The following is a 56,657-nucleotide window of genomic DNA, read 5'->3' on the forward strand; positions in this document are numbered from 1 at the left end:
AAATGTTTATTTTCAGAAATGTGTCTACTGTGCAATGCTCATAAAAAAACATTTGCTTACACAATGTAAGCAACCTAATACAGAAATTGTCTCAATAAGTAGTATTGCTTGTCACTACTGTTGTAATGATGAGATACTGTGGTTTCCACTTCATGTTGGCTGAAGTGGGTGTCTTTTACACCTGAATCCAATTCACAGTCAAATTTGTGTGAATGTTCCTTCAAAAAACATGTTAGACTTGAATAATAAATTGAAGCTTTCCGATGTGTTATAAATGCAATTGCACAAACATTTTTATAACAATAATAATACGAATCGTAGTCGCTTAGGTTTTCTGCAACGGTGTCTGCTCAGACCAGAAATGTCGGCAGAGTGAGAGGTCTTCTCTCTCTCCGCTCTCTGGCAGTAGTGTGGAGGTGGATGTAAGCCACGCGAGATCTCTTCTGCTGATCCAGGAGCTGCAGACCGAGGTTCAGTTTCATGATCTCCCACTTCCATCTTCACCTAACATTCCCAGTGATGAAGCTGACACCAGAACAGCACCATCCATCAAGTTATGCGTTGAAATATTGCCGCAATATTTTAATATTGGCACAAACCAAGAGGCTGTATACTACAAAATGATGGCTCTGTTTCCTGAAATTCTGGCTCCCAGACAAGAAAAGGACAGAACGGGAATCACTTATGATGCATAATGTGGCATAAGTGGATGGTTCACAATGTAGATTTTGTTTCACTTTTCTTTATAAACGTATTATCATTTCATATTGTTCTTAACAGGCTGCTGCAACCAAGACAGTTTTCTGACTTTCACTTAATCTGTTTATACAAGCAGTTTGACATGTTATGTTTCTGTCTTTTATGGTGCCTTGTTGCAATAGCAGTTGTTCTCACAGGGTGATTAAGAGTTTAACTTAATCAATAGCTTTATGTTTATAGATTTTAAGCCAAAGCACTACTGTACAATCTGGAGCTAGGGAATTGAATGAGTAATGTGGAGGGCTGCTGTGTTGTAAAGGTTCATCTGACCTGTCATTAATATCTCATGAAGGCTAGTAATTTATCCTCATAGCAACAAATACGAGTGTGTACTGCAGGTGTGATTTAGTATAATGCACTTGATGATTTACTTAATGCTTACAATTCCCTAGTAAGTAAATCACATTCAGCCTGTAACAGATGAGATCAAAATGAAAGACACTGATCTCGTATACGAGACACTTTTGAAACAGATTAAATCTTAATGTTTCTATTTCCAGGCCTGAGTGAAATTTGAAAGGGAACTAAGAAGAGGTGGTGCTGATGCTGTCATGCAGCATGCACCACAGTAAACAACCCAACAAGTACATTAGAAAGTGTTAGTGATAAGGATATGATATATGATCATATTCAACATCATTACAAAAATATGTTTCCTTTTAAATGCATTTGACTTAGGACAACCAGCAGCAGTACCTGATGTTCAGCCACATTCCTTCACAGCTGTTCTCAGGTCAGTCATCTTCAAACATCTAGAAACATGCTCTAGTTGCTCATCATTTTATAGCTTAGACCCTGATTTTATTTTAAAGCAAGCACACATACTTTCCATTCTATTACATGTCATGAAACCGCTCTGTCTTTGCTTGTCTATACTTTGGTGCAAGGAGCTGTTGTCAGTTACTAAAGCGTAACTTGGAAAACAGTGTCTCTTTTCACTGACAAAAACAGAAAAATGTGTTGTAAATAGATAGTTTCATAATTTTACTTGAATAGCAATTTCCACCGTGAAGCAATAAAAAATAAAGACTATTCTATGAAGCTGGGGTGATTTCTTCTTTCTCAGTGCTAATTCAAATAGAGTAGTACAATATTTCACACATTTATTGTGTGTAACCGTCAACATGTTCACCCTCCATCTCCTGGGTTTAGTTCTGCATTGCTTCTGAACTGTGAGTGAATATCTGGCACAGTGTTTGAAAAGCACTGGCGGCAATTAACGAGCGTTTCTAACGCAGTCGCAGCTCCGCCAGTTTCTGCAGTAATTACAGGGAACTGCTCTGATATGAAAGCCTAATTAGTAGGGGACAGAGGTACCGTCGTATTAATTGCTGAGTAGCTGTGTTTCTCTGTGATGTCTCTGTCAGACGAGTCTTGGACGAGCTCAGCTGCAGCAGGTTGAAGGGTGGGCGGCAACGGTGGAGTTTAATGCTGCACATCCAAACTTTACAGGCTCATGACCCCTAATGAAGTGTGGAAATCCTCCATGAATGTTTTCTAACAGTTGTCGCTCTGCCGAGAAGCCTGAATAAAATGACACCTTTGTATGAAATGTAAAAAAGAAAAGTCTTATGATTAATTATGAATAATACCTATTTCTTTGGTGATTGTGTCACGATGGCTCAGACTCAGCTTCCAAGTGGTTCAAGTGTTGTTTAATTTAGACAACAACAAAAGTAAAACAACCATCTGGCGGCTTCAGAAATAACTCCAAAAAGTACTCATGTGCGGGAAGGTTCTGAAACTTAATTTACATTAATACTTCATGTCATTTCTAAAGCTTTCCAAGGTGGCTTGCTAGGAATAGCATCTTTTTGTGTAACTAACTCTCATGAGTTAATTAACAGAAAATAAAAAGGAGATGGGAATTGAAGAGATCCAAATTGTTCCTCTTTAAAGGAGCTTGAGGCCGGATTGTGGCAGGATTTATGAAAAAAATCCGTATACATTTTAAGTTTTCTAGTAATAATGTCAGATGAAGCGTTCCAAACCCAAAAGAATGAGCCCTCTAGTGTATCTCTCCGTTGCCTTGAACAGGCTGTGTGCTGCAAAATGTGCTGCAATTCGGTCCCGAATTTCCCGCGCTGGGCTGCGGATGTGACGTCACATGACGCTGCATGTGCGTTCTCCCCGTTCTCCCGTGCCGGCTTCACTGTTGGCTGCAGTACCCCCGACGGCCGTCGTGGTGAAGGGTGGCGCTAATGAGTCTCATTTCTTAAAAGGAGCCTCAAGCTCCTTTAAAAATAAAATAAATATCACATTCTGAAACTATCACGTCACTCAGTAAAGTTCGCTACATGAAAATCCCTGTATCACCCAAAGTTAAAATAAATCATAGTTTTGAAAATATACTTTTGATCTATAATTTTTAATTATTTTAGTCTTTATCTCATTGTATTCTTGTATTTTGTACTCACTTATTCTATTTATTTTATCTTTGTAATATATGCCTTTTATTCAGCTGTTTTTAACTGTACAGCACTTTGGTCAACCTCATTGTTTTAAACTGTGCTATATAAATAAAGACTGAGTTGAGTTGATCTGATCTGTTGTCATTTGAACATACAGCACTGAGGTAATGTTAGGATCCTGCAGCATGACTGGATGCAGTGTTTAAAGTTGTCATTCGGTGTTCCTCTCAGCTCCATAAACCTCCACACGGACAAAATACTATAGCAGCACTGTTGTGGAGCCACGGAGGCCAAGACGAGTGACTCATTGAACAGGAATGTTTTCAGCCTGGCTCATGGTTGCTTCACATATCTCTCCTGCCTCATGTTGTAACATCACAGGACCTTCATGGTTTCCAGGCGTTTATATGTTGACAAACACCCTGGAGTCAGACCTGCCTGTCTGCTGCTGAGCTGCTCTGAGAACTCTCACAGCCACTCAGTCAATCTTTTAACGTTTACACTTTCCTTGGGATCTGTCTGTCATGGACAATGCATTAAAGTGAATCTATCGCCCCTTTTTGTCAATTATTAGATCGTCACATCATTCCAAGTAAGCATTTAATAGTACATCAGCGAGTCAGTGGTTAATGGGCTGCAGGTTCTGGTGCCAGAGGCTTCTCTGTCCCCACTGAGTCATGACCGTACTCTGCCCAGAAAGAGCTGCATTTAGTGTGTAACATTAGCTGTATCAAGAACACAGTGCAAATTACTTGGAGATAACTCATATTTAAGAGAGAATCGTGAGCCTATTATACTCTACTTCAAAACTTGAACAAAGGATCTTAAGATCTGAAGTTAGTCCAACATTCAGCTGATTATACAACAGTAGATATGACAGCTCCCTCCCACTCACTGGGGTAGCAGTGTGTATGTTTGGCTGTGTGTGTGTGTGTGTGTTTGTGTGTGTGTGGGTATGTGTTGGCATGACACCTCCTACGTAATTTATATCCTCTGACAGTGCCTTATTTCCGCAGGCCATTGTGGTATACAGGGAATCAAATGTGTGGGCATCTGACGGTTGTCTTCGCCAGTGTCCCACAAACTTGAGAGTAATGAAAAATTTCATCCATGAAGTATTCTCTCTCTCTTTCAATTCCAAGTAGTTGTGTATCATTAAAAAAAATGACCTGGTCTCAAAATTAGGTATATTACAGCATGCTATTTGTTAATTTAATAATCAACACCACCCATGTGTTTATGCTCTTAAGACAATAAATCAAGTTAAGGTCTAGTATTTGGACAATTGCAGAACTTTTATTCCGTACGAGGAAGACTGTGTTAAATGTCCTTAATCTTTCAAAGATAGAGATGTGGTGTGGCTCATTGCCCTCTTCAAGCTTTGGTCCTTTACCTGAGCTTGAAATGGGCAAGGGAGCATGAGGGTTCTGCCCAGTATTATAGGAGCCCTTTTCACTCAGCAGTCGTGTTGTAGCCCCACAAAAACGCAGTCCTTAAAAAGAAATTCATACACACTGAGCGGAGGCAGAACAATGCAGCATTATGTGATTACACACAGCATGCCGACATCGCAAAATCCTCTGTGACAGGTGTGTCAGTGATAAGATGAATGTGTTCTGAGATCCACCTCGCATACACGCAGAGCCTGTCTTCCCTCTGTTTTGTCTTTTAGGTCTTCCTAAAGCTGTGCATCACACAGCACAGGCAGGCAGAACGAAGGTGCTACAGTGGCGTAACAAAGTGGCAACGTGAATGGGGCTAGTGGTTTTTAGACCAAGATCTCTGGTGCTGTTGCATAAATCACTCTCACAGATTTGGAGTCACAGCCCTACGCGCTCCAGTTACCACTCCTTCCCTTTCCACATATGCCTATTTCCTCTTTCAAGGCTTATAGTTTTCAGCCAAGCATTTTGTTTTTCTCCTTCTTTGTGTTACTGTTGCTTGAGTTTGCTCGCTTGTTAGGCACCAATTTACTAGTGTCGGTTATGGATTTCCATGAAAGTCAGACCTGTGTGCTGTAATGTGCTCGGTTGCTTTGTGGGCATCTCTGTACACCGTTCACCTGGGTCTATTCTTGCTGCCGTGATTCGTCCATCTGTGCTGTCTTTCAGACCAGATGCTCCTTCAGTGATGATGATGGCTATGATGGCTCTTCCTTTGGTCTCTGAAACATTCACCTAGCAGCTCATCAGGGGACCATCCATCGAATGTCTTCCTGAATCTTTATTGTTTCATCCTGGACGGTGGTTTCGGTGCTTACGAGTCCCACGGCTGCCTCTCTTCTGCTGTTTGAAAGTCTCCAGCAACTCAACACAATTAAGGATTTCCCATCCTTTTTCAACACTTTTATCTTCAGTAGGAACACATTTGTCTTTGGATCTGAAACCCCCAGACAGTAACAACATCAGCAAAATATGAAATATATATCCAACTGTATCTTGTAACTTCCCTCTCATTGTAAGTGGTCAGATTGCATGGTTTTCAAGTGAGGGTTTCTCAATAAACAGTACTTGTTAAAATCTTATAGACAAGCAAATCAAGACACAACATCTTCCGCCACCCTCTAAGGATCGTTTCTCTCCTCACTCCTCCACTCTTTTTGTTTAACTGTACGTCACAAAGCTCAGAGGAAAACACAACTGATACTTCCAACTCAATATTCCAAATGAGCACGAACAAGTGAGTAGGACGCATAGCAAAAAAAAAAAGAGAGAGCGTGAGAGAAATGAGGAGGCTGGTTTGCAGAGGGAATGAGCACAGAGAGAGCTAAAGGATAAAAGGAAGAAGGAGAGAGGAAGGGAGGAAGAAGAAGTGGGGGAGGAGGAAAGTGCGTGAGTTGACCAGAGGGAGAAAATATGGTAGAGAAGGACAGTTGAATATTCATTATCAGCCCACTGGGGAGAAATGTGCAGCCCTGCTGCAGCCGTGTGTGGGATTGCTGCTGACACTCACACCCAGAAACGCTTTCAAATCCTCCCAGTCTCTGTGATTATGTCACATATCTAAAGGCAAGGGGTAAAGCAGTGAGCTGCCACACACTAATGCTAGAGTTGTTTACTGTGGTACATGCAGCTTGAGACCAACAGCACCACCTCTTATCTGTTACTATCACATTACATCAAAGTGCAGAGGCAGTCTCACCTCCTAGCTGAATCACACAGCACGGGTCTGAGCTGTCATTGCTCCACATGAGTAACACGGGGAACTGAATTGATATCAGATGAGTCAAAACCATTGGCAATTGCCCTGCATCTGGAAATATTTGCCCTGCACCCCACCAAAGTCAGTCAATTATTTATCGATTCGTTGATTTATTTATTCACTTACATTTTCCCGGGTTTAAAACAGCAGTCCGTTGATTCAACACTGCACTGAAATTGTACACTTACAAAAAAAAACTGCAGATTATTGTCACTGTTGTCCAACATTTAGGATTTTCAGTGAAAAAAAGGTTGAATGTTGAGAAATGAATCACTTTTTAACCATAACATGATTAATTGGGTAGTTTTAACCTAACAGTTCTTTTCAATAATGATTTTTTTATTCTTTTCCACATATATACCCAACAGACTTGGTTTCTGATGTTATACATGTATTTTTTTATAGTAATGATATGGTAACATTATTTCTTTATTCACGCTTAAGCCTAATACAGCTGTAACTTGTGAAAGGAGTTTACCAGTCCATCACGGAGCCACACAGAAACAAACCAGCCATGGACTCTTACACTGACCTGGCAATGTTGACTGTTGGAATTCATGATTCATTCATCATCAGTTTCTGTGCATTTAATAACAAATATCTTTGGTTTCATCTAAATGTACAGAAAATACCGACAGTGTCATCTACTGATCCTTGGCAAGTTAGTCACTGCTGCTTGGACTAGACATTGTGTTGCAGTCAGGGGTCTTTCAAAGGCCAAATTAGACACTGTGGGCTTTAGTGTATTTGTATAACCCCTAACAACAAAATAACAAAGTGACATTTGAATCACCCCAGTGGGTATCTTTACGCCATTGTAGAGAGGAGACTTCTCGAGGTCACTTGAGGTTTGTTTTCACATGTATGCATGCATGCTTTCTCTATGAATCTAATTCCTCTTGAATACGGCATAAGTGCACAGTGACACACTCACACGTTGGTCTCTGTGCAGTCCAGACACAGCAAACAATCTCTGCTGCAGTTTGGCCACATGACAGAGTGTGAGTCAGCTTGCTCAGCCGGCAACAACCCCGTCGTCCTTGTCTGTCAGGCTGCCTATTCATCTGCTGACCCTCACAATCTGATTGTGGGTCTATCTTACTTGTATGCACTCTGGCTGACCTGTACGTTTTGTTTGTCACTCTTTCACTTTCCTATGGATGAAGTTTTCAATTTAAGACCAAAGACTTCTGATGTTGTTCTGCTTTTTTTTTCCAATTGTCAAAATCTGACAATATGCCACGACTCAATGCAAGCTTGCTGGCATTATTGGGAGCCTTTTTGTTAGTTTTGGTCATTCAAAATAGTACACATTCTGCTCGTATGAACTACTAAATATTTGAATCCAATTAATGCTGCTAAAAGAAACATTTAGAATAGGGTATTCCTTTCCAGGCGTGACCCAACCTTCTTGAAGAGGGCTCTTAATTTGCATAATTTGCAGTGTTTCATTTTCACCACCCTTTCTCTCCTTCCATCATCCTCTTCATTATCTTTCTCTTGCCCCTCCAGGCCCAGCCAGGGGCTCCACGCCCCTCCGTGGAGCTCTGGGTCGGCCATAGGATCATCTGGGGGGTTCTTAGCCATCACAGCTGTCTGGTTGTACTCAGCCAGCCTAATGAGCAGATGTTTCACCACCTCTGGCCGAGCCTTTGCAAGGTCAAACCTCTCATACGGGTCTGCACTAACATTAAAGAGCCACACCGATTTCCCCAGCTCATTGCGTCGCTTTTCAAGTTTCTTCCAGCGCTCTGGACCTCCGGAAGATGCCTGAGGTGGTATCCAGTCTCCGTCACCCACGTTTCCTGTCAATAGCTTCCAGTCACCAACCCTTATTGCAGCCCTTACGGCTGTATCCCAGATCCCAAAGCCGTTGAGTACCAGTGCCTTTTCATACGGTTCCTCGGGTTTTCTGGACACCGGGTCGATGTTGAAAAGGATTTCGGTGCGAGGGGAGGGCAGGCCTTCGCTGATACTACCCCAAACATCATGACCGTCAAGACCATGGCGGGACTGCAGGGCCCCTGAAAGCCCCAGCAGCGTGGGGAACCAGTCAGAGACATGGATGAGTGCTTTGCTCACGACACCCTTCCTCTTCAGGAGAGGACTATGTACAAAGCCCACAGCCCGGATGCCACCTTCCCAGTAGGTTCCTTTGCCGCCCCTCAGCGGCCAGTTGCTCCCTCCTGAGAGTGGCTGCCCACCGTTGTCAGATGAGTAGATCAGTACAGAGTTTTGATAAAATCCACCAATCTTCAGTTCCTCAACCAGCTGTCCAATTCCATCATCCAGACAGCTCAGCATGGCTGCATAGTGGCGTCTGTTACGGTTGCTCTGGGAATCATAGTGGTGCAGAAAATGGGTAGGTACCTGCAGGGGCGTATGTGCAGCCTGAAGTGACAAGTAAAGGAAGAGCGGCTTGTCGGGGTCGTGGTTCCTCAGGATCTGCTTCACTCTGGTTTGACAGATGGAAAATTGTGGGAGTCAACGATATTGTAAGGTTTTCTGTCTACATGGATGAATTAGTTTGTTCTTACCTTTCTATGTAGAGAAAAGTGGAGTATTTCCCGCTCATCTCCCAGGCAGGTCTGTCTCCGTCATGCAAGTCAAATCCACAAGCTTCAGCACCATCACAGCTCTGATAGGAGAAGTGGTCTCCACTGCCAGTCAGAGTTCCCAGGAAACTCTTAAAGCCGCGGCCTGTGGGCAAACAGTTTGGCCTGCAGAAACCCAGGTGCCATTTACCCACCATGTGCGTAGCGTATCCAGCTTCAAGCAGCTGTTCAGGTAGGGTGGGGATATCTGGAGGCAAGCAGATGGGCTGACGTGGTCGGATTATTGAATGCTGGAGTCCAGTGTGAATCTGGTAGCTAGGATCAAAAGGAGATGATTATTATGATACAATTAGAAGAAAATGACTTCATGGGATCTTTTTTAATTTTTAATTTATTTTTTTAATTTAATTTTTTAATTAAAAAAAAAAGTAATTTATCACTTTCCTTTTTTGTGCTATAACAATGCTAAAAATCTATACAGAAAAAAAGCTTAATATACTTTAACAATATGGTAGATTTCATGTCTCAGGTCACTTTATCTGCAACCCCAGAGGTAATAAATATTGAATCAACTAGCAGAAGAGTCATAACTAAAAAGGTGTTTTACTGGTAGTAAAATTCCCCTCTAAAAACATGCTGTACTGCAGCATACACATTTGTTACGGTACGTTTTATCTACGATCATGTCAACGTCAAATTCATTCAATATCAGAATATATGCCACAAAAACATAAAAGCAGTGGAACTATGTCAACCTCTACTTTTTTCTGCCCTTGCATCTACTGTACTGTAACATAAATAAACCACAAGACAAAAATTGCATATTGATGCTATGCTTTACATCGGATGAAAATGTTATGATGTGGAAACTCACCGTCCTGTCATAAGCTGACTGCGAGAGGGTGAACAGATCGGTTGGACATAATAATTCTCTAGTTTGACCCCTTCTGCTGCCAGCTGGTCCAACACAGGAGTATGGATGTCTGAGCCATGATAGCCAATGTCTCCATAACCTTGGTCATCCACCATAATGAAGATGAGGTGAGGCGGCTTGGGCGTTCCAAAATCTTCTGTGCTGTTCGTACACGTACAGCCATGACCAATAAATAAAATGGCATCAATAACCAGCAGAAGCAAATAGCAGATTCCTCCCCTCATGTCCAGCAAGGCTCTCAAAAAAGCATCTGCTAAAGTCTGAGTTTTCAAGGATTTTCTGTTAGGTTTGCTGAGGCTGATGTCAATAAATGAAAATCCAGTTCACATTTTTGGTGAAAAAGGGCAGATCTGTAGCTCCACAGCGCTCGTCCACTTGTCTTGTCTGTCCATTCAGGATGAAATGGCGCTCTTTTATAGGGCTTACTGTTGCTGTTATGAGTTGTGGCCGAACCTGTGCCAGCAGCTCTGGTGGGTGGAGAAAAAATTGCTGTTTCTATGAGCGATGACTACTTAGCAGAAGCGAATGGTGAAGAGAGCCAGGGAGACTTTCCTTTTTGCAGCACCTTGCTACATTCCTATGTACTTTCAGGCGCCTCATTATGGGGCTGAGAAAACCTGGGAAACTGAAATATTTGCCATGGGCATATATTGTACTGTATGCTTAGCAGACAGTACATACAGTCAGTGATTTTGGCTAAAAGTATGACCAATGTCTCAGACCTTTATAGGTTGCTTACTTGTTAAGAAAGGTCTGGTGATACAAATTTCCAAGCTTTCTATGTACTAAGACTCATAAAAGCTCCTCCCAACAATCAGCAGCCATTGGATCAGCTAAGTTGAAGTACAATATAAAAGAAGGCTATAAAAATATTGCATTTTTAGGTAATAATTTCCTCAACTTTATACGTATAAACTCCATGTACACAAAAGTTACCATTAGGGCAACATCCATTTTCTGAAGGCCTTTCTTTATTTGACCAAAATAATAGCAGACCTGCACAATTAACAGTGTAAGCACCAATTCCATGTGGGTGACTTGGCCACTTGTACTCCAGAGCTGTCCCATACAGCAACTTTTATAGTCAATCATAAGGATAATGAGACAATTTGTACCACATACTGTTGTGTTCAGCAACGATAGATGGATATTCCTCTAAAACTGATACCATTTTTTTGTCTGAGTTGTTCAAGAAATAAACATTTTATGGAAAAAAAATGAATATACAGTATCTCTATCCCAACTTTTTGAATGTGTTGCCTGCAACAAATTCTACATTTGTAGTCTGTTATGTCTCTGTAGGCGTTGGGCTCAAGTGCACGACACAGGATGGCAGAGATTTGGTTTAATGCCCGGGAGGGCCTTTATTGCTGTTTGGGGGGGAAAAGGGTTGAGGCCCGGCGGGCTGGATCCAAGGCAGGCTGGGGTGACAGCAGGGTGAAGGAGTGGAGTAGGTGGGTAAGGAGTCAAGCCAGACCGCAGCACAACGGTGAGGGCAAAAACTGTGGAGCAGACAAAAAGGAGGCAGTTATCAAAAAAAAAAAATCACAAAAGGTAGCTTCAGGAGTGTCAACATCTAAACGAGCAGCTATGTACTGTATGCGACAACCACAGACGGGATACTTGCCAGGCCATTCTTAGGGAAGATCTGGCGATGAATGCCTGGAAAACCGGGGTTTAAATAGGCAGAGGGATCTGATGAGGAGAGTGGCTGCAGCTGTGCTGGACCTGGCTGGAAGCTCCTTCCCCAATCAACCACAACTCACATCACCTGCGGCGGAGAGCACGCAGTGCACAAGCTGTGGGGGTGGGGCAGGCTGGTTGTTGTGGAGGGTGAGTGTTAGGTGGAATGAGTGGAGGTGACACCGTAACATAGTCAAATCATCATCAGATGAAGTTATTCCTCTGTAATTTTACTGGAATATTAGGATCCAGTAGGAAGTGGTATGTTTGGAGAAAAAGTTACGCAGAAAGCCATGAGTATAGAAAAGAATGAAATAAATGAAATACATATTAAAAGAAACCAGAAAAGCCTTTTGTAGGAAGAATGGGAAAACACTGGCTTGGGGGCCAATATAACCTCGTTTGTGTATGTTACCTGCAAAAGATAAAACATGTTGTAAGCATTGTTAAAATAAAAAAGAAGCATGTAATATAGGACTTTAGTGTTTTGAAAATTATGTTTTTTTTTGTAAAACACTTGCAGATCAGGGCTCTGTATAATCCACATATCACTAAGAATTGGTTTATTAGGATTATTTATTTGAACATAAGTTAAGGAATTCACATAAATCTTTTTTATTCATGAGGCATAAGTTGTGTTTTTCCCACTACTTTTAAGAATATGGTCATTTAAAGACAAACCAAACTAAAGCAATCAGTGTTACTAGGGTTCATTTGACCACCTGTTACTACAATTGTTGTTAAAAATAGTCATTCTCGAGGGAGCTGCCACTCCCCATCCTCTTACAGCACATTTCAAATCATTATAAATCTGTTATTAAGATTATTACAAACATGTCATTTTTTGTTTATTGCTTGATACAACTCAATTAATAGATTCACTTGATGCTTATTATAGCCAGGGTACTCAAAGATATCAGGGAAACATCCGGCTTAATGATGAGAATGAGTATCGACTGTGGCATCTCCTTCCTATTATGTTGCAAGGAAATCAATGCTTCAGATGCGAATCAATTTCCTTCGTTGTAGAAACAAACTCATGTTGCCTCATCCTGTGGGAAATTTCACAAGCTTTTTCCCCCAACGGTGTCTGATAGATTGGGAAAGTTGCTGTGAGGCAGGAATGAGAAGTGGCTGGAAATACAAACTTATAAAAGAGGTATACACAGCACCAAAATAAGGGTGTTGGAAAATGGGATAAAAAAAATAGAATAACAAATTTAGGATGTAAAAGGTTCGGTGTCTAAGATGAGAGTACAGTATAAATAAAGTGGCATAAAAGCAGTCAGTTTGTCCTGCTTTGTGTGGGCGTCAGGGTCTCAGGGTGTAGCCATCAGTGTGCCTCGGGGAAATGTAGGGCGACATGAACTCTGCTTTACCACTAAGAGGGGGAAGACAAGAGGGGGGGTATAAATAGAAAATGAAAAATGTCTTCTTGAGTACAGTGAGAAAGCAATTTTGTTCTTCCACATCTGACTGAAAGGACACAACAGGGCACTGGCAAAAACCCACAACTACTATAACCCTCTTTTGTTATAATTTGCAGGTCTGCAGAGGTGTATTTTAAATGGTCCCAGAAATGAAAGCTTGACATAAAAAATTAAAGACATAATCTTCTGAAGATTGTGAGTGGAACTTTTTTTCCTTTTTCAACATTTTAGGCCTGAAGTACAATGTTGTCTACAATGCCAAACCCTGAAAAACAGACTCTCTGCTTGACCACAGTGGGGAATTCGCTGTCTGCGTAAAAGGAGACACTCCAGTGCGGGTTTGCACAGTGTGTGTTTGCATGTCTGAGCATTTGCTTGTGAGTTTTGGAAAAGGCAGTGCTGCAGAGTACAGGGGAGAAGTAGCGGGTGTGATTTATTCATGACGACGAATACGGTGACTCACTTAATCTGAAACCGTTCTATTGGGCAAGAGCTAAGGTATGTGTTTGTGCCCTTGTGATGGCTTTGAAAGCCACGGTTCAAGCATTTACGTACATTTAAATAACTGTTTTAGAATTCATTTAAAATTAATTTCATGCTCTGATTTATAGAACACACAGAAGGGGGATGTCAGGATTGGTTGAGACTCAGAAGAAGACTTGAGACAAGGCAACTGGACTTCCTTTACCTTTATTCTTTCCATCTAGAAGGAAATTGAAACATCTTCAAGAACAAAAGAAACGGAAGTCCAGTTGTTTCCAACCTTTGAGAGTTATCATGAGCTGGATGACTGTATACACCAGGGTATTAGTAAGAAACTCTGATCTCAAGATTGCCCACTCACAGATGGCTTAACACTGCATACAGGGGAGGCTTTCTACTATAATTGTGCACAAATGTGCGTTAAACAATACATTTCTTTACGTAAAAAATTATTTGGAAATTCCGTCACAATGACTAATTGTATTATAACAGGATGGAATTGAAAGTTACCCTCGTAACCTACTGTGGTATTAGACTATAGTACCTGCAAGCAGGGCCGCCGCAAGGGGTGTGCGAACCGTGCGACCGCACGGGGCCTCGCGCCCCAAGGGGCCTCGCGCTATGGGCCGTTTTTGAAAAAATAAATAAATAAATTGAATTTTTTTTTTTTTTTTTTCGTTTTTTTCCCTTATAAATATCAACAGTCACGTTCCATTACAGACCTAAATGTGTACTAGTCTGTGCATATCAATAAATATATGTGCAATGTTGTCTGTTGTTCAATACTACTGCGTCAGACCAAGCGCGTTGACACAAGCTGCTCTGATCCAGACGGGTGGAGTTGGAACAAACTGTCACACAATGTCGAGAGAACGAGACGGATTCAGGAAATTTCCATCAGGGGATGAAAAAAGAAAAAAACTAAAGAAAATGGAAAAGTTTAATGCTTCTCTGAAAGGCTCGTTTGATAAATTTGTTACAAAAATCACCAATCCGACCGGGTCTCAAGCAGCCGCGGGGCCCCTCGTCGAGGCAAGAGATGATGATGAGGCAGGGGAAGATATCCAGTATTTTGCGAATTGGAGAGTTAAAATTGCGCATATAGATACCTGATCCGACCCGAAAAATTTCGAGGGCCCCCCCCGGCCATTTCGCACAGGGCCTCGCAAATCTCCCAGGCGGCTCTGCCTGCAAGTATCATCCAGTGTAGCTCAGTTGTAGAAAGAAGGACGACCTTAACTTTATGGTATTGTACTAATAGTTAATACTGCTCATACTATTAATACTACGATGTATGAGCTGCTGATAAATCTGTAGAAAAATATAAACAAAGAAAAACATGAAAAGAAAAACACATGAACTAAAACTATAAGGCATCAGCTTTGTGGTTTTCTTTTGTTCAGACAAGGATAAGAGGTCTTACCTTAAAACTTTTCTGACAGTTTCGGCAGAGAAGTCAGAAGCTCTGCCGAAATCAACACTGAAGACATAATGAACACAATACAACTATAAGGCATCAGATGTAAATTTAAACTAACACTGTATAGAATACTGTCACCAGAGCTATACTTGACCATTGTATATCCCTCAAAAGGCTCGAAACAAAGCAACTAGACTTTTTTTTTTTCTTGAAGACTTTCCCCCTCTAAGATTTCGTCAATTCAAAATGACCACTTTGTCGTGTGATGTCACCAGTTATCATGGATATATGTCATCTCAATGTTTCTTATCAAACGCTCCATCAACATGCACATGTGTGACTTATTAACCAGCAAACAAGTCCCTCCCTAAGTACCATGGAGCCGCTCATTGCCTTCAACACTGACTATCTGCATGTCTTGAACTGTGTACCCCGAGGGTCCTGACTTTCTCTGCTTGTTTAATGGCTGATAAGGCATGCACACATGCGTGAAATGGCAAGCACTTCCTCGTGTTGCTGTTTCACCTCTTGAGAAATGTTGACATTATACAAAACTATGCTTTTTAGTGACATAAAAAAACGTCTGTCAGTTTGTATTTAATCAATATCTGGTGGGTTTGTATGTTTAGTGGGATGTATGTACTGTAACACTCGATGAACACTCGATCGTTTTTTTTCCTGAATAGATTTTGTGCCATAATCATATTAAAACTAATTTCTATTGGTGAATTTAAAAGAAATAAGTGATTAAACAGACATTCATAAATCTGAAACTATGCGCTACACACTGTTCAATATAAGAGTAGGTGTTCCACAGTTATGTCTGTCTCTTGGCTGGCAGACAGTGGAGTCTGAGACATCAAACAGACATCATCACTCCCACCAGGTCTGAAGGTGACACTGACAGAGACCCCGACTCTGCTGCTCCTGAAATACTCGAGGATCATTTTCCAGCTGGCAGAAACTCAATCCACTCCCTGTCCTATTCTCTCTAACTCACACTGTGACGGATTGACAAGATGAGGGAGAGGCAGTGGGAGATCACTTGGTCTCATCACATGAAACAAACCACTCACGCAGAAGATGCTGATGGCCTTATGTCAAATTGACAAACTTTTGCTAAACTTTTTCTCTGAGGCATTTTCTTCCTCCTCACAGTACCTTACTGGGTGGGTCGTTGCGTCAGATCAGACATTTCCCCTGAGGAGAGCATGCTGGTTTTAACTCACAGGAAATAAGATGGATTACGCAAGCCTGTGGAGCACAACAGTCAGAAGAAAGCGCCACCATGAGGACCACGAGAGTAAAGCATGAAAAATATTAATTGCATTGCATTATTGCACAATTAATAATAATAATTAAAAAGAGCAGGATATACGGTATCATTATAGAAAATGATGTGTTATGAGATTGACTTTGACTCCTTTGCTTATACCCTATCACCTTCAACAAAAGGATTGTTGCTGCCTTGAGAGGGATGTTTTTAAAAATGTTGCATAGATTACAATGAATTTTGTTGCAGCCAATCATGTTCCCCACACGCCAACATGGGAAGCATTCGTGCTAAACAATCAATACGTTGGCGTTGCCACCGATAATGTTACATGCACAACATGTGCTACGACACGACGACATAAGCCTTCAGTATCACAGAGCTAACATGACAACAGAATGTCAATGTGGTTTGACCTTTACTTGACCACATTTGGAACCATAAGGCCACTTATGCAACCTGCTACGACCAGCTGTGCAGTTCCAGGGAAGAAGGAACAGTGTGTCTTATATGATAATAAGTCACAGAAAACATGGGGGATTGCACACTGCACATTTTCTCTCATCAGTAATTATTTACTGGATCTCCAAAAACATCAAAACATTTGTATCATTGGAATGAGTTGTGATGAGGGGATCCAGCAACTAGATAAGAGATAGAATTTAAAAGGCGTAGAGAATATAAAAAATACTAATTAAAAGGGAAAAAAAATCTTTAGTTTCCAGATTACTTAATATGAGCCTACTTTCCCAGACTAGAGCACAAAGTGGGGAGCGATCATATTATAGCACCTTAGCAACCAGTGATGGAGTCATCGGTCTGACTATATATACTATATTGTATTGTATATTTAACCAATCTGAGTTTAGTTAGAGTGACCTGTTGTATAACATATTTTTTAGACAGATGGCCTGGACAATGTTTTGTGGGAGTTCAAAGGTGTGTGTGTACCTCGCTGGATGTGAGGGTGCCACCTGGCACAATGTCCCGTGCAGCAGATGACACAGGAATCAACCCTCCCCCCAGGACAGTGGGAGTCCTGAGAGAGGTGTAGTGTGGTCTGTCATTAATCAAAGTTCAGCATTTCAGCTAGGCAACCTGAATGTACATGGAAGAAACAAAAATAACACGTGTTTGCAATCAGAGCAGATGACATATTTTGTACACCAACTAAAAATGTATGTTGTGACGATGTGGCAACTTTAAAAAGTGTCTGAGGCAAACATGTACAATAGACTTGAAATCAGAGTATTTGAATGTGTTTTTTAGGAATGGATACTGCATGTAAAACCTAAACACATATTATGCTTTTTGGGGACCTTACCTTTTCACGGTAACCATGTTATACAACATTGTTGTGCATCTAAAAGGTGTTTGAATTTACAAAATCCAAAGTTCACCCAACATATCCGTGGGAATTTTCTCCCACAGATGAACCTGCTTTTCTTTTCTACTTATATAAACTACATACACCATATTTTTATAATGTGTGTCCAGTGGTTAGTTTGGCAGTCCTTAAACAAACAAGAGGATGTCTTGAGCTCCACTATTTTTTATAATAATCAGCCAACCAAGACCAGACTGGGTATTTTGGGAGTGGAGCCTTAAGAGGCAGAAGCTGAAGTTGTGTTTTGACAAAGGACCAGAAAATTGTTTTTGGCCAGTTCATTCTTTCAGTCTTTGCATTTTCCCTGCAGGGACCACAGGCTTAAATAAGTAACTTGGAGGCATTTTATCCTACAAAATCCCCCTGATAAGGATCAGTTGCTTTTCAAAGTACCTTTTAAAGTCAGGACAAGGCCTCCAATACTGGAGATTTCTGACTGTTCAAGAATTGAACCCAGTGTCTTATTTCTGCCTATGTTTAATTCAATTCAGTTTTATTTAAATAGGGTTTCCTACAATACAAATTTTCCCTAGGAGCTTTTCAGAGACCCAAAATATGGCCCTTGAGTAAATATGAATCCCTACCAATTCTGCAAGCCTTTTGTTGTTCTGCAGAAATAGATGTTATTGTTATAAACACAACCTTCACACTCAGCCACTAGTGTCCGTTTCAGTGACTGGGGTTGACAAAAAATGGGGAAAGAAAGCAGAGCTCACAAAGACAAAAGCCCCTTTGTTCTATTTTGTAAATATAAACTTGAACATTAAAATGTCAGTACAATCCTGAAAGTAGAAACCAATTTGATTGACTGCAGCTAAAGTGCACAATTATTTCCCCACTGCTTCTGTTTCAGACCTGCTCCTTATACAGACATCCATCAGCAAGGTAGTTAGTTATATGCTTTATCCTTATGTGACTTTAGACCCTCATAGAAACAAACAAAGTTTTGTCTGAAATAATTCTCTGTGTGTTCTGCACTTTTGGTAGAAATACTTGAAATAAAGCTAAAGCTGCAGAAATACTTTGAAGACAAATGGCATGTTTTAATGAAAATTAAGGTTAAAGACATTGTCATGAAGACACAATAAGATTATTAACCTAACTGAGTTTAATATGGGATCTTTAAATTGTGTAAATACAAGCTAAATGCTGTAATTCCTAAAACTGTGTTATATGCAGCAGATGAAAATGTGGGTAAATTACTGCACAAACTCATCTTCAGATCCCAACAAACACATGTTTGACAAGCAACTGAGGAGTCTGGAAAGCTGAGGGAAGCTTTCTGAGGGGAATGAGATGACATGCTTTAGAAAAACAGTTAATGATGGTGAGAATGTTGGTGGTACCTTTAGGAGAGGGAAGTATAGTGAGGAAATCAATCTCAATATTTGACCAGGGTCTTTTCGGAATGGTTAAGGGTTGAAAAAGTCCACTGGGTGGGTGATTAGAGGAGTTGTTGCGTGCGCAAACAGGACAAACAAGGACATAATCTTTAACGTCTTTGTGGATGGACGGCCACCAGAAGTGGCGGTTAATGAGGGCAAGTGGCGGAGTGGCCTCTTTAGGGCCTGGTTGATGACATCTTTGATGTCCCAGGAATGAGCCCCAATGGTGCAGTTAGCCAGCAGGATGGGAGCTGGGGTCTTGTTGCTGTTGTCTGAGGAGAACTGGCAGGAAAGGGTATCTGGTTTAATGTTTTTGGTACCTGGGCAATATGAAATGAAAAGGTTAAATCAGGAAGAAAAAAAAAAGAGAGACCAACAGCATTGACGTGAATTAAGACAATTAGCTGACTATAGGTAAGATAGGTTCTTACGATCTGTCCAAACCACCACAGGATAGTCAGAGCCCTCCAACCAATGCCGCTACTCTTCCAAAACAACTTTAATGGCTCAGAGTTCCCGATTCACCATATCATAGTTTTTCTCTGCAGGGGACAATCTGAGAAAAAGGCACAAGGGTGACGTTTTTTATTAGAGTCTGAGCGATATGGCAAAAGATAGTTTTGGTGGAGGTGAAGCAGTCTGTTAGCGAAACCTAAGAATCATTAGAGCTTTGATTTCAATTTCCCAGGATCCGTACGAAGCTGTCAGCCCTCTACGATGTTAGCGAGGAATGAAACAGACGACTTGTGGAACTCACATTTCTCAGCTATGATGTATAGACGATTTTCGAGGAGTCATTGGAGGACCAAGTGGACATGTTTCTGATGGCCGGCTAGGGTCTTGGAGTAAATGAGAATATCGTCCAGGTAAAAAATACAAAGATGTTCAGGAAGTCGTGGAATACAACATTTATTAGGGCTTGAAACAGGGTTGGGGCATTGAAGAGTCTGAAAGGCATGGCTAAGTATTCAAAATGTCTAATGGGGGTTTTGAAGGCTGTTCTCCATACATCTCCCTGGTGGATCCGGACAAGAGGGTAGGCGTTGTGAGGCCGAGTTTGGAAAAAATGTTGGCTCCTTGAACAGATTCGAAGGCTGAAGTAATAAGAGGTGAAAGATATTTATTTTTGATGGTGATCTGGTTTAGTCCCCTGTAGTCAATATAAGGTTGGAGGGAGCCCTTTTTTTTGCTGATGAAGAAGAAACCTGGTCGAGATGATGAATGGTGAATAATACCTGCAGTGAGGGATTCATGAATATAATTCTCCATGGCTTCCCTTTCTGTTGGGAAATATTTTAGAAACGACTGGAGGGTAGTGGAGCACCAGGGAGAAGATTTATAGCATTCATCATAGGGATGATGAGGTGGTAAATAAAGAGGCTTGTGCTTACTAAAGACTTGGCCGAGATCATGATATTCTTCAGGGAGGAGAGAAAGGTCAGCAGGATCAGCATCTTCTGGGTTTGCTGGGGACGGGCTTAGAGGAACGGCAGCCTGGAAGCAGCAGGAAAGACGATTAAAGGACCAGGATTCCATTCTGAGTTCATTTAAGATTGATGTGGTGCTGGAGCCAGTCAAGTCCAAGAAAGATGGATGAAATGTTGGGAAAACATAGAAAGCGATATGTTCATGGTATTTTCCTAAAACGATTAACTGTATAGGCCTGATTTTGAGGGTTATCTGGGGTAATGCTCTGGCATTCAAAACAGAGACATTTAGTGGAGTGGACAGAGATATGGTTTCAATGTTGGATTGTAGGACTAGAGAGTGGTCAATCAAGTTTTGCTCGCAACTGGAATAAATGAGGGCAGTGAAGATGAGAGTCATTATTGAAAATGAGAGTGGCGGGAAGCTGGGTGAGGTATTTGTTCCGAGATGTTCTGCCAGTTTCCCCACATCTACTGATGGACCCTCGGCTGAATGGGACTGGAGGCAATAAAGTGACCAAGAGATCCGTAGTAAATGCATTGGTTAGATAGTACTCGCTGCTGGTGTTCCTCTGACGGGTTCGACCAACCAAAAGGTTTGTTTGAATTCTTGAATAAACTCCAAAGTCCAAAGTCAAAGTCCAAAGATAAATGAGATCTTGGCATCATCATGGGGGAAGCAATGTGGTGAACAATTGAAGACCAGGGTGCACTGTAAAAGAAAACCCCCGCAACAGCCTACATCTCCTATGAATTTCTCCGGAAAGGATGAGCTGACATCTTGGGAAGAGGAAAGAACTTGGGAGACATGGTGGAGCAGTAGGGTCCTCTGCTGGAGGAGGATGGGATGGATTAGATTGAAGACCAAGTAGAAGCTGAGTAAGATGATCCAAACGCTGGTTTGTGATATCACAAACCTCTCAGTGAGAGACGTAAGAACTGTTTCATGACAGTGGATTAGAGAGTTCAGCTAGAGTTCTCCTGAAAGTGTCTGCTGGGTCAGAATGGCCAGAATGTTCTGTTATGGTTTTCTGCGAATACCCGACTCAAATGCAAAACAGTTTCATGAGACAAGGTGGTTTATGGAGTTTATTTCTAAAAATATGAATGATTGTGCTGAGTCCAGACGTTTCCTGGAGTCAGGGGTTTCGGGAGCTCTGGAGACAGAGTGAGGAATGGTGAGACGCAGAATTATGGACTTGTGATGAGCAGAAGATAACAGGTCTTACTGTGGAGATGATGAAGATCCGCCGGGGAGGAAGGAATGGTATCAGGGAGGATGAATCCAGGTGGAGGTGAGCCAAGAGCAGTGTTGAGTAAATTGAGTCAGCTAAATCCTGAGCCCAAGGAGAGTTAGAGTGACAAGTATGTTGGAGGGCAGACAGGTTATGCTGTAGCTGAGGGCTGCAGCCAGCCGTGGGTGAGGAAGTCCAGAATTTTGACGGAGGGTACCACAGTATGATAACACTGGCAAGCTCCAGGTCCACCCTCCTGCAGAGCTGCTGCTCCATAAAGCCCTCTGGTGGAGAACCGCACAAACTCATCCTCGGATTCCAACACTGTCTCAAATACATTTATAAAAGTCTTTCTAATTTTCATAATATAATCATTTTTAATTGTGAACTTTTTTTTTTTTTTCAAAAGCTAATTTTACATAATCTTTTTTTTCTAAAACTGTCTCATTTTCATCACCTGAACCAAACCGTGGTTCAGGGCTAGCAGTGTGTGGTTGGCAGAATCAGCCCCGCTGGCAAAGATGACACATTTAAAGGTCGATGCTAAAAAGGACAAGAAAATAAGATACCTATTGAAAAGTTGAATAGAACACCTTAAAGGGAGCAATGTGTACACACAAAGTACTGTAATTAACAGGTGGAGCATGAAAAGGACAGTTTCCTTCCTAACAGTTCTCCATGTCCAGAGGAAAAAACAGTCAGCTTCCTCCTTACTTAAGACAAAGCAACAATCCTCATGTCTTTGCTGCACTCTTTGCTACTCCACTGTAATCAATTTTGCTCTCGTAAAACAACAAACAGCATATGGATTTTTAAAAAAGGGGGGAAAAACTCTATTTTTACTGTTACCTTTTATTTTAAAATTCAGCAAACTTCTCCCTCGTTCGGTGACTGTGTAAAAAAATAAAATAAATGTAAATGTAGCTGTGGTTATGTGCTACAGGATCAATATCACCCTAGAAAGATTTCTTTTTCGCTTTTTCGGTAATGTATTTCCCATTCAGTAACCATTTGGAATTATTTTCTGGCACACTTAGAGATACTGTATTTCAATACAGCTATACAAGCTACTGGATTTTTCAAAAGCTTGGAAAAGATTGATCAAGGCTCAATGATCAGAGTCAGGAATGTCTCAAGATCCAGAGGAACTTGCAGGATCATGCTCAGCTGTAAAAAATGTAACAGTTTGTCTGGTCACTTTCCACCTTTTATTTTGAAATTCATCAAACTTCCTCATTTGTTGAATGGTATTGTGTGTTAAAAAACCCCAACACAATAGATTAGTTGATTTAGCTGAAAAATACATGGAATATCATTTTCATAGTGTGTTTCATAGAAATTGCTGGTCAAAAAGCCACAGAGATCTCGGTTTTCGAACTTATGCCAAAGTAGGAATTTGAAAATATTGACATAAGAATTGTTTCTACAACATGCTGGACTTCAGTGAGCTTTTCAGTGGGTTTGTCTAACCTGATGTATTATACTGATATAGGCTTGCTGACTAGAATCTTCACACCTCAACATGATTTGTGAATGCTTTGTTGATGTAAACATGAATCCTCTGTGTTACACACGGTCAAATATTATTTAATGTGATCTAATGTTAGCTACTGTATGTTTAACCAAAAAGGTATAGGTAATTACCCAGAGAATAATTAAATATATGAAAAATAAATATGAAAGTAAAAGCTATGGGAGGCCAAGAGCCTACTTCTGACCACTAGAGGGAGAAATTGGCCCAGGTCATCCAGGGGTCTATAATTTGCTCAAAGTTTGCTCAAATATCTGTTTAATACCCCACAGTCCTGGTCTATGTACACATAGTTGGCTTAATCCTTGCATTTGAATGTATTTCTCTCCACAGTGTTGAATTTCATTAAACTACTGTATTCAAATAGACATATTCAGAAAGAGAGGGTGACATTTTTATTTTGTCTGACCCAGGACTCATCTCAGCTATCCTGATGTCTGGAGACAGCTGCAGAGCAAGGCTGCCAAAGGGAGCAGCTATCATCTGTGACCTCCTGCAGCATTGATAATAGCAGTGCAGCCTTCAGAAACAGGTTTAAAAGGCTTCCAATTCCTCCAAAAAACAAAACAACATCCTGTTCAGGGTCACGGTGTCTGCTCGAAACTATACCAAATCATCAAGGTTCAGGATTAAGTGGGTATAGAAAATGGATGAAACACCCAACATACCTCAGGCACAGATACATCCACTAAGACTTTCTCTATATTTTAGAAACTGAATTACACTAAAACTGGAATGAGTTACAAACTGAAGTAAAAATCAGGGGGGAACTGATGGAGATGACATGAAAACAGAACTAAAGTGTCAAATATGAATGTTTTTCATCCTCTGAATTAAGAATTAAGACAAAGAAACTGTCTCAAAAACACACTTTCAGAAAGTGTTGCCAGTCTGACACTCTAAAAATTATTAAAATAAATAAATAAACAAAAAAAGTCTTGTCAGTTAAAGCCTAAATATCTAAAGATGCCTAAAAAAATGAATGAATAATTATAAGAATAATCCCACTACCAACAGCTTTAGCTGTATTTTGTAGGTATTGTTTATTAGTTATACCCAAAGCACACTGAACTAGCAGGCTGAAGAACACTGCGCCTGCCCACATCATCACATCATCTCTGAGAAGTTAACATGTTGGCAGTGATACAAAATATCACTTTGCTTATGAACAAGTCCACAGCACCTCCACTTCATGTTAAAGGATTTTCCTCAGACTTTCCACTGCTTCAGGGTTTTTGACAGGACAGGTAGATGGATCCACCTGTGGTTATGTGCTAGAGGATAGAGAGATTCCTTTGTCTGTCAATCATGGTAATGTATTTCCATTCAGTAACCACTTGGAATTATTTTCTGGCAAACCAAGACATACTGTATTTCAATACAGCTATACAAGCTTCTGGATTTATCAAAGGCTTGCAAAGGATTTATCACAAAGACTCAATGATCACAGTCAGGAATGTCTCAAGATCCAGAGGAACTTGCAGGATCATGCTCAGCTGTTAAAAATTAAGCAGTCTGTCTGGTCACTTTCCATATCATTAATGTCTATTAGCATCCTCTAGAGTCTAGAACCATTCAACTATTCAAAGGTAATTACCCAAGGATTGGTGCAACTTATCATGGCATGCCTCAGCTGTGAGATTTGAGAGTCAGATGTGAAGTACAATCATTAGGATGTTCTGAACGTTAACTTTGCCTTGGTCTGCAGAGGACTGGGTAAAGCAGCAAAGGTGATGGTGGCGTCCTATTTTTGGAGGGGCTATCAACAACCCAGTAGCATAGGCCTGAGTGACAGGGCATGTGTTCTGCTGGACCGGCCCCTTGCTCATTTGGGGCATACATTCCTCAGTGTAAGCAGACACAGACCCCCCTCCCATCATATTTCTCTTGCCCTCTCCCCTTCCTGTGGCTGTGATGGCTGTCCCACTCTGGGTATGGGTGGGTGCACAGAAAGTGTGTGTGGATCCATGTGTGTGTGCAGGTGTGAGTATTGGCCCTGGAGCTCAGAAAGAAGATAGTGCCTGGACAGTGCGGCAGGCGAAGAGCAGGCCAGAGCTCTATGAGGGGGCCCTGACTGCTAACCATGGAGCCAGTGCACTGAGGGGAGACCCTCAGATACATTATAAAAACCAAAGAATAACGGAAAATAGCCAAGAAAAAGGAGAAGAAAAACTAAAAAAGACAGAAGAATGGTTGCAGAGGAAGTGATCATTACATTGTCTGGTGGAGCACCATGGGGGTTTCGTCTCCAGGGAGGGGTGGAACATCAGAAACCACTCCAGGTGGCTAAGGTAAGTGAGTCCCTGGTAGCTTAGCATTGCTTACTGATGAAACAATGGAAAGTTTAAAAAAAAAGAAGAAAAGTTTTCAATACAACATCCTCGCAGGAGTGAAACATGAGTAGAGACACATTCAGTAAAGATTTAAGGAGCTGTGAAAGACACTGACATGTAATACTGGCTGCTGTGCAAGTTGGTGCAAGGTCTTAACATGAGTCATAATCTTGTTTGAGAAGGGTTTTCATGCAGAAGTGTGCTAATGATTCATTATGTGAACTTTAAACTTCAAGTTAGCTTGAAATGTAAAGCCATCATATTCCACTGAGCTGTTAAACTAGATTGAAATATAGAAATATAAACTTGTCTTTTCAATTCCTTGTTTTGTATATGATGGGTATGTACAACGTTGGGCATTTTACTGAATGTGGTTTGAGGACAGAAATGTTCACATGTTGTCAGAAATTTGTGGAGCGTGTTAATTGTCTTAATTGTGCTGAATTTATGGATTCTTTTACACCATTCACTCATGACATCAGTCTCAAATGCAAAGGACGCCAGCCATGATGGATCATGTTCAAGCTTGCACGTTATCTGAGATTCATGTTTGTAGCAACAAGCCAGGTAACCAACAAATGTCATAAAATGAAGTTTTGGTTAAGGTTTACTTGTTGTGAAATCACAGTGGTTAATGCCAGATTTAAACACTGGCATCTCCCACGTATTATATTCACAATACACATTGCTTGTATTCTAATATGGAGCTGTCCACCTCATTCTGTTCTTCGGAGGCAAATTCTTCACAGATGATAATTTGGTGCCCACATCTTAAACAAATGTGCAGGGAAATTGTTAGTCTTGATCTCGACTTGAAAATACAAGGTGATATGCAAAGGTATAAAAAACCTGACTGGGTCCATTTGGCTTGCAAAGTGAAAAAAAAAACTTCTGAAAGAAGACACCCAAGAGAAGTAATATCATTGTTATATTTCATGATAGAGCTATCACGTTTTTTTTGTTTTAAATTATTACTACAGTATACAGTATCATCATGAGGATAAATAAAATTCCAATCCATATACGTTGCTTGCAGCCCAGACAAACTAAAGAAAATATGCAGTAAACATTGCTTTTATTTTTGAAATCCTATAATTTCACCTGTACATCTTATTCCTGGAAATGTTAGAACAGGTAAAAGTACACCTGCTCTCACATTATACACACAAATCCCCAAACTCCTTCAGTAATTGTTGACTGAGCAGAAGTCATTTTCCAGGTGGCTATTTATAGTTCACAAGAAGCAGATCTCTGCGATAGCCAAGTTTGTTTCAGCTTACTACCTGAAAATCAGCCTTATAGACAAATGTTAAACATGCACCAATTAGTATTTTGCTGTTAAAAAAAATAAGCTCACTTATTTGATGCAACTTCACATGGCAAATAAATGATGACATTCTCTATCATTCCTGTTAAGACAGTACATGAACATTCACACCACATCCTTATCCCTTACTTTCAAATAATTGTTCCATAAACAAGTTCAAAAAGCACATATTTACATGTCCTTACACTTAATGATAAATATCACATCTAGAGAACAAACCTTCAACAACATTCAGTGTCAAAACTTTGTTTCTCTTTCCTACAATAAACCCACATTATTGACTTGTGCAACACAAGCTGACCACAAGTCACCTTTACAATGGTGGACAGCTGTTTCTGCCAGACCATCCAACACTGCCCTCCCCCAGAAGGCAGGGAGGTGTAATCTTGTCAGGTTTTGTAGTATATCGTTCCTAACAGGTGGAACAGAGCGAGGCTTCTGTGTAAGGGCTGTCAGAGCTAGGTTTGTGCCTATGAGTCTTCATGTGCGTGTTTGTATTTTTATTTATATGACTCTGTGTGTATTTTTGTTTCAGTCCATGTGGTGTATGTGAGCAAGCATGTAAGTATATTATAACTGTTATGATTTGCAGCCACAAGGTGACTGAGTGAACAAATAACCTGACATCCTGCGCCACAGGGAGGCACAGGCCACTTTGAAAGGCTTAGCTAAATAGGGGACATGGGATTTCATTACAGGCAAACCAGAATAGCTCGAAGGAGAACTAATGAAAGCAACCAAAGTAACATGTCCTTAATTGTGAATTTTAACATACATGGGTTTTGTGGAAAATAATTAAAAGCGCAATTTCTTCTTTGAAAATGACTTGCCTTAAATCTAAAAAGCAACATGTTGTCATGACTCACAGAGTCCTGAGAGATTTCAGAGTGGGCAAATAGCCATGGTTTGGACAGATCTCGGGCACAAATAGCAAACCGCCAAAGGAAGATGGCTGCTGGCTGGCATTTCCTTGTTAAAGTGCGTATGAGTGGCCCACTCAAGCTGTAATATGTGGCATATGTCCACAGCAAGATCAAGCTGTCAGGGGAAAATCTGCTCACTGTCAGTGACTATCAAAAAACAAAGACAAGACAGGGCCACAGCTCTTTAAAGCTTTCATTTTACAAGCCTATTGTTACAATAACAGTGCAAACAGATCCCGGCTCTTAAGACTAAAGCTGCAGGTTTAAGGCTTGGCCTCAAGTTACCCTGGATGTGATAAAATCCTGGAGCAATCTAAAATAATTATGACACTGAATTTTGTGAAATGTAGGGATTTTTGGCAATGGGGAAAAAAAAAAACTAAATTCCCTAACAACAGGTTGCCCCGGAGATTTTGAGACTTGACCTGAGAATTAAAACACCAGAATGTCTGGATTACTTTCTTTCCTTTTGCAGGTACGTAAACGCAGCAAAGCATGCAGGGCTGGGCTGCGGGAGGCTGATGAGCTGGTGTCCATCAACGAACAGCCATGTGGACCTCTTTCCCATGCCCAGGCCATGAACCTTATAGACAGCTCTTCTGGGATATTAAACATCCGTGTCAAAAGGTTAGAGGAATAGTAGAATTACATTGTAAACTATTCATAAAGCAGCATCTTATTGCAATCAATAAAGAAGTGTACCATTCATAACTGAGTTAATGGGGGGGGGGGGGGGGGGGGGGGGGGGGGGGGGGCATAAATGTTGTTTATGCTGCTTTTACTGATGACTTTAGCAACTAGTAACATGTCCAAAGGCCATCACTTTTAAACTGTTTAATTGTTTACAGGGTACCTGCTGCTTTTCAGTCTGTAGTGCTTGTCACCCGCGCCCCATCTCCCCGCATAGACAAAGAGTACCGTGCTGCTCTGAAGGCCATGTCCCCGACCAACCCCCACCATGCACCTGTTCGTGAGGTTCACCGTAGCCGCTCCTCCATTACCAGTGGTTTGACATCACCACCTGGTAGCGAGGCCTATTATGGGGAGACCGACAGTGATGCAGACGTCGCGGGTTATGAGAGGCAGAGGCGTCAGAAACGCAGGAGTCCCAGCAACTCCACCCCTGGAAAGCCAACGGGACGTACATCTCCGGAGGGCGGGGAGACGTCAGAGATGAGTGGCTATGACAGTGCACCAGATGCACTGGTTTTCCCACATTTGTTGGATGGACATGGGGAAGATAGAAATGGAGCTGAGGGTCTACCAGGGGTGGCAAGAAAGGAGGTGATTTACCAACCTCCTAATCTAGGAGTGTGGTCCTCCCAGACATCCACTGAGACTTCCTCCATCATCTCCTCAGCAGATGACCAGGGGCCGCGAGATGGTGGACAAGAGGAAGACAGTGGCTTTTTAGAGTTAACCAAAGTGCCATTGGTATCCCCAGAGAGGGCAAAAGAGGCCATGATGCTTGGCTCCCGCAGCCAGCTGGTGCCCATGGTAGGTCCTTTGAGCAAACCCATCGATGAGGAGCTTACAACAACCTACGTGGAAAAGGCTAAGCAAGCCAGTAAGTATAGCTGACGAAGACCAATGCTGCACGAGTTCTGCACACATTTCCAATAATAATTTACTACATTTCCAATTATATTCTTTTTTAACCCAATATATTTTTTAACAGAAAATAATAATAATCTTTCATCAGTTAATTACTTAACCCAATAGAGTAACACACAACATATCATTATAATTTATTCACTGACAAACGGTTTAAATTTGAAAAAAAATAATCTAAAATTTGATGCTAGCAATATAGTCTCAAAAAAGCTGGAAGAGATGCAAAGAAACACAAAACTTTTGTAGAATATGCAAATAAAAACCAGTAAGGAAAATTATTCATTAATCCATTGTTAACATTTTAACATGTCAAGTCTGGAGCCATCAGACTTTTGGAGCAATAATGGGTTATGGCTCACCACCTCGTGCCACACTAATTCTGAGAATCATTAATAAATAATTAAAAAATATTTACATACTGTACATGTCTGAAAAACAGCAATAAAATAACACTGTGAAAACATTCAGGGAGTGTAAGAAAAACTTTGAGTGTACAGACCAAGACCAAACTGCTGCACAGAAATGTGCCTAAGTACTCATTTTAGAAATTCCCCAAACTGATCTTAGATGGAGTGGACACATGTTCTGTGGTCAGATGAGTCCATGTTTCAGCTTACTTTTGGGATAAAAAACTAAACTAACAACAAAAAACCAACACATGGTTCTATATGCCAAAGACTGTTAACAAACTAGGGTGCAAAAGCAAGGGGATGTGAAGATCCAGGGGATGCATCATTACCCATCACATGGATAACATGCATAAGTGTGAAGACATGCAGAGGTGATACAGTATATTGGCCTTTTGGAGAGATGCATGCCACCATCATGGCAAAAAGATAAGAATTCATAATTCTGAATGGCTTACAACAGCTTTGCATCGTAGCCGCAGAGCATGCTTGCTTGACTGGTCCATTTGTAGTTCACAACTGTCTCTTATTGAGAATACAGTGCCTATTGTTAAAGGAAGAAACACACAGATATACACACAGAGATACCTATGTATTGTTTAGAATCTTTTTTTATTAGAACCATATTCCAGTTTTTTCTTTTTAGAAATTGTTCCCAACTTTTCTGGAAATAGAGTTTGTATGTGAATCTGCTTTTAGCACAAAAACGAATAACTGATAAACTGATCTATTCCTAACCTATACCCAGGGATAAACATTTTCATTATATACAGTAAATGTAGCCTTATTTGTATGCACAAATGTGAATATGTGTGGAAGACTTAGCACCATGAACTGGTGCTAATTCAAGGCATTTTAACAAGTCTTAGTGAAAAATCTATACTATCAATATTGCAGCTGAATAAAGCAATGAACTGTAATTTTATGTCAGTATTGTGAGGTCTGGAACACAAGAGGCTGACTCAAGCGCAGACGTCAGATTAAATAAGTTTAATTACAACTGTTGCTGGATAATACTCGTAGAAAAGAACTAACAGAAATAGTTAGTCGGTGTACATTCCATGTTGTGACATGAATGTGACAATACTACACAATGAGGGTAGAGAGGTGCAGGGTATAAGTAAGGAGAGACACATGTAGGTGAGACACATGAGGTTATGAGAGGGGCACAGGTGCAGACCATGATGAGTGGGGAATCCTGGGAACTTTAGTCGAGGTCAGTGATCAGTATAGTGGGGAAGCTGACCTGGGTAGAGGAGTAAGACGAGCAAGCATGACAAGTATATGCTGGAGGAACTTAAGTGACACCATTCCAATTTAGTACAAACAGGAATAATGTTTAAGAATCCTTTCTTAGTCTTGAAATCTAAACCAAGACCAGTATTTTAGCAGTAAGTTGTTTAACATTACTCAATCTTACTTTGTTACTCTAAGCAATCCAGCTTTATAACTTTTATTTAAGATGGCTCACGGTGAAAGAGTTCCATGATAACCTTGATTTGTACAACAGTGACAATGATTTCCTATAATACCTTAAGTTATGTGATTAAAATCCACAGCTTTCAATCAGTGAGGACTGAGAAGCATATATGGCTGCTTTTAGGAATTAAATAGCAGAACAGGTCACTTCCATTTTTCCCCGATACTACATATATGATTTGTTTTTAGACATGCTATATGAAAACTTAGTTCTCTCCACCACATTAAGATGAGCTTTCCGTGAGCCGGATGTTTTTTTCAAATTTTTAAAGGGAAATTGTAATAGTCCCTCTGAATTAAAGACAAAAATGTCTGCGTGACAATGATACGTCAAAAGAAGATATATGCTCACTTATGTATGTGTTAAGGAAAATTTGTGTCTACGTTTTCACAAACTTTTAAGAGAGGGTTAAAACTTTGACAAAACAATGACAAAAGTGACAATAAAACTAATAATGCAGCAACAGCTGGGATTACTGAGAGTTATCAAAAATTCTTTCTTACACTATGTGTCTACCATAAATAATAAACTCAAGAAAAGAGCAGCACTCTTATAGCTGAGCTATCAAAAGTCTTGCTGTTAAAGAACTTACAATTTGATCATTTAAAAAAAATGCCTGCCTTGCCATCAGAGAGTGCAGGTTCCACAAATGCGATATTAACTGGGTCTTAGACAAATTAAGAATTACTTTTAAATGCCAGCTCATTTTGAAACAGAAGTAGGTTACTTAAACATAAATTAAAGTAGACATGGTGACTATATTTGAAAGTTCTATTTAAATAACCTACTTCCGGCATTGTTCAACTTGCTTGCAAAACATCTAATTAAAGATGGATGTAAGAGTGCATAAGCCAAATAATGTGCAAATACCAGTTAATGTGAGAAGCTGTGACAGGAATTTTCCTTTGCTCCTGTGGAAAATAAAGTGATGGATGCCTTCTGAAGGCATGACTATCAGGTTTACTTTAGATGCTAATGTCAGAGTTAGATTTTAGCTTAGAGGTTAAACTCTTGGGAATCTCTGAATGTATTTATGTTGCACTACTGTACACTTCCTAATAGCTATGACTTTCATACTCTGCAGAATTGAACCGAGGAGACACACTGCAAGACAAGCACGTAAAGGAAGCAAAAAGCAAGTGTCGAACAATTGCAAATCTACTGACAGATGCTCCCAATCCTCATTCCAAAGGGGTGTTGATGTTCAAGAAGAGAAGACAGCGTTCCAAGAAGTATACCCTTACCAGCTTTGGCAGCGTTGATGAGGACACTTGTCAGGACTCGCAAGAAGAGGACGGTGTCTTTCAAGGCAGTGAATCCGAGTTTGATGAGGATGGCTTTTCAGCCGTTCCAGACCCAACTTGGGATAGTGACTACCTGGATAAGTTGGAGAAGAGGGCAACAGCAGGAACAGAAGTTCGGGGAGGTGAAACAGAGGATGCTCCTCAAGGTTTAAGTGACACGGCAGGTAAAGGAGCCCAGTTGTTTGAGCAGCAGAGAAAAAGGGTAGCTGAACATGCAAAGAAGATAGAAGCAGCACAAACTCAGGCACCTACACAGTCCCAAGCACAGAACCAGTCTCAGATGTATCCAGTGCATGTAGAAATGCAAGTGCAACCAAATCTCCAACCTCACCAGATACAACCACCTGGCCTTATGTCCACACAACCAATGCTATCCCATGCTCCAGCCCCAGTAGCCGATACAGCCCATGGAATACCCAATGGGGACCTATCCAACCCTGTAGTTAGCACTGTTAGCATGGTGATGTCAGCTCCACCTGTTACATCCAAACCAGCCAGTGTTTCAGTGACAGTTCTCAACAGTCCTCCACCACCTGCTGAAACACCATTACCAGAACTACCTGCAACCAATGTTCTGAATAGAACAGCACGTCCTTTTACCCCAGGGTTCATCAGCATTCGAGCTTCAACTGCTCCTGTAACGTTCCGACCAGCTGTCACAAAGAGGAGTCAGCGTCCTGCTTCAGCAGCTATTGTACCTGCACCATTCTCCACTGCTTTTGAACATGCCATTAATCCTACTTCAGCAACTTCACAGCTGAATACTGGCCCTATGCCAGTATTTTCCCCACCATACTCCATCCCTCAAGTTTCCTTAGCCCCGGCACCAGGCACTCCAGTTACATTTCACCCTCCAGCACTTTCTACTTCTGTAGAGACAAAACAGTCAGCCCCGAAAACGACTGGTGGTTATCAAACTCCATTTGCAACTGTGACACCAATATCAATGCCTTCAGCCCAACAAGCACCGGTGGTTCCAGTCCCTATCCCTCCTATATCCCAAATTTCTCAACCGTTTGCTCCACTGCCTCCACTTCAAGTGCCAGTTGCTCAGCTACCACAACCACAGTTTTCTGTACCACATGTAGCTCAAGTATCAGTGGTCTCCCAGCCTGAAACAGTGGCTCCAACCCCTGGTCCTGGTCCAACAGGTCGCACGGGAATTTTAAATGACGCTCGACGGCGTGGTGGTAAACCCAAACCTATGTTTGTCGTCCCAGAAGTGAAAAAGAATTCCCCCAATCCTGAATTGTTGACAATGGTCCAGAATCTGGATGATAGGTTCAACAGGCACAAATATGCCCAACCACCCTCTGAAGTTACTTATGATGTTTCAGAGGAAGACAGAGGGGGTGAGCCTGGTATGGGAAGGGTTCCACCCCCAGTTGCACCGAAACCTCGAGTTATTCAGGAGGCACCACAGATTCTTCAGGCAGGAGGTAAGGGGGCCCAATTGTTTGCCAAAAGGCAAAGCCGAATGGGAATGTATGTGGTGGATACCTCACCTGAGACTCCTTACCAGCAGGATGTGGCTTTGCATAATACAACTCAACCACATGAGTCCTCTTTCGGCAGTTCTCTTTCTTCCCCCTGGAAATATTCCCCAAATGTTCGTGCACCTCCGCCTATAGGGTACAATCCACTCTTGGCCCCCTCCATCCCCACTGGGCCTCAGAGGGACACACGCCAACCAGACATCAAGGGCAGGGGAGGCTTCCACAGAGAAGGCATCAGGGCACTGGATTTTATGAGAAGGCAGCCTTATCAGTTAAACTCTGCCATGTTTAATTACGGAGGCAGTAGCACTAATCTATCCACCATGCCTTCTTACCAAACCCAGCAGGGTAATTACACAACAACGATGGTCGGTAGCTCATTAACTTCACCTCGGCAGATCCCTCTCAAAACAGCCCGTGTTTACGAAATAAAGCGATTCTCCACACCCACACCGATGTCACATCCATCTCTGGCTCCCAAAGTCATTGCACCTCGGTCAGCCACTACCCTTGGAGAACGTTTGACTCATTTTGATATGAACTCCCCACCTCCAGCTTTCAATCCAACCCCAGCCCTTTTCAATGATCCAAACACAGCTTCAACACTGTTCCAACCATCAAAGCTGCCAAGCCTCCCAAAATTCTCTTCCACCACTATGACACACCCTGTGCCTCCTACAGTGCCCACACCCTATTCTCCACCATACGCTACTGGGCTCCAGTCAGCCAAGCAATTTCAGAGTGCTCCTGAACTCAGCATCCTTGCTTCTCTGCCCCCACTCAAACCCAACCCTGTTCAGGCACCCAAACCACGTTTTGTTGCGACTAAGGCAGGAGTCCAACCCCTTGTCTGGAGGCCAGGGGGAGTTTGAACAACAACAAACAAATACAAAAGAAATTAACAAGTTGATATCTAAAAGAATGTATCAATCACAGTGGAGATCATTGATCCAATATTTAGATTAAGCCATAATATTACAAGCCACATTTTTTCAACTGTGAATATCATCCAGATTTAGATAGTTGGTTGAACAAAATAAAAAGTTTAAAGATATCATCTCTTTATTGGTATTCAAAATTATTGTATATATGAAAAAGGAAAATTGGAAAATTCAAATTAAATAAATAATCTGCCAAATAATACATGTATTTAAGTACACAAATCAACAGTAGACACTAGGTGATGAGAGATAACTAGATAAAGAAGCAACAAAAAGATAACGTGATTATTTTCTTCAATAGAAATTTAAAATGACTGAAATCACAAATTAATTTAATTTTGTTAGAAAATACTGTCACGTTTACTTTGCTGTTTGTACATTTAACTAAGTGACAACAATAAAAGGGTATATTAGCATACATTGTATGTGGTATCACCCTTTATACAATATGCCTGTTCTTGGAGGGGTTTATGGAGGGGTTTATGTATGGCTACAGAGATCTGCTGAAGCCTATCTGAGCTCTTTTGAGGTGAATAGCATAAAGGCACACCCTGGACAGGTTCCTGAAATTAATTATTCTTTGGAACTTAAAATGTCTGAAAAGATTAATGGCTACAGTTATGATCACAGGCAGAAAGCTAAAGATCTGCAAAGGCTTTAATCAAGGAAACTTTGAAAATAGAAGAAAAAAAGTCAGGCTTTGATTCAAGCTTTTGAGGATTACCATGACCTGGAGGAGTCTATACCACCGTAAAGCTGAAGATGTATGCTGAAGAAGAGAATATAAGTTAAGAACATGTATTTAGAGAAGTAATAAATACATTTTAACTTTTTACCTAGAGCATTATCAAGGAGAAACCCAAGTGGCCTTATCTTCTTGTAAGAAGGTTTAAATGATGCATAACCAGTTGGAGAAAGTAAAATGATTATAAAGACCTCAGATCATTGCCGAAGGCACAGTTTGCTCTTGCAAAGTAGTAGTGGGGCTATGCCAGATAGCTCTGCTCATTATAGCCAAAGAGAAATGCTTTCTTTTTAGCACAGGCCACATTCAAAAAGTGCCTGGGCTGTCACTGAATGTATACTTGTCACTGGATATATCTGCTTTCAGCTGCTATTTAAACCCAGTCTCCTTTAAACACAGTTTCAGTGTGATCATTGCACATAAGTGTAAATTCTTAAGTTTTATTAAACAAATAACACAGATGACGGATGTGTATTTTATTTTGTTTAATTATGACTTAATCTTAAGGAATGTAAAGGGAAGTTGTTGGACTGAAAGTCATAAGCCTTTGTAAAAAGGCTCAAGGAATGAAAGTAGCTGACGGAGGATAGTATACTGTATGTATGCATGACTACTGAATGATTTCTCAGTTAGATCAATATTTTACTTGATTATATACAGTTTGAAATCCCATAGCCTCCAGCTAAAAACTTGAGAATGGTCAGGAAGGTCTGATCTGCTAAAAGTTTGTGGTAAAGCTAAAGATGCTAATGAAATGAAGACCGATAAAAGCTGGTGTCTTTTGATGTACAATGGTTGCTAAGTGAGGATCTAATGATGATGACCTTGAAAGACTGGATATGTTATTGGAAACAAGTAGGAAACAAATAAATTATTGTTTGCAATTGTGGACTTCTTGGGAGGCACTGCTCTTTTTAAAAAATATATTTTTTAAAGTATCATTTCTGTTGAAAGCTTGTTTTCATAAGATTATGGCCACAAAAACTATAAATTGTGCATATAGTTTTGTTTAGATGTAAAGTATGATATACAAGTTAGACTAAACCACAGGTATGAACATTTTGTTATTAATTGTGAGAAGAAGTTTATTCTGAGTAGGGTTAAACAAATGTGTAGAGCAATAAAGTTAGATTTGAAAGTTCATTTGTCTCAAATGTCTGATTTTACACTGCCTTCTGTTGCTGAGTGTACACGCAATAATCACAACACGGATTTGTATCACTAAAATGAATAAATATATTTTATACTATATAACAGAGCTCTTAGCTCCACTATTAAAAAAATCTAAAATCACATGTATTAATTAAACCACATATAAATAATTCCTATGATTCTAAAAATGACTATATCATAATTGGAATTTAAACACTTACAGAACCACATAAGCAATTCCGGGCTTAACCACTAATGTGGTTAAAAAGTGCATTTATTTTAAAAGTTTAAAAAGAAGCACAGAAAAAAGGATAATACTTGTGATTCAACATTATCCTTTTAGTTGTTTTCAACGGTGCTGCATGTCACAATGCATAAATGCAGATTTTTAGATGAATACTATCACACTATGAAAAATCCATCAATAAAGAAGATGAAAGGAGTGGAGTCTATCTCAGGTAATATTAGGAAGAGGTAGAAGGTCACCAGTCATTCACAAGATCAAAGCAAAGAGACAACATTCATGTTCTAATAACTAATTTAAAATAAGTTACCTCTGGTAGTGATAGGACTCAGGAATCAAATCTGGGAACGGCAGAAAACTCTAAACTGGCAGAGGGAAGTCCAATGCTGGAAGGTCCAAGCCATACACTGAAATAACCAACCACTTTATCATGCTGCCCCCTTCAGGAAAGTAACAGGTTTCAAGGGAAAACAATCCTCTGATTTGAAAACGTATTTTGGAGGCTATTTTTGAATTATAAGGATAATAATTATAATAATCATTAATGTTTTTATTGTATTATTATTATTATTATTATTATTATTATTATTATTATTATTATTATTATTATTATTATTATTATTATTATTATTATTATTATTATTATTATTATTATTATTATTATTATTATTATTATTATATGGAAAGGAATTAGCTTCACTTTCAGATTCTCAGGTAGTTAATTTAATTCTCAATTTGACCAATAACATCCAAAGTCTAAAGAGGCCTGAGCTTTTTTCCATAATTGAAATACTATTCCAAAATTACATCTTTTGCAAATTCACTGAACTCAAAGGAAGAAAAAATAAGAAATTAAGTCTGTTAAAGTGTGTGTAGGCAGGTGGCCAGCTCACCTGCCTACACAGAGAAGTCAAATCCAGAATTACACTTCAGCTTGATCAACTCAAAATCTGTTAATGTTACACATTTCTAAAGGTTGGAGATTGCTTCAATTCTGTTTGGGAATACAACTGCTGTGAAACAATCACATATTAAGAATTTATTTTGCAGGTTCATTGCTTTTCAATCATAATTGGAGCTATTTGTTTTTAATCTCCTTCCTCTCCAACTCCAACTCAGCATTATTTGATACATTTGAATGATAAATATATGATCTGGGGTAGTAAGAGAGGTGAAACAAAGGGGAGATGGGCTCCATGTGCCAGGGTGACCTAGCTTAGTAGAACACACTGCTCCGAAAAACAACGCCCTTGTCAGTCAGATCATTGCTGCAATGCCAGCATAAACAGACAAGGGTGCAACACTGTTTAAGCTGTTTCGAATATGCCAATTACGAAAGGAGAGTGGAAAACCTATTTTGCTTATTGATGTATGTAAATGTCTACAGTGGTCCAATTTAAACTTGAAAGATTTTACAAATTTATGTGGAGCTTTGGTGGAGATTAATCATGAGATGACTGTGCTACATATCTGTTCAGAGGTGCAGCCCTGCATCAAAGGTACTGAGTAAGCAGTACAATTTCCCTTTCAGGAGGTAAACGATCTTATTTCCTGGAAAAAGGTTCCTGTGGAAGATATGAAAATCCATGTATCATTTGTTGTGTGTATCATTTGCTCTGTGGTTATTCTGTTTCAGAATCAAAGCAGAAAAAAAAAAACGTATTTACAAATGTAAAAACAATTAGGAACACGAGTTAAGAAAAAAAAAGGATTTACTGGTATCAATCTACTTGTTTATTTGTTTGGAATCCATAAAACAAAACCAGAAGATAAGGAAAAAAAAACAATCCAAAAAAACCCAACAACAATGGTATGTTTACTCGTGTAACGGAGTAAAAGAACGTGGGTCTTGACAGTCATATGACCATACACATGGCAAACTTTTGTCAAAAAAAAACCTTTCTTACCAATTTCTTACCAACATAAACTGTAGAGATGGAAGTAGTGCTGTGATGATTTGGTGCATGGATGCCTGTGAGGGCAGACAGAAGGGCATTTTGATCCCACCAACACTCACAGGCAATCTATATATAGGGTTGTTAATATCCTAACAGAACACTATTTATATGAAAATGACATTTTGCCAGGTGACTAAATTAATTAAAAATTGGTTCTTAATTTAACAGCTAAAAAAAGATTCGATAAAAAATAAAACTGGGTCAAGTTTCTGGAAAGTTTCTATATCAGGATGCACGGAAAACATCTACCACAGTTTCCATGGGGCAGATGTTCAGGTAACAAATATGACTAGAATATTTATAGTGCATTGATATTGTAGATTGACAAAGTCTATTTCATATTAGAATAAAAACACTTTACCCCTAACGTAAACTTTGATCTTTGCAGAGGCTGCACATGCTGAAATGGTTAGCTTGCAGTCTATAACTGTTTTTGTTGTTTTTTTTCTCCATTTTGTGCTCAAATCACAAAACCAACTCAACTAATCTAACATTCATAAAACGCTGTAGATCATTGACAATTTAGCGCCACCACCAGTTTCTTCCAATGATGATGCCAAAGCAAAAGAGAGAATGTAACATCATCCAGGTTTAAACAGAGTTAAAACTGCATAGAAAAAAAAAGTGAAATGTGAAATTCATACTGGATGTTTACACTTATTAAATCTACATAATACTGCGTTATTGTTGGTTACAAAGGCATCATTTTTATAGTTCCAGAGTAGAACTCAAAAGGAAAATCCTATTTCCTGGCCTATTTTGAGTAAAGGTCCCTGCATCCGCACCAAAATAGAATGCGCTCTTCCACTGACCATGCTCTACTTCTCCACCGCATTTCATGAAATCAAACATGGTGGATTCTGCCTCTAATGTTAATAATATATCAAGTTTAATATTAATGAGTTGTAAAATGTCACATAAATCAACATAAAACATATTTTGAGACAACATTTATATATACTTCAGTATGTCAACATAAATCACTGGGTTTGCTGAAGAAATGTATAGTTCTGAGACAGCTAATATTATCAACATAAGGTACACATTGGTGGTTTTCAGTAATAATTGATTAGATTCTACATGTCTAGAGATAGTTCAGACACGGATTCAGCACTTTCCAACTCTGATCTATGGTCATAGATAGGACAAATAAAAATTGTTGCCATGTGGGAATCTTGAAACTACTACCGGTACTTTTATTTGGCATTTATTTGGCGCTCCACTATTTTCACATTTTTTGCATGAGCTGTTTTAGACAAATGATGCTAGAGTATCTTATACTTGTACTGACACAAGCCCACCACGTCACCACAACATGGTGTTCCAAAGACAACTGAAAATGTGACAATCTACTATCAGGTTAGTGTTTCCCAGGGAGTAAAGGAGTGCAAAATCACTTTGAAACATAAACTGACATGGACTTAATATACACACATATACTTAACCTTTAACATGCACTGTGCACTTGCACATAGTCACTCCCTTCACTCTTTCTATCTTTCTGCATACCCCAAGAACACCCTAGGGTCCTCTGAGGTTATCTGACGGCTAAGACCTGCTCCCCTCGTTCTTTAAACTAAATATAGACTTCTGAGCCATATGTGAGAATGATTTTGTTCACTTAATATCAGTCATCAGCACTTTCAGCTGGCCAGCAGGGACTTCTCCACCCGCCTTAATGCCCCCCCTCCCCTTTCGGTATTCATACTCCAAACCTCAACCTCCTCCTCCCGTCTTGACACCAACAGTCCTGCCGCCCACACCCCCAACCCTCTCCAAGATCTGCTTTCTGAGTGCTGCTGGGTGGGTTTTGCACTTTCCAGGACCCGAGTCCATCCATACGTAGGGTCAGAGGCACATAGGGATTTGTAAACTTGTGATCGAGATCAAGATCTTCTTCACCATTTGATATTTATAGTTCTACTTCACCTCCCAGGATCACAACAGATACCCGGTGAGTGGCTCCAAACCCATTGGTGTGCCTTGTTTGTCTCATAGCATAACAAGCATAACAGCTTGAGCTTTTGGATGTAGCAAAAATGAAAGCATTGTGTTGAAGACATGTAAAACGCTCCCAGTCTTTACATACTGTGGAGCGTGCAGCTAATATTGAAAAAACATCATAAAATTTGATATTTAATTTCAAAGATTCTTAATAAGGAATAAAGAATAATGCAGGAAAAATCGCCCTGGATACTTTTATGTTTTTGTTTGCATGGCTTTAAAATGAAAAAAGGTTGGGTGAATGTGCTGACTGTTGATCTTGTTGAGCATTGCAGAGATTTTATTTAGTGTCACCAGACCCTGAGAGGGGGGTGGTGAACCTGAACGCAGAGCTCTCTAAAGTTAAAGGGAATTATTTAAGAGAACAGAGATTTTGTCAGAGTGCTCCTTCTTGAATTCCATTTAAGTTCTTCCACCTGTTTTGTCATAAAGTTAAATATGCACCTATATTCCCTAGAAGAGTGTATTGTCTTCTTAAGACTTGTTTCAAACACATTTGATCGTTGAATGACGCCATTACTTGTCACTAAGATGTCTTGGCTGGAAATGGCTTTTAAAAATAGCACTACCGGGTTGAGTTACAGCCACTAGATGTGATGTTTTGCCACTTGACAGGGCCTTTATGAAACTGTTGGAATAAATGTACCGATATTATGTTTCAGAGGGTAAAAAGATGGTGCTACATAAACATGTCATATAATTTAAGAATGAATTCCATATTTCAGTCATACAAGGATAAGACCATGGACTGTAAAAAAAGATTTTTAGATATTAATAATATGTTTAAGCACTGAAGGATATCTTGACATATGAGGCCAAGAAAGTATTCCATCCACTTTGCACACTTCGAAGCTGCAGTTTGGGGAATATGATCTTATGATATGAATACTGCTAATGTCATCTAATGATCCTGAAGGCCCATTTTTATGGGAATTGTTGACCACTTTCGGCGGGAACTACAGCATGCTTCTATTTATGTTGAGTCAGTGTGTGTACAGATCTTGTGTCCCTAAACAAAACTGAAACACACACTTAGCTATACATTTCCTTTGGGGCAGTTATCTGTTCCACGGGAGAATGCGGTGAATGTCAGGCCACTGACATCCCCCTTGATGATGAAAAATGAAGCAAGACTGTGATGTCAGCCTCTCTGTTGGTCCAGGGGTGGGTGAAGTGTCTAGGTATCGATAGTAGTAAATTAAAACAGAAACACTCCTTCAGTTTATTTGAACATAAGGAGTCATATTTCTATTAAACTGATTCATTTGAAAATTTACATTTAGAGTAAAAAAAAAATATTCGTGTAACTTCAGATTTCAATATTCTTTATGAATGCCTGTTATTTCTCTTTTAGGAGTTCTCCTTCATATGAAACATTCTGAAATTTTAAACTGTATATCTTTCATTTCTATCTAATAAAAGCTCTGAGATTGCCTAAATGTGAAATCTCTTCACTAGTTGAGTTAGTTCAGGAGGTATTTGTAAAATAACGTTCACAGTAAGGGATATTGTCCTGCAATCTGGTAAAAAGAAAAGTCTTATTTATTTATTCTATTTTTTTGCTGACTCTAGCCATGCCTGCTGGAACACCTGCCCCCGTACACAAGCGGAAAAAGTCTTCCAGAATCATAACTGACCTTTCACACATCTCTCAGAATGGTAAGGCTGACATGATGATGAAATGTCATAAACATGAAATTACAATAATTCAATACACTTTTAAATAATTGCCATGATAGAGGATAGGCACTGCAAATAACTTACTAATCTTAGACGATAAGCAGTAATATAATCTATAATTTTATAAAGAAATAAGCACAACAAATGAATAAAACAACAGTCAACAGTCCAACAAACACAACAAAACAATATGTCTAGGTTGGGTTTTAGATTGTAGCATTTATTTATTTTTTTCAGTCTTCTTAACTATTTTTCTTATTTTAACTCATACTGAAGTCAACAGCTTAATTTCTTTCCCCTGTTTTCCCCATTCTTCAGTCTAAACCATCAACAATTTCCCATCGTTTTCTTCCTGCCTTCTCTAGAGTATGAGTCGGAGCCAGAAGCATCTGAGTTTGACCTGGGAACAAAGATCCGGGTTCCCAGAGAGATCATGCTGGAGGAACTTTCTCTGATGAACAACAGAGGCTCTAAGATGTTCAGAATGAGGCAGCAGAGAGTCGAGAGGTTCATCTATGAAAACAACCCAGATATCTTCAGCAGTGAGTCCATGGTGAGTCTAGTTTGCAGTTGGGCTACATCTTTTTACCTACACACTGAAAATGTAGTAGTATTGCCAGAAATGTGAAGTTATGTGGACAGATGATGTAGAACTGTCAAATCATATCAGCATGAGTAATATTTCATTGTCTGAATGCAAATGAAGACCACTTAAACTCAAAATGGCTAGTAATACTTGTCAGATGCAAAATCATATTTATCTGCTTCAATAAAAATCAGTGTGATTATAGAATTATCATACTTGTTTCAGGACCACCTCCACCACCTTGTTCCCTCTCTGGGAGGTCATGTGGGAGGTCAGATAATAAATGTCGGTGGGCATCATGTTAGCAAAGAGCATGGACATCCGTATTTAGGAGTGATACCTGTAGGAGGGCCTCCTGTGCCTCCACCAAAACCTGGAAGCAAAGGTGCAGGAGCAGGAGGAGCAGGAGGTGCAGGAGGTCATGGTCATGGTCATGGTCATGGTCACGGCGACAAAGATGGAATAGGAGGAGGATCAAGTGAGTTGTCTCACAAAGGTAGGTACTATATTGTGGCACAGAAGTTGTTGGCACACCAATTTATCATAATAAATGTACAGTGAAATGCAATCTCCATTATATTAGCATTTTAGGATAACCATAGGCATATATTTTTATTGTTTCAGCAGCTAATGTGTTGTCTGTAATGTTTTTTAATTATATGTTAGTTTTGATATGTTTTCATATCATTGCAGCCTTTTTCATCCAGATTATACATGCCTTCCAAATTTTTTTGGAAAAGATGTTGTGAATTGTTCACAAAAAAGTACGGTAATTTCTTATGTTCTAGCTGAAGATGTTTTCTCTACAGGAAGTGGACACGCTGGAGGCAGCAAGCATATTATGGCTAAGACATATGTATCACCATGGGAAAAGGCCATGAAGGGTGATGAGATGCTGTTAGCTACTCTAAGATCTGAAATGCCTGGTCCTATTGATAAAAGGGATCTGCTCAAGTACAAATCTTTCAACAGGTAGTTCCCTTGTAGTCAAATTCTTTGGTTCTTTGTGACCAACAGAGGCATTCATCAGCCTTGTGTCTTGCTTTGCTTTGCTAGGAGTGCCATGCCTTTTGGGGGCTATGAGAAGGCCAACCAGCTCCTTAAATTCCAGCTGCCAGAAGCTCAGGTGACCAAAGAGGAGCCTGAACCGGCAGTGGTGTACAACCAGGATATTGGCTGCCGGCCTTCCTTCAACCGTACTCCTATTGGCTGGGTGGGCAGCAGTGAGCCCAGCAGTTTTCATATGGAGGCAGATGCTGTGCCATTTGATGGAGAGACCGATGAGCTTTGAAAACATATACATACTGTGATTACACCCACTGTGCACATACATACATGCGAGCATGACTGTATGAACTTACACTTAAGCATGAACACACAAAACTTAAGCATGAACACACACATGACAAATGAGTGAATTTCAATTTCTCACTGATAATTGAAAGTGTACATGACTTGTGGCTAAGCTCTGATGTTGCCATTTTTTAAGTTGTAAAGCAAAGAGCTAGGCTTCAGATGTTATGGTGAGATTAAAAGTCAAACCTTTTGTCAAATTTTCAATGCTTTAATTAGTTAGAAAGCTTGTTCTCAAAAAAACATGCAATTTTCAGAAACAAGGAAATAATTAATCATGTGGTAAGGATAGACGCTTGTGAAATTTTACATTTGAACATAATGCATGTTATAAATGTAAACTTGTTACCATTTTTGTTATTTCATTGCCCTTTTATTGCTGTTAAGATTGTTGGATAATTTGTAAATCCACAATGCTATCCTACTCAGCATGCAAGCTGTTGCTAATCCCTATTGAATCAAGTGTTTTGCCAACAGTAAACTGTAACACTCTTCTGGTTAAGTGAATAAAACATTAAGAACAAAAATAATATGCTGTAATCCTTCATCCTACAGATAACAAGTATACACAGTATGAAAAAAGCTTTTTCCTTTAGTTTCATGTGGATATGTATTTTTTCATTTGAACTATGTAAATAGTTTTATGAACAAAAGTTTGAATTAACTGCTAAAAAATATAAATACTAACAACTGGCACCATATATACATTTGCAAATTGTAAGTGTGATAAATTATACAAGAAAGGCTAAAAAAAACCAATAATAATAATATTAATCAAATGAAGATCATGTGAATGATTAAATAGTGTTGTTTTAGTCCCTCCTGCCCGGTAGGGGGCAGTGCAGATCTAGAGAGGTTCATGACAGGGCGGGTGGAAAAGGAAAAGGAGGAAGATAATCACACGTTTGAAAGATACCGGGATGGAATTGGGGCAATTTTGCACAGTGCAGTCAGTAGTTTGCAGCTACGCCATGGACAGCAGCCCAGCACCACCAGGTAACTTTATAACTTTATAACTCGCCCAAAGGATTTGTTAGTTTAGCGAGCGACTAAAGGCTGATTTATGGTTCCACGTTACACCAACGCAGAGCCTACGGCGTAGAGTGTTGCCTAGCAACAGCCCACAGTTTGATAGTTAATTCAGATCAATTACACTTTATTAGTCGCAGGTGGGGGTCACTTTAAAGTCACTTTTGTAAGGTCTTCAGTGTGCTCACATTGGTTGTAGGATGTTGGTAAATTGATCCTTTGTGATGTTGAAAATAAGGGTGAAATACTCCTATGAACAAATTTCACCTAGCTGAATACATTTCAAATTAGGGTTGAATATTCCTATCAAGCAAACCTAAAGCGTCTCTGCCCTTCAAAGTTGGTGTTTAGATTTACTTAAAAGATGAGCCAGTTTTTGTTTGTTTTGTTTATTTAGCAACACTAATGGCTACTTTCTATATAATTCCTACATCCTTCATTCTCTCTTTCTAAACACCAGAAATATATATTTCATTTGATTTATAAAATGTGCATTTAACTGGCATGTTTAGTTTTGATATGATTCCTTCCAGCAGAAAACTTTCTAGTTTATTTTTAGCCAAATTTTTAAAAGAAGATCACTCGAGAATGCAGTAAATATTCAAAATGAGGTTACCTTAGTTGTCATACAGTGTGTGCTCCTCTCATTTTTAGTACCAACAGTAGTTCTGTGTGTGTGCTTGTGTCTGTCTGACTTATTCTACTTTAGGTGCATTATAGCACAGTGATTTTCCCTGATGACATCTAAATCCAAGCTCCAACGGTCACCCCTACCATGGACGGAGATCTGCTTGTATTGGGTGCTGTCCTTTGGCTCTCATCTATACTCTTTTTACCACCTGCACAAATTCTCCAAAGGTAATGAAGACTGATATGAGTACATTGGTTTCACGAAGTGGTTTGAAAATAAAAAAGGTAGTGAATAGGGACCATCTTCTTTCTTTTATCTTTTTTTTCAGACCATGAAACAGGATTAGAAAGAGAATTCCAGTTGGAAAAGGGCCTTCTAAAAGGTTTTAAAAGGGTAAGTTCAATGATGAAATTTGTGAATTAGAACTAAAGGCCCGTTTACACGTAGCCGGGTATTTACAAAAAGGCTTATGTCACTGACAGTTTGCTTTCAAAGTGTACAATACAGTCTTACTTTAAATATCTTTGCGTTACATAAACTAAAAGCTTTTTTTTTAAAACTGTCAGTAAGTTTCAGGTGTTTTTTTTTCAAGGCTCAATGAGAAGTTATGTGTTATACTTTTCAGGACCCATTAGACTTTGAGTGGAATTTCTGGATTGAATGGGCCAGAAAATCTCTATTGTGGACTCTCATTGGTCATGGTGCAATATCAAGATTCTTGAACATCTTTTATCCCAAGGTATGGTTAAATTGAATGTATACTCTCTTTATATAAATATTATGTGGAAGATGTTATATTTGGCACATTTCTCATGATCGTCCAACAGCTTACGGTACCAGCAATCACAGTCTACGGCTTCTTAGCAGCCAGCTATGTGCTGGGGATCAGAGGTGTGAGTGTTTTGCTGCTGCATCTGGCGGTGTCCTTCTCAGTGGCCCAGCTACGTAAACCAGCTCTGTCATGGACTTGTAACCTGCTACTGCTCTCCACACTCCACATTCAGCCACTTCAAGACATCCAGGTGGGTTGTTTCACCTCCACTACATTTTACTTGTTCCAAATGCTTAAACCTTTACAAATCTCAGAGCCAATTTAAGTAGAATGAGGCCTGAAATTCTCAAATATTTACAATAACAAAGCATATTCATTTTCCATGCAAAACCTATATTTGTGCAGGGCAAAAACAAGGATGATTTTAATTATCTATGCCTTCAACACTTCTGGCTGTTGTTCAACCTTTCAGAAGTGTCAATTACTGTTATATTTTCAAAAAATACGAGAGGATATGAGATACTAAGAGGTGTAGATCCATTTGCCACTCTATTTATAGAACTAGTTGAGGATTAAAGAAAAAGAAAAACCTGGTGTCCTTATGCACTGTAGCCCAGTAATTTACACATGCTAAAAATACTAGCATCAAATGTTTGCTGTTACAATAAAAACTCAATTGCATTCATTCACCTTCAGCTGCACTTCTGATGTATTCAGAAGCATTGTGGGAGTGAAGTAATTAACCTTTAGTTGCAGTGTTTTGATAGTTGACTTTAGTAATGTGAACTAAATCTAAATATATCTCTTCCTCTCCTTTACACCCCACATACATTTTAAGAGGAATTTCCAATGCTACAGAGCTGTCATGTTTATTTTTCACCAGTTTTCTATACAATACATACGTAAAAGTTTCTCTTTTAAAAAGTACATAGAGTATACATTTGATGTCACTGTCAAACTGTAAAGTTCTAATTTCTAAAGTTTCCTTTGGCAGAGCACATTAAGTTGACATTTTTGCTTCAATGATGTTACAAAGATTCTCCATGATTGTTATAGAAATCATTGTCTTCTCTATTGTATTGCACAGAAGGGCTGGTATAACACAGAGGAGGAATACTATCTCCTGCTCTTCAGTGTTGCCGTCTGTGGCCTGCGCTTCATCAGTTTCAACTTGGAATGCTGCTGGAGCCCTTCAGACCACAGTGGACTCGCACAGCTATTTTGGTTGTTTTCATACACCTTCTATCATCCCTTTTTCTACAATGGACCCATTATCACTTACAAAGCATACACTGAGCAGGTAAAAGTCTGAAATTGCCTTCTCTGTTATTGGCTTGAGATAGCCAATAAGAAGCTGTGTCCAAAATCCCCCCCTACTCACTACATAGGGTGTTTGCCAGTTTGTTGTGCTGTCTGATTAGGTGGCGAGAATGGTCAAACCCCAAAAGTGCCCTGAATGTATTAAACAATGAATCATGAAAAGTAGTGTCCAACCAAACATTAGCCACCCATTATACTTTAGTTTATGCAACAACACAGAGACAATGAACAGCACTATCAAAAATAAAGTTTATCCTGCTGTTGAGCTCAAAAGACTCTCTGAGTGTGGAGTAGTGCACTATATAGTGAGTGCATGATTTTGGACATAGTTAAAGTCTTTAGAGACATGTAAACACAGTGGCACGGGTGTATTTAAAATATAATTGGCATCGGCTTGGATTTTGCTGAGTTTTAGAGCAAAAAGGGACCCCATCCAGTTTACTGGGGTCTTACACATGACATACATGTGAAGTCCTCTTCGGTCATTCACTTTGGCTCAAATCGTGATGGATGGGTGCGCTTTCACACTAATGTGTGCTCGGAGTCTTGAATCTTTTTGGAAATTGTTCTGAGCTCTTTGGTTACCATTCATGTATGTCATCTTTTCAACTTGTCATCAATTTTCATCTTGTGTCTACATCCAATGATGTTGACTACAATCTCATCGACCTTACACTTCTGAATTTAATTTGCAGCTGTAGTCACAGGAAGCTGCTTGAAGGTGGTCTTCTAGCCTTTACCTTTAACGTGCTTGTCAATAATTTTCATTCTGATCTCGTCAGCAGTGACGATTTTTAAACCTTTAAATAGTCCGTTTAACGGCAAGATTGAAGATGCCTGTGATGTTAATTAAAAGACACACCTAAGTTTAACATGGTAAATCATTTTACACCTTCTCTGGGGGACCAACTAATTTGTCATGGCCAGTTTCAGTTTTTATGATTTTGTTGAACCACACTTCAATTTTCAATAGTTGATTTTTAAGTAAATTAGTCGTGAGGCTTCTTCTTTTCTATTTTTTGGTATATAACGAGACATTCATAGTAACATGCTCCCTTGTTCCACTTGTAGATGCGGAGGTCTGCTGAAGAGGGCAACAAGGATGAATCTGCTTCTAGTTACCTGCTGCTCAGATCAGCACGGATCATGCTGTGGTGGTGCATGGCAGAGTACATGATCCACGTCATGTACATGCACTCCATCCAATCTAATGAGACTTACATAGAAATGCTTCCTCCCTGGGCTTTGGGTAAGTCTTTACATTGTAGGAATTTTTAGATTCCTATAGAATAATAAATTCCCTGTGATTTCAGACACATGCTGAACATATTTTTAAGATCTTACCCATTTTTATTTTCCACGTCTTCAATGATGTACACATGATTTTACCCAGATGTTTGGTGTTATTGGATTTGTGGCCTACATCTAAGCCTTTTTTATGTCTCTGTGGGGTGCATGTGAATTTGAATTATTCCGCAGGAAGTGTCATAGATATTCAGCATGCTTTGTCACAAATTGGTAACTTTAAAATGTACCTGTGGAATTTAACTTGGTCATCTCTCAGCCGTCCTTTACATGCCTTTCTTGTCATATCGAGAAAAAAAAGATCTTCAGATCATTTTAATGATGGTAATGAACCAAAAAACAAACTATTAATCTTTCTCAGATCTGTTTTTTAGCTATACAAATACAAGTTTTATTGCGGCATACTGTATTTTGATATATATCACTTTTTTTTTTTTTTTTTTTTTTTACAGTTTTAAAAGCTCCTTTTTCCTTTGTCACAGGTGGTCTGGCCCTGGCCTTGGTCCAGTTCTTTTATGTTAAGTATTTGGTTTTGTTTGGACTTCCATCCATGCTTGCCACTTTGGATGGACTGGTTCCCCCTAATCTTCCTCGTTGTGTCAGCATCATGTATAGTTTCACAGGGATGTGGAGGTAAGGCCACTTACAGTGTGGGAAGAAATACAGATACTACCACTGTCATAAATTCAGTAACATACTGTTCTCACAAGGTCTCACACAAGGTCTCACAGCATTCTTCAACATTTTGTTGTTTGGGAAAACTAGCATCCCTTGTACCCTTGAGGAAAATGTATCTTTAATGTCAAATGCTGAGAGTGCTCACCGTGCCTTTGCAATCAGATCCAGACTGAGCACAGAAAATTGTCTCATCTTTTGTCATTACTGGTAATAGAACAATAGGTCACCTCAACATCAGGAGCTCCATTTCTACAGTTTCACTGTAAAGTGGTCCGCTCACTGTGACCGATTCACTATTCAAAGGCAAAATCTCATCTATTGCTCCCCCCCTGAAGTGAAAACAGTCGGAGCAGCTTTCTTTAGAGTACAAAGCCCATTATCAAATGAAACGAAACGCGATTAGATGTTTTAATTGTTGTATGCCTTTTGATTTAAATTGTCAGTTTTGAAAGGAACATATTTTACAGAATTCGGTCTTGCTTCTTCTGTGATGATTAAGAATTACATTTTGCACATGCACACCTTATACCAAGTTGCTTTGATCACATTCACTTTCACAAAAAGTATATTTTATAAAAAGAAATGTTTAATGCTAGATGCAGTACTCAAACTTGTTTAATAATATTTTTTTCTGTTTCTGAAAGACAAAAAAACTGAACGAGATGTCTGAAAATATTATGCCTCATTTATGCTGAAGGGGTCACAATTGCTCAAGTTAATGGACAATGACAATGCAGTGTGTGTTACAGGGATAAAACAGTATTCTGTTTATAAAAAGGCCAAATAAGAAAAAAAAAAAAAGATTCTGAACAAAACATCACAGTACGTTAGCATGTGACGATATATTGTAATTCGTATTTATTTTTTAACAATTCAGGAGAAAGCTTAGATATTAATGGACAAAATGTCAAAATTTACAGTTCAAGTAATAAAACTTCATATTAAAGTTTACCATGTTTAGTGATTTAGTGTTACTGTTAAAGAGCTTTCAACTCTTCATATTGACAGGTGTTACTATAATTCTGTTTATTTATGAGTGAGAACTTGCCAAACAATAATTGCAGCTCTCTTATATAATAAACTACAGTTTAACAGTATCACAATCTCCGACATGATAACTGTAATCAAAATTGAATTAATGAGTGATTAAAAACAATTTAGAAACTTAATGAAAGCCTCATTGCATTACTGTTTTAACTAGGTTTACTTATAGCTGCCAGCTCAGTGTGCCAAGAGTAAATATTGTAATATACACTTACTTTGTTAGGTAGACCTGGTATACCTAATAAAGTGGTGTACATACATACAGTACATGCATACACATTTGGAGCTCATTTAGTTGAGATGTGATGCGGCGTGGTTTGGGATGATAAAATGGACTGTGTGTGTGCTGTAGATTGACCGATGTGCTGACACTGGTGGACTCAAACCCAGCCCTCGTGTGCTGAGCTGGTCACTGCTGACAACATTGGTGGAATGCATAAAGCTGTCTACTGGCATCATTGACAAACAGTTTGAGTTGAAGGATGCTGCCAAATGTAGTTGTTGTAATGGCGAAAAAGCAGCGCACAAACATGCATGATTCAGCACAGGTTTGAGTTTATTTGAAACCCAGTGGCCAGGTGTTTCCTACCCTGTCATATATCATTATGTAAATATGTGACTCGAATATCATTTTCCTTTCTCTTGCAGACACTTTGATGAGGGACTGTATCGATGGCTCATCAGGTAAGAGGCTCTTCATGAGCAAGTGGACTAATTCACATGTTAATATATACCAAAAATGTGAAATGTTATCTTAATCAAATATCAGTCCTCAAATCAGACCATTTGCATCTGTTCTTACTGATTTATGGATGTGACGGACTTCCATACTTCATTTGTTGTTTATTGCACACTTAACGAGATCTTTCCTTTGGGACACAGCTGAATAACCATTAAAAGAAAAAGAATATGCCGCTCTCTTGCTGCCTGGCCAGATGTTTCACAATGGACAAGGATGCTGCATTTGCACAGAGGCTTTCTCATGTTTATGAGGTTGCATGTTGTTGGTGAATAATTCTTCCGTTGCATTACTGCTCCTGCGGCATGGAGAAATGCCTCCTTGTTTAATATGTGCATATGAAATGGAATGATTATCTGTTTTCACACTTGTACTTTGGACAACACACATTATTAGTCTGCTCGGTTTTAATGATGCACGCTCGGCTGAGTGCAGCCTATTGGGAGTTTATGGTCTCCTCGGTAGATGCACGTCGCTACAGTAAAGTAACACTACAGCTGCACGCTTGTCTAAGAAAACGCCACCACATTCTAAAAATAGAAAAAAGCTTCTTTTAGTTATTTTCAAATTAGAAATTGTGATAGCAGTTTATTTTTCTCTTCCCTTTAGGTGTTTGACAGATACAGGGAGATGGTGTTTACATACAATCTGCTTTTCAGATCTAGTAACACAAGACTGCATATCAGACTATAGCAGCAGCAATTAATTTGCTAAAGATCCCTCAATTTACAATTCAAATAGTTTCCATTTGAATCTGTATCCACTGGAATAAGTCTCCCCGTGCTTAATGGCATCATTTGCAATTATCTCTGTGCAGATGCAAGATGATACCCATGACACAATGCCCCGACAGTTCCTTCTTGCTAAAGTGCTTTTAAAGATCTTTTAATACAGTTCTGAAATCCAGCTGAAATTGTCTGAAGTGTGCTGGATGAGTGCGTAGGCATTAAATGATGTGCTGTATATGACTCACTGACACCCCGTCTCCCTGGGCAGTTAAGTGGCTCATTATTTGCCATTCCATTATGCGTTCCCTGCCCGTACAACGCTGTGTTTCAGGTTCTCCGTTTCACCCACATTCCGTCAACGGCCCGCAAAAGAGCTCTTGTTGGTGGATAGAGTTATTGCAGCAGCAGAAGTGAAGCAAAGTTTGATCTCATATCCTGACAAATATTATCTGTAAAAATGTATGTGGGAGCGACTGGGTGGAGAGTCAGCATTTAACTCTGACCTGTAAGCGAAACACATCGAGTGCAATGCGCTTCATAAGATCACAGGAATCAACAATAATGTTAGTTCCCATCCTTCTACTACTGTCTAAAGCCCATCAGCATGTTGTTTGCACTCTGTTACATAACACAGGGATTATACAGGTATACACATACAACTTATATTTTATTTAACATCTGTTTACCGTTCATTTATGCCTTAAGAGATGAAATTGATTAGCAGCTGATCAGCATGCTTGGGTGTTAAGTTTTCTCTCCATCTGTTTGTGTATCTACTTTTCTGCTGCACTATGGCTGAGCCGGCCACTCTATTGGAAGCTCAGAGAGTGCTGGCTCATCTATCTGAACATTGATTAGCCACAGGGGTGCTGAGGTAATTAGTTCCCAGCTCAGCAGCACTAAACACAATGAGATGTTTTAGTGTGTTGAATTGATGTATCATGTTGTGGCTCTGTCACTACCTCAGGAACAGACAGGCTTCTTACAGTATATGACGTCATTCGTTCGTGATTGATCTTGCATTATTCACTTCAAGAGGGCTTTCTTGTGAGTCTACACTATTTTTATACGTACATTGCAAACTCATGCATGAGTTATGCGCTAGCTTTTTCATTTTTAATAAATGATCTCATAATAAATATTGCTATTTCAAGTGTGGATCCTGTTAATTGCCCAAAATGAAGTCGGAAGGGCCCCCCCCAAAAAAGAAAAATCAAGGAGACAGAGCCATCTGAAGGGTTGGGGAGAAATTAAATAGGAATGAAATACTTGGTGTGAATCATAGAAATCATTTTGGAATACTTTACCCTGTGCAGCGTTGTTATCAACTCGCAAGGGCTGATTTCCCTTTTGAGTGGCTCTATTTTTTGCAGTGTACGTCAGAGCTCCGGCTGCTGTACTTGATGAAAAGAAATCAGTGAACATAACATGATCATTTTTGTGTCTGATGGTTTGATGTTTTTGGGAGATTTTTTTTTTTTTTTTGCAATTCATCAGTACATTGCGTTGCTATTTTTAGCCATTTTTTGTTTTACATCTACATTCAATTATATGAATACAAGAAAAAAACATTCTCTCAAAATCTGTCTCTTTGGACAGGTTTTGGTCTTCTTTAAGCAGCTGTGGACTTTTCTTTTTCATGTTTCAGATACATCTATGTGCCACTGGGAGGTTCACGTCATGGTCTTTTTTGCAAAGTGGTATCCACTGGCCTTGCATTTGGATTCGTCTGCCTCTGGCACGGTGGCCACGATTACCTACAGTACTGGGCCCTCATGAATTGGGCTGGAGTTCTGGTGGAAAATGGACTAAAGTCTTTGTTTGATTCGTCCCGTGTTCACACCCTCATTGTAAGTTTGAAATCCACTTGTTTAACTCCAACAGTGAACTCACATTAGGCAGTGTTTCAACATGTGAGGACATCATTAAATCTTTCCTGTAGCCACATACAAAGCCCTGTATTCTGATTTAATAAGAGATAATGACTTGAGCATTTACGCAAAGTTCAGAATGAAGACAAACCAATTGAGTTCTGTCATGTCTAATTGCAATCTACATTAACGTGAGATGTTTGCAATACATTAGCAGTGGAAACATTTGGGGAACTTCTTTGGCTCCTTGCCCTGGGAGATGGTTCCCTCTTGAAATAGCACTGAAGTCTGATGGCACACTGTGTAATCTTCCTAGGTTATGGCAATGTGGTTCATTAGTTTCAAGTGCCTATGCGTTTTCAGATTCACAACCGGAATGTCTTGTGGTTGTACTTATTTCCTTCCTGATTTCCCAGGAGCAGAATTTCTCCATGGCGATGCAACGACGCTGCATTGCCCTTCTCTCTGCTTTCTCCACTGCAATGCTCATCCTGTCTAATCTGGTGTTCCTTGGGGGGATACATGTTGGCAGAATCTTCTGGAAGCGTGTCTTTGTTCAAGGTAAATTGCTCTCCATGGCCATCACCCTTTAGGAATTGTTTCTGTTCTGTTCTGTCTTTTTTTTTTTTTTTTTTTTCCCTCCCCCGCTGGATTGTTTCAACTGGTTTTTGTAAATTTTCCAGTGTAGATTAACATTTTACCTGAGTCTGTATGATTATGTTTATATCAAAATCTATAAAGAAACCAGCCCTTGTCTACATAATAATTAAACCATATTTAAGACATAGTAAATTATTTAAAATCCTGCTGTTTAGTGAGTTTAAAATTCAGCAGGAAGCAATTTTGTGCATCTGCACGAAGGAATGGAGACCTACATCTGTGAGCTGGTTGTGCCAGTCCCTGTTTTGCTCTTTTGTGTCTTTATTTGGCTGATTCAATACCTAAAGCGAGATGGCAGGCCGTACTGAAGCCTGCCCACTTCTGATAAGCTGTCTGAGCTTCATTCGAGTCCCTGCAGAATCAACAGTGAGAATTGAACCTTGGTACATCATATACTGTACAATATGTATTAATGCTTAATTTAAATTCATAGTTTATTCATTCATAAACAGCAAATAGCTTTTGCAGGCCCCGAGAGGTGGCAGAACTCTCAACACATTACAAACATCTCATAAAGTTGGTGCAGTTCTTTCATGCTAACAGTTGCCTATACATCCTCTTTTTGGAAGATTTTGTTTCACAAGCAACTAAATGCTGCAAAAGTGTAAATCAGTTGATTAATAATTGTTTCAGCTTCATGCTGTTTGTAGCTAAAAACTTATACTGCTTGCCTTTCAGTGCTTAAAACAATTATCAGCCACGGCAAATAGGGTTGACATGTACATTCAAGTTGTGCATCAATAAATATCAAATTGTTAGTTTTTTTTTTAATCTTATTTGTTTCACGTCTAATTTCATGAAGCTCACTTGTGAAATTTTAAATTTCTGACTAAAACATGGTGTGGCCTTGGTTCAGTGGGTGGAGTAGATGGTCCACCAACTGGAAAATTGTTAGATCCCCTCGTCGTGTCTCTTTACACGTCACGGCCTCCACAATGCTCATCTCGGTATGACTGGAGAATCGAAATGCAACTGTATGTAGAATGCATCTCTAATCTTTCAGATTACTAAGAAACGCTTTGTAAGACACTTTGCAGAACCTAGAAAAGGATAAAAAGGCACCGTCTAAGTGCAGACCATTCATTATTTAAAACCAAGTACAGAGGGAGGCAGGGCTGGCAATGTTTTGAACAAAACTTCTACTCAATGAGAAGATTTGGCTTTCACATTTTGGCTCCAACGCTCACTTGTAAATTCTGGTTTCAAAAAGATCTAGAAT

General features: G+C 39.6%; 4 protein-coding genes across 4 annotated transcripts in view; 3 read left to right on the plus strand and 1 right to left on the minus strand.

Moving 5' to 3' along the window:
* Positions 1-6,948: 6,948 nt before the first annotated feature.
* Positions 6,949-10,205, minus strand: si:dkey-174i8.1 (arylsulfatase I). The gene is made up of 3 exons (XM_061744990.1): positions 9,801-10,205; positions 8,909-9,241; positions 6,949-8,826 (listed from the first exon to the last, which is right to left on the minus strand). The coding sequence occupies exons 1-3, from the start codon at positions 10,082-10,084 to the stop codon at positions 7,743-7,745; spliced, it is 1,701 nt and encodes a 566-aa protein (XP_061600974.1). The 5' UTR covers positions 10,085-10,205; the 3' UTR covers positions 6,949-7,742.
* A 14,826-nt stretch (positions 10,206-25,031) lies between these two features.
* On the plus strand, positions 25,032-35,414 carry synpo2la (synaptopodin 2-like a). Its single transcript, XM_061746197.1, has 4 exons — positions 25,032-25,405; positions 28,173-28,324; positions 28,546-29,264; positions 32,283-35,414. Exons 1-4 carry the CDS (start codon positions 25,304-25,306, stop codon positions 34,868-34,870), a joined length of 3,561 nt encoding a protein of 1,186 aa, XP_061602181.1. The 5' UTR covers positions 25,032-25,303; the 3' UTR covers positions 34,871-35,414.
* Positions 35,415-40,761: 5,347 nt separating this feature from the next.
* Positions 40,762-45,191, plus strand: myoz1a (myozenin 1a). Its single transcript, XM_061744830.1, has 6 exons — positions 40,762-40,992; positions 42,615-42,701; positions 43,088-43,275; positions 43,534-43,804; positions 44,118-44,280; positions 44,365-45,191. Exons 2-6 carry the CDS (start codon positions 42,617-42,619, stop codon positions 44,597-44,599), a joined length of 942 nt encoding a protein of 313 aa, XP_061600814.1. The 5' UTR covers positions 40,762-40,992; positions 42,615-42,616; the 3' UTR covers positions 44,600-45,191.
* Positions 45,192-45,533: 342 nt separating this feature from the next.
* The window catches only part of hhat (hedgehog acyltransferase), a 14,544-nt gene continuing 3,420 nt past the window's right edge, over positions 45,534-56,657 (plus strand). Inside the window, exons 1-11 of the mRNA XM_061745078.1 lie at positions 45,534-45,657; positions 46,400-46,548; positions 46,650-46,714; positions 46,947-47,060; positions 47,149-47,343; positions 48,181-48,393; positions 49,485-49,662; positions 50,201-50,351; positions 52,089-52,124; positions 54,556-54,757; positions 55,195-55,339. Of these exons, the coding sequence (XP_061601062.1) occupies positions 46,428-46,548; positions 46,650-46,714; positions 46,947-47,060; positions 47,149-47,343; positions 48,181-48,393; positions 49,485-49,662; positions 50,201-50,351; positions 52,089-52,124; positions 54,556-54,757; positions 55,195-55,339 (1,420 nt within the window). The 5' untranslated portion in view covers positions 45,534-45,657; positions 46,400-46,427. The remainder of the gene's footprint in view (positions 45,658-46,399; positions 46,549-46,649; positions 46,715-46,946; positions 47,061-47,148; positions 47,344-48,180; positions 48,394-49,484; positions 49,663-50,200; positions 50,352-52,088; positions 52,125-54,555; positions 54,758-55,194; positions 55,340-56,657) is intronic.

Source organism: Cololabis saira, chromosome 17 (genome assembly GCF_033807715.1).
Source record: "Cololabis saira isolate AMF1-May2022 chromosome 17, fColSai1.1, whole genome shotgun sequence".
NCBI classification, from domain to species: Eukaryota; Metazoa; Chordata; class Actinopteri; order Beloniformes; family Belonidae; genus Cololabis; species Cololabis saira.

What these genes read in the sequence shown, in the direction of transcription:
- myoz1a (XM_061744830.1), top strand. Translation starts at nt 42,617, where the DNA reads ATGCCTGCTGGAACACCTGCCCCCGTACACAAGCGGAAAAAGTCTTCC. An exon ending in TTCACACATCTCTCAGAATG is followed by an intron (nt 42,702 to 43,087) that starts GTAAGGCTGACA and finishes TGCCTTCTCTAG; the next exon opens with AGTATGAGTCGGAGCCAGAA. An exon ending in AAGTACAAATCTTTCAACAG is followed by an intron (nt 44,281 to 44,364) that starts GTAGTTCCCTTG and finishes TTGCTTTGCTAG; the next exon opens with GAGTGCCATGCCTTTTGGGG.
- synpo2la (XM_061746197.1), top strand. Translation starts at nt 25,304, where the DNA reads ATGGTTGCAGAGGAAGTGATCATTACATTGTCTGGTGGAGCACCATGG. An exon ending in AACCACTCCAGGTGGCTAAG is followed by an intron (nt 25,406 to 28,172) that starts GTAAGTGAGTCC and finishes TTCCTTTTGCAG; the next exon opens with GTACGTAAACGCAGCAAAGC. An exon ending in GGAAAAGGCTAAGCAAGCCA is followed by an intron (nt 29,265 to 32,282) that starts GTAAGTATAGCT and finishes CATACTCTGCAG; the next exon opens with AATTGAACCGAGGAGACACA.
- si:dkey-174i8.1 (XM_061744990.1), bottom strand. Translation starts at nt 10,084, where the DNA reads ATGAGGGGAGGAATCTGCTATTTGCTTCTGCTGGTTATTGATGCCATT. An exon ending in AGTCAGCTTATGACAGGACG is followed by an intron (nt 9,242 to 9,800) that starts GTGAGTTTCCAC and finishes TTTTGATCCTAG; the next exon opens with CTACCAGATTCACACTGGAC. An exon ending in ACTTTTCTCTACATAGAAAG is followed by an intron (nt 8,827 to 8,908) that starts GTAAGAACAAAC and finishes CTGTCAAACCAG; the next exon opens with AGTGAAGCAGATCCTGAGGA.